Here is a 72,089-nt window from a genome sequence, read left to right as displayed (position 1 = left end):
AAGACTTTATTGGATTCCCAAACAATTAACGGCACATAGCACATAACCAGCAAAACCATAAAATGCATCCGGAAACAGTTTCTTACCCTTCCGCTGGCTCACCAGGGATTAGAATGTCCATGCCTCAGAGCTTCCAGGGCTACTTACTCCAAACCAGCAACACCCCGCTTTCAGCGGGCACCCACCAAGAATGGAATAACGGCAGATTTCGGAAGCTGTCTTGGGACCGCAAAGCCTGTAGTCAGGTGACTGGATTGTCCCAAGCTGGATTCCTTGCTTAGGTAGTCTTTGATATCTCAGCCGAATCCGTGGATTCGATGCTGAAGTCCATATAGTATTATAATCCAGGTTCGGTTAGAGCTTGCGAATCGGATCTGCAGGTCCTAGATTGGTAGCATGTAGCAAGAGCCTACCCAGGCAATGGACAGTCCTCCTTCTTATACCCCTGTGCTCTCCATTCAGACCATTGGAGTCTTCACGATTGGTGGATAAGACTGGGCTCTAATTGGCTAGATTTCAAGCCGTACAGAAAATATCCAGAGATGAGGGAGAGACAGGTAAGTTACATCACATCTAGCAATTTACTTAGTAATACAATGGGAAGTTTGCATAATTGATTTATTTGAGTGTCTGACCTTCATTAGCCAAGGCAATTACATAGTTTCATAGCTTTTAAGGTTGAAGGGAGACTCTAAGTCCATCTAGTTCAACCCGTAGCCTAACATGTTGATCCAGAGGAAGGCAAAAAAACCCCAATGTGTCAAATAAGCTCCAATGGGGAAAAAAATTCCTTCCTGACTCCACATACGGCAATCAGACTAGTTCCCTGGATCAACACCCTGTCATAAAATCTAACATACATAACTGGTAATATTATATTTTTCAAGAAAGGCATCCAGGCTCTGCTTAAATGTTAGTAGTGAATCACTCATTACAATATCATGCGGCAGAGAGCTCCATAGTCTCACTGCTCGTACAGTAAAGAATCCTCGTCTGTGATTATGATTAAACCTTCTTTCCTCAAGACGTAGCGGATGCTCCTGTGTTCCAGTCGCAGGCCTAGGTGTAAAGAGATCTTTGGAAAGGTCTCTGTACTGTCCCCTCATATGTTTATACATTGTGATTAGATCCCCCCTAAGCCTTTGTTTTTCCTAACTAAATAACCCCAAGTTTAATAACCTGTCTTGGTGTTGCAGCCCACCCATTCCTCTAATAATCTTGGTCGCTCTTCTATCTACCTGTAAGATTATGCTATTTATAACCTTCTATACTTTTGCTATCAAGAAAAGCATCCATTCCTCTCTTAAATTCATTCAGTGAGTTGGCCATCACCACCTCCTCAGGAAGAGAGTTCCAGAGCCTCACTGCTTTTACAGTGAAGAACCCTCTTCTATGCTGATGTAGGAATTTTCTTTTCTCCAATGGAAGAGAATGCCCCCTTGATCTTGTCATAGTCCTTGGTACAAGCAGATCATGGGAGAGATCTCTATATGGCCCTCTGATATTTTTGTACATGTTTATTAGGTCTCCCCTAAGTCTTCTCTTTTCTAGAGTAAATAGACCTAATTTTGATAACCTTTCCATGTATTGTAATGCACCCACTCCATTTATTATTTTAGTAGCCCGCCTCTGAACCCTTTCAAGTTCAATAATGTCTTTCTTGAGCATTGGCGCCCAAAATTGTACACAATACTCCAAGTGTGGTCTGACGAGTGATTTGTACAGAGGGAGAATGATGTTTACATCTCATGCCCCCAGACCTCTTCTAATGCATCCCATCACCCTATTTGCTTTGGTGGCTGCTGCCTGACACTGGGCACTCCAATTTAGCTTCTTATTGACTAAGATGCCTAAGTCAACAAGAGTTTTGTAGAAACAATGAGGGGCTTATCCCCCACATATAAACAAACTATCTTCATGTCTGTCTGAATTTTAAGCAATTTAACCTCTGGTAGGCACTGACAGACTCCATGGCGTCACACGCATATAATATATAGAGGCATTACAGAGTTATCTATTTCAAGTGTTTAATTCTGTTAATGTTGATGATTATGGCTACACAGCCAATGAAAACCCAAAAGTCATTAGCAGTACTTCACGAGTTCCCATCCCAGCCATCCCGGCAAAAAATGTAATGTATTTTAAATTATAATTATTATTTATTTATAATTATAATTTAATTTAATTATGCACTGAGGGGTGGAGCCGGACATAAGCTGTGAGCCGCGGGACACACCTTTAAAATAGTAGCAGTTCACGGAATGAGGCTGCATTGCTCTCTCCTCTCTCTCTCTTCTCTCTCTTCTCTATCTTCTCTCTCTCTTGTTCTCTCTCTCTCTCTTTTTCTCTTTCTCTCTCTCTCTCCCTCCCTCTCTCCTATCTCTCTTTTTCTCTCTCTCCTATCTCTCTCTTTTTTTCTCTCTCTGTTTCTCTCTCTCCTCTCTCTATTTTTTTCTCTCTCTATTTTTTGCTCTCTTTCTCTCTCCCTCTGTCTCTCTCTCTTTCTCTTTCTCTCTCTTTCTCTCTCTTTCTCTCTCTCTCTCTCTTTCTCTCTCTCTCCCTCTCTCCTCTCAGTCCCTCTCTCTTTTTCTTTCTCTCTTTCTCTCTCTTTTCCCTCGCTCTCTCTTTTTCTCTCTCTCTCTTATTCTCTCTCTTTTTCTCTCTTTTTGCTCTCTCTCTTTTTCGCCCTCTCTCTCTCTTTTTCTCTCTCTCTTCTTCTCTCTTTCTCTCTCTCTTTCTCTCTCTCTATTTCTCTCTCTTTCTTTCTCTCTCTCATTCACTCCCTCTCACCCTCCCTCTCCCTCTTTCTCTCTCTCCCCCCCTCTCTCCCTCCCACCCTCTCTCTCTCCCCCTCTCTCTCTCCTATCTCTCTCTTTCTCTCTCACTCTCTCCTTCTCTCTCTCCTTTCTTTTTCTCTTTCTCTCTTCCCTCTCTCCCTTTCTCTCTTTTCTCTCTCCCTTTTTTATATCTTCTCTCTCTTCTTTCTCTCTCTCTCTCTTAGAGCTGGCGATGATCAGCTGATGCTGTCACCTGACGGAATCAGCTGACAGTTTAAGTCGAACGGTGAGGCCGGCTTTTTACCGCCCGGCCAGCTAAACTATCAGCTGATGCTGTCGTACAGGAGTCTGCACAGAAGTGTGTAGTTTTTTGGGGGGTTTTTTTGCACTGATGCATCAGCTGATTTTATAAAAGCCGTTTATAAAATCAGCTGCTATGTCATCTGATTCAGGCCCTTGAACCTGACACATCATCTGATCGCTTTGCTTTCCAGCAAACCGATCAGATGATATTGGATCCGGATTGGACGGCGCGGGACCCTTGACCCAGGATTACTGCGGAGGGGGGTCTTTATTTCAATAAAGATGGAGTCACTAATTGTGTTGTGTTTTATTTCTAATAAAAATATTTTTCTGTGTGTTGTGTTTTTTTTATCTGTACTAGAAATTCATGGTGGCCATGTCTAATATTGGCGTGACACCATGAATTTCGGGCTTAGGGCCAGTTGATAATATACAGCTAGCCCTAACCCTATTGTTACCCAGCGAGCCACCCGTCACCAGGGCAGCTGGAAGAGTTGGATACAGGGCCAGAAGATGGCTCTTCTATGAATTCGCCATTTTTTGGGGCGGCTGCGGACTGCAATTCGCAGCAGGGGTGCCCAGAAAGCTTGGACACCCTGAGCTGCAGATTCCAATCCCCAGCTGCCTAGTTGTACCTAGGTGGACACAAAAATTGGGCAAAGCCCATGTCCTTTTTTTTTTTTTAATTATTTCATGAAATTCATGAAATAATTAAAAAAAAAGGGCTTCCCTATATTTTTGGTTCACAGCCGGGTACAGATAGGCAGCTGGGGGTTGCTGCTGTACCTGGCTAGCAAACAAAAACATGGCGAAGCCCACGTAATTTTTTGGGGTGCAAAAAACTCCTACTTACAGTGCTGGATGGAGTATGCTGAGCCTTGTAGTTCTGCAACTGCAGCTGCTCTCCTGCATACACTAGTGGAGAATGAAGAACATATTGAAGAAGGAAATGGCATCAGACCTTTTTTTTCAACAATCTTTAATGGCATTGTTCACTGATAAAAAACGCAATAAAAAAGCAGTTAGCAAAAACGCAGCCAAAAACACGGTAAAAACGCATCGCGTTTTTACTGCGGGTTCATTTTTGTGCGTTTTTTGCGGCCAAAAACGCACAAAAAACACAGTGTGAAAAAAACACCTAGTGCGCACATACCCTTAGTGTGCAGAGAACTGCGGAGGAGGACGGAAGACAGAGGAGAGGCCACCGGTGCTTGGAGCAGGTAATCGCTCAGTGAGCCGAAGATGCAGGGAGAGGGGCCACATAAGATGGCAGCTATATGTGGCTATATGGGGAGAGGGGCCACATTAAGATGGCAGCTATATATGACTATATGGGGAGAGGCCACATAAGATGGGAGCTATATGTGGCTATATGTGGAGAGTGGCCACATAAGATGGGAGCTATATGTGGCTATATGGGGAGAGGGGCCACATTAATATGGCAGCTATATGTGGCTATATGGGGAGAGGGGCCACATTAAGATGGCAGCTATATGTGGCTATATGGGGAGAGGGGCCACATTAAGATGGCAGCTATATGGGGAGAGGGGCCACATTAAGATGGCAGCTATATGTGGCTATATGGGGAGAGGGGCCACATTAAAATGGCAGCTATATGTGGCTATATGGGGAGAGGGGCCACATTAAGATGGCAGCTATATGGGGAGAGGGGCCACATAAGATGGGAGCTATATGGGAAAAGGAGCACATGGGATGTGATCTGCTGGGGAAAGAGGTCATAATGGGATGGGATCTGCGGGGGGAAAGGGGCCATAATGGGATGCGATATGCAGGGGAAAAGAGGCCATAATGGGATGGGATCTGCAGGGGAAAGAGGCCATAATGGGATGGGATCTGTATGGGAAAGGTCTTCCATTCCAATTTTAGCAGGGCTCCTTTAGTAATAATTTTTAAAAGCTGTAGAAAAATCATTTAATACAATATGACTGACAGTGACGTGAACAACTGATGCTAGACAGGAGAGTGAAGGTATAGGAGGGGAAGATTTTACTTTAAATTACTTGTATTTTTTGATTGAGGAAATTGCGTGAAAATAGGTGTGGCTAACAGAATGGGTGTGGTTACATAATGGGTGTGGTTTTCAAATGGGCGGGGTTTACAGAGAACCTGTTGTTAAAAATTTGAATCCCACCCCTGGTCCACTGATCATGGAATAGATCTATACAGATAATTAAGAGCTGGTTCTTCCATCTTATGTGATACTGATTCTAAACAGAACTATAAGAAAAGTCACCCTGTACAAGGTGAAGAGAATCTCCTTTTGATCTGAAACTTGTTATCTCCTCATGTAGCTCTTCATGTTCCAGTTTCTTCGAGGTCTGGCCTATATCCATCACCAGCACATCCTACATCGAGACCTAAAGCCGCAGAATCTTCTCATCAGCTACCTAGGGGAGCTCAAACTAGCTGACTTTGGTAAGTGCGGTCTGATAAGACCATTTTGTGCACAGCAGCTGAAACAACGGACTGTGGCTGCTTGTCCTATTTTTTCAGGAACGTGCTTTTGATGTACAGTCTACAAAATACCAGGGGATAGTACAGAATACTTATATCAAAAAACAGAAGAAAACTGCTGCACCATCTCACTCATATATGCAGGCCCATCCTCTCTGCTGGAAAAGAGGACAATGATCCACCAGTACTGGTTTTGGGGTGCTCGTCCTGGCAAGTTATAATTCAATAATGTAGTCCAAAGAAGGAAGAGGGCGGCACTCACCAACATCTAGTGAACAACTTTTATTAGCAGAGGTGCATTAAAAGCAGCAGTGGTAGTGCTCTCAGCATAGCCCCCTCACGGACGACAGCCGTTTCGCGTATGGATACGCTTCGTCGGGTCCATGTAGACTAGACAGGTGTTTTTAATCCGACAGTGATGTAGACCCAGCACACCCCCCATAAGGTGACGGTCTTCACCTGTCTACATGGACCCGACGAAGTGTATCCATACGCGAAACGTCTGTCGTCCGTGAGGGGGCTATGCTGAGAGCTCTACCTCTGCCGCTTTTAATGCACCTCTGCTAATAAAAGTTGTTCACTGGACGTTGGTGAGTGCTGCCCTCTTCCTTCTTTGGACTACACTATATACTTATATCAAAGCCGCAACTGCCATTTGTTTCTTTCCGGTCATTGGAGTAATTAGCCATATAAGTACTGGAGACATGTAATATTAAAAACCTTCATTATAGGATAATTCATGCAATACTATAAATTTATTAGGGGATGGTAGGACATAAAAAAGGTGAAAAATATAGTTTCATAAGTGAAATTGCAAAAATCCCTTCATATGTTGCTTATGGTCAGGGCATGGTCTGCACCTCCTATAGTTATGTCAGGCTGCCAGACAAATTTCTACTTTTCCTGGAGGAGTTATCCTATGTGACTAAAGTGAAATCTACATGGTTATTCACTAACAGAGATGAGCGAACCGGTCGTGGTTCGGCTCGAGTTCGGTTCGCCGACTGGAGGTCTCGTTCGAGTTCGGTTCGGCGAAAAGGTTCGGTGAACCGCTCGAACCGCATAGGAAACAATGGGAGGCAATCACAAACACATAAAAACACCTAGAAAACACCCTCAAAGGTGTCCAAAAGGTGAAAAACAAATCACAACACAACACAAACACATGGGAAAGTGACAAGAACAAATTCTCATGCGAAAACAAAACAGCGTTACGAGGAAAAAGAGGAGGAGACACAGATATAGGCATGACATGCCCTTCTAAAATCATCTAAAACACCGCAAGGTGACTCCAAGCAGAGTCTCCCTTTTTTCCAAAAATTGGGCCACACAGACACCCACCCTTTCAGTGGCAGCACTTGTGCCCCAGTTGTACACTTCACAGGTAGATTTGCATCAAGCACATTCAAAAATACACCATCCTTAACTGTCCCCAGGATGACACCGGGGTAGGTAGCAAAGTCTTTACTGATCCCAAATCTGTTCATCTTGGATCATTTTTAGAAACACAGCAAGCAAGGGTTACTCCAAGCGGAGTCTCCCTTTTTTCCATAAATTGGGCCACACAGACACCCCTTCAGTGGCAGCACTTGTGCCCCAGTTGTACACTTCACAGGTAGATTTGCATCAAGCACATTCAACAATACCCCATCCTTAACTGTCCCCAGGATGACACCAGGGTAAGTTGCAAAGTCTTTACTGATCCCAGATCTGTTCATCTTGGCTCCTTTTTAAAAACACAGCAAGCAAGGGTTACTCCAAGCGGAGTCTCCTTTTTTTTCCAAAAATTGGGCCACACAGACACCCACCCCTTCAGTGGCAGCATTTGTGTCCCAGTTGTACACTTCACAGGTAGATTTGCATCAAGCACATTCAAAAACACGCCATCCTTAACCGTCCCCAGGATTGCACCGGGGTAGGTAGCAAAGCCTTTGCTGAACCATGACTTGTTCATCTTGGCTCCTTTATAAAATCACTGCAAGCAAGGGTTACTCCAAGCGGAGTCTCCCTTTTTTCCAAATTTTGGGCCACACACTCACCCCTTCAGTGGCAGCACTTGTGCCCCAGTTGTACACTTTACAGGTAGATTTGCATCAAGCACATTAAAAAATACGCCATCCTTAACTGTCCCCAGGATGACACCAGGGTATGTAGCAAAGTCTTTACTGATCCCAGATCTGTTCATCTTGGATCATTTTTAGAAACACAGCAAGCAAGGGTTACTCCAAGCAGAGTCACCCTTTTTTCCCAAAATTGGGCCGCACAGACACCCACCCCTTCAGTGGCAGCACTTGTGCCCCAGTTGTACACTTCACAGGTAGATTTGCATCAAGCACATTCAAAAATACGCCATCCTTAACCGTCCCCAGGATTGCACCGGGGTAGGTAGCAAAGCCTTTGCTGAACCATGACTTGTTCATCTTAGGTCCTTTTTAAAAACACTGCAAGCAAGGGTTACTCCAAGCAGAGTCTCCCTTTTTTCCAAAAATTGGGCCACACAGACACCCACCCCTTCAGTGGCAGCACTTGTGCCCCAGTTGTACACTTCACAGGTAGATTTGCATCAAGCACATTCAAAATACACAAGCATTTACTCTCCCCAGGATGACACAGGGGTAGTAAATTCCTTGTGGATCCATGACTTGTTCATTTTAATGAACGTTAGTCTGTCCACATTGTAACTGGACAGACGCGTGCGCTTATCTGTCAGCACTAGAGATGAGCGAACCGGTCTCGGTTCGGCTCGAGGTCGGTTCGCCGAACGGAGCTCCCGTTCGAGTTCGGTTCGTCGAACGTTGGACGAACCGAACTCGAACCAATAGGCTATAATGGGAGGCAATCACAAACACATAAAAATGCATTATAAATGTACACATACAGTTAATAAACATTGCCATAACACTTACCGGTCCCCGCGATCCCTCCTGCACTCTGTCTCCTGCCGCTATTCCATCCGATGATCGCTGAATCCTCCCGGTGACCGGCACTGCCAGCAGAGATGCAGGACCTATCGTGACGTCAAAATAGCCATGTGACCAGTCACGTGGCTATTATCTCATTGGCTACAGACTGGTCACATGACTATGTCGCGTCATGTAGGACCTGCGAGTGCATCTCTCCGGTACACGGTGCACATTTGTGTATCGCCGTGTACCGGCGACATGCTGTAGCACACGGTCGACTCCCCGTTCCGTTAGGGACCGGCTGACACAGCCGGTCATTAACGGAGATCACCGTTGCCATAGCAACACAGTTAGTGGTGACGTCACCGCTAACCGCGGCTCCGGGAATCACATGATCAGAGCCCTGTTGCTATGGTAACGCGTCTGTCACCGCCAGCAGCCAGCAGCACTGATCTCTCACTCCGTGAAGGCTGCACGCTGCTTTCCGTGCACCCTTCACAGAGTGATTTCTGCACGGGAAGCAGCGTCTTCCCTCATGCAGCAGTGATGTAGCAGAGCTGCATTTGTTGAACGAGAAAGACAGAAGACCATGGATCGTGGAGGGCTGACAGGGGGAAATAAAGATGGAGTCTCTAATGTGTCTGTGTATTTATTTCTATTAAAGTATTTTTTCTCTGTGTGGTGTCTTTTTTTAACCCTTTATTGGAGATTTTTAATGGCTGGGTCAAACGTGCCTGACATTAAGAATCTCTGGCTTAATACTAGCTAGTAAAACAAAGCCAGTATTAACTCATGATTACCCAACAAGCCACCCGGCTCCAGGGCTGTTGGAAGAGTTGGATACAGCGCCAGATGATGGCGCTTCTATGAAAGCGCTATTTTCTGGGGCGGCTGCGGACTGCAATTCGCAGCAGAGGCGCCCAGAAACCTCGGGCTAACCTGTGCTGCGGATTCCAATCCCCAGCTGCCTAGTTGTACCCGGCTGGACACAAAAATGGAGCGAAGTTCACATCGTTTTTTTTTTTAATTATTTCATGAAATAAGTGAAATAATTAAAAAAAACGGGCTTCCCTATATTTTTAGTTCCCAGCCGGGTACAAATAGGCAACTGGGGGTTGGGGGCAGAGCGTGGCTGCCTGCTGTACCTGGCTAGCATACAAAAATATGGCGAAGCCCACGTCATTTTTTTGGTGGGCAAAAAACGTCTGCATACAGTCCTATATGGAGTATGCTGAGCCTTGTAATTCTGCAGCTGCTGTCTGCTCTTCTCCAAACAGACAGACAGCAGCTGCAGAACTACAAGGCTCAGCATACTCCATCCAGGACTGTATGCAGAAGTTTTTTGACCCCTGAAAAAATTATGTGGGCTTCGCCATATTTTTGTATGCTAGCCAGGTACAGCAGGCAGGTACGGATGCCCCCAACCCCCAGTTGCCTATTTGTACCCGGCTGGGAACCAAAAATAAAGGGAAGCCCTTTTTTTATTATTTCATGAATTTCATGAAATAATTAGAAAACAAATGACGTAGGCTTCGCCCCATTTTTGTGTCCAGCCAAGTACAACTAGGCAGCTGGGATTGGAATCCGCAGCACAGGTTGGCCTGAGCTTTCTGGGCCCCACTGCTGCGAATTGCAGTCTGCAGCCGCCTCAGAAAATGGCACTTTCATAGAAGCGCCATCTTCTGGCGCTGTATCCAACTCTTCCAGCACCTGCCTGCTATACCTGACTAGCATACAAAAATATGGCGAAGCTCACGTCCTTTTTTTGTAGTTTTTTGGCAAAAAAAATAAAAAATGCTTCCCTGGATTTTCCATTGCCAGTGAAGGTAACACCAAGCAGTGGGGGTTAGCAGCCAGTAGCTGCTTGGATTACCCTTAGCTAGCCATACAAAAAATGCAGCGGGAGCCCATATATATTTTTTTTAATTATTTATTTAAATAACTAAAAACAAAATGGGCTTCCCTGTATTTTGATTGCTGGACATCACAGTGCTGTAAAAATGAATCTTTAAAAAAAATGACGTAGCGCTCCACGGTATTTTTGATTCTCAGCGCAGATAAAGCAGACAGCTATGGGTTGCCACCCCCATCTGCCTGCCGTTACCTTGGTTGGCAATCAAAATACAGGGAAGCCCATTAATTTTTTCTATTTAAAAATTAGTTAAAAAAAAAATGACGTTGGGTCCCCCCATTTTTGATAGCCAGCTAGGGTAAAGCAGATGGCTGTAGCCTGAAAACCACAGCTGGCAGCTTTACCGTGGTTGGGGATCCAATGTGGAGGTCCCCTCAGGCTCTTTTTTATAATTATTTTATAAATATTAATAATTACACAAAAAAAGTAGGCTCCCCCCCAAATTGGATCACCAGCCAAGGTAAAGCGGACAGCTGTGGTCTGGTATTCTCAGGGTGGGAAGGTCCGTAGTTATTGGGCCTTCACAGCCTAAAAATAGCAGGCCGCAGGCACCCCAGACGTGGCGCATCCACTAGATGCGCCAATCCTGGCGCTTCACCCCAGCTCATCCCGTGCCCTGGTGCAGTGGCAAACGGGGTAATAAATCGGGTTGATACTAGCTGTAAGGTCACCTGACATCAAGCCCAGCAGTTTGTGATGTCATGGCGTCTATTAGATACCCAACATCATAAACTGTCAGTACTAACAAAAAAAAAATCGACAAAAGAAATTATTTATTTGAAAAAACAGTCCCCAAAACATTCCCTCTTTCACCAATTTATTGTAAGAAAAAAAATAAAGGGGTCCCACGACGACTCTGGACCGTCTAGAATATGGGGGGAGACACTCAGGGAACATATCCCCCATTTTCTAGGAGTGCTGTCACGCTCCCCGGCTCCCCTGCCACGCTCCCCGGCTCCCCTGCCACCCTCCCCGGCTCCCCTGCCTCGCTCCCCGGCTCCTTTGCCAGGTGTCCCCCACTCCACGGCCTCTGTGCTCCCTCACCTGCGTCCTCCAGGCAACCTGGTCCCCGGTCCCGGCGCCCATCTGCGATGCTGAGCGCTCCTGCCACCTGTGCACCGCTACCTGCTCTGGCTTCTGGCACCCGGGCCTCGCGCATGCGCATTAGGGCGCGTGCGCGGTCATTGACCCTCTCTTAAAGGGCCAGCGTCCTCCAACAGGATATTGAAGATTCAGGTGCAGGGTATATAGGGGGTTCCTTTCCAAGTGGGTGGGGCCTATTCTTCGTGTTTGCTAAGCTAGGAGTCAGGTCTCCCTGTGCCATTATCTCGTACTTACCTATCTCTCTTGTAGAGCAGCCCCTGTCTCGCCCAACTGGTCCTGACGGTTCCAGAACCCCGAACGGACTGTCCGCCATCTTCTCAGTTCCTACCGTCTCCGATCCCTGGATCCATGTGGTGACCGACCTCCCCGTTCCGCTGGTTTCGGACCCTGCCTGACATCATCTCGGCCTCCGAACCTGCGCTCCGTCACCCGGACTACCTTCAGAGACTCCGTGGTCCCAGGGACTTCTACACCCACTCCTATAAACGGACTGTCCTGCTACCCGTAGTGCTTCGGCTTCCGGGCACCTTGCCCTCGGTGGGGTGCTCAGTCCAGTGGATCCACCTCCTGGGCCTACCCGTCATCCTGGTCCTAACAAGTGCAGACCCTTCATGTGAGGAGTGTGGGTGCAATGAATCTGCACTTACTCTCCCCGGGTCCACAGCAGCAGAGTCCATGTCGTATTGGTTGCTACCAAAGCTGCAATGCCCTGCTCGTGAGGTAAGGGCATGCCTAATCAGGAGAACTATTCTACATTTCCAAATATTGGTATTTGCTGATATTATTGCTATTCCACCTACTATATATTGGGGATAGGATCTTGGAGATGGAATACCCCTTTAAGTCCAGTTATCCAGCTGAATGAATACTTAACAACAGAGCTCGCTATTTAGATGTGTTTTCTAGTGGCGTATGACGGACTCTCATGTTTGGTAGTCATTCAACAGGGCAACTATAAAAGCAAATCCCTCCATTTGGAAATGTAGTATAGCTCTCCTGATCAATTATGTTCTTTACCTCATGAGCAGGGCATTGCAGTAATAATAATAATTTATTCATTTATATAGCGTTATTAATTCCATAGCGCTGTATGTCTTTGGAGTGTGGGAGGAAACCGGAGTACCAGGAGGAAACCCACGCAAACACGCGGAGAACATACAAACTCCTTGCAGATGGTGTCCTTGGTGAGAATTTAACCCAGGACCTCAGCGCTGCAAGACTGCAGTGCTAACCACTGAGCCACCGTGCCGCCCATTTAGCTTACAGATGCATAACCACCACTCACTGTGTCTGAACACAGGAAGCTGAGCTGACAGCCGCTCTGTGCATGCGGCAGCGTCTATTGTGAAGGAGAGGGCCGCGGGGGATCAACGCTGCACAGGTACCGTGGGACACTGGGGAACACCGGTGGGGTTATAGGGGGTGACCTGGCAGGGCCTGGGGAGGAGTTTTCTGTCGCATGTGTCATGGCACATGCGACAGAAATCAGAGGAGTAGGGTGAATGCGGCCGGCGCGCTGCTGTGCGCGCGGCCATCTTGGATTTCTGGGAGGGCATCAGGGGGGGCACTTTGGCGACACCGGGGGACCGGAGGGGACCGGGTGTTACGGTTGCTGCGAGCACTGGAGACTATGTCCAGATTTCTTGCTACTGCACATGTGCGAGCGCTGGAGACTAAGTCCAGATTTCTTGCTACTGCACATGTGCGAGCGCCGGAGACTAAGTCCTATCTTGGAGCCATTGCACATGTGCGGGTGACATCATCGCTGACACGACTTCACATGTCTCTGACACCTTCTATGCCGATTGGTCGCTGGTCATGTGCTTGTGATGCCTTGCTCGGTGATAGGCCAGCATGACGTCACTCCTGTCGTTCTGGCAGCGGATTGGCTCTGGTGTCCTCCATCTTGGATGAGGCACAGAGTCTATATAAGACCCTGACACACGCCGCATGGTGCTCAGTCCTCTTGGTTCATGCATAAGAGTAGACGCTCTGTGCGCGTTCCTCTAGGCATTCCTCTGTCTATGCTAGGTGAGCGCTACCGGCAGGGTAGCGTTCTTATACCTTACAGCTTCGGCTGCTGTCCGTATCCTTACCTCTTAGGGGAGCGGACATAGGCAGGTGCCTGAGGCACATGGTCTGGCTGGGCCTTGTGGTTCGACTCGTAGGTGGACGTTGCCGCTAGGGTAACGTTCCTTATACTGCGTCAGGCAGTTGTTCGTATCCTCGCACACTAGGGGAGCGAACAGTGGTAGGAGCTTTGTGCGGCTTACGCTGCTGTTCGTCTCTTTTGCACCACTAGAAGAGCGGACCTAGGCAGGTGCCATATCTAGTGGTTCGTGTCCTCGCACACTAGTGGAGCGAACGCAGGTAAGAGCTTTGTGCGGCTTACGCTGCTGTTCGTCTCTTTTGCACCACTAGAAGAGCGGACCTAGGTAGGTGCCTTTGTCTCTGTGATTATTAACAGAGATCATTCCACTCACCCTCCAAGTAAGGGAGGAATTGCTTTACTTACTTATTATATCCTTCTGTGAGTTAACAGAGGTATTGCACTCTGTCATAGTCTGCAGCAGAGTCTTTGCACGGTGGACCCTGACTGTCTGATACTCCTTTAGGTTATTATCAGACAGCCCCCCGTAACATTAGGACTGAGCCAAGGGTCTGGCAGTTATGGCAGAATATCAGCAGTTACACCGTTACATACAAGTACTTGAGTCACGGCTCAAGAGTATAGAGGATAAACCTCAGACCATGGTGACATCTGCACATGATCCTCGGCTTGCTCTGCCAAACAGATATTCTGGCGATGCCAGATCATGTCGTGGTTTCATTAGTCAGTGTCAGATACACCTAGAGGTCAACTCTTCTCGCTTCTCTACGGAGAGGTCCAGAGTAGGCTTTATCATCTCTTTACTTCAGGACAAAGCCTTAGAATGGGCAACTCCCCTATGGGAGCTCTCTGATGTGGTTACTCTGAGACATCAAGACTTTCTTGATGCTCTTAAGGCGATATTCATGGGTCCGCAGGTTACCCATGATGCGGCCCTGAGACTGTTAGATCTATCTCAGGGTTCGTGATCCACTAGTTCTTATGCCATTGCTTTTAGAACTCTGGTGGCAGAACTAGATTGGCCAGAGAAGGTGTTGATTCCTATCTTCTGGAGAGGGTTGGCAGGCTATGTCAAGGATGCTCTTGCTACTCGTGAGGTCCCTGCTTCTCTGGAGGACTTGATCACAGTAGCAACGAGGATCGATGTACGCCATAAGGAATGTAGACTCGAAGTCTCTTCCTCACGCCCTAAGCATCGGGCTATTCCAGTTGTTGAGGGTTCACTACCATCTTCCTCAGCATCTGAAACATCTCCCACTCCTATGGAGTTAGGTCATACGTCTTCCAGACTACGCAAGTCTGGTCCTCCTATATGTTACGTATGTCGTCAGGCTGGGCACTATGCCAACAAGTGTCCTAGTCGTCAGGGAAACTCCCTGGCCTAGTAACCATTAGAGGGGGGTTACTAGAGACGTCTTCTGCACCCTCTAAGTGTTGTATCCCAGGTCAGCTCTCGTTATCTGAGAATACATGGCCTATTATAGCTTTTGTGGATTCCGGAGCTGACGGGACTTTTGTGTCCTCAGGATTTGTAAAGGGACACAATATTCCCTCTATCATGTTAGAGGCGCCTATTCCTGTCCGTGTTGTTAATGGAACTATGTTGTCTGACTCCATTACATTGAGGACAGTTCCCTTGCGCCTTTCCCTGTCTCAGGGTCACATAGAGGAGATTTCTTTTCTTGTTTTGCCTGAGGGTATAGACGACGTCCTTCTGGGTCTCCCATGGCTTCGGACTCATGCTCCTCACATTGACTGAGAGTCTGACAGCATTATTAGTTGGGGTTCGAAATGTCAGTCCCGATGTCTTCCCTTACCACCTAAGGTCATTGCGGTTGCATCTACTGATCTCTCTCCCATACCTACACCCTATCTGGATTTCGCTGTCGTGTTCTCCAAACAGGGTGCTGAGGTTCTTCCACCCCATAGGCCGTATGACTGTGCCATAGACCTTATCCCAGGTTCGGTTCCACCTAAAGGCAGGGTTTACCCCCTGTCGATACCTGAGTCGGAGGCTATGTCGACCTATATAAGAGAGAGTTTAGAGAAGGGGTTCATTCGTAAGTCTGTCTCTCCCGCGGGAGCTGGGTTTTTCTTTGTTCGGAAGAAAGAGGGTGATTTGCGTCCCTGCATAGATTACAGGGGTCTCAACGCAATCACAATAAAGAACAAATACCCATTACCTTTAATTTCGGAGCCCTTTGACAGACTGAGAGGAGCTCAAGTTTTTACGAAGTTGGATCTGCGGGGTGCGTATAACTTGGTACGAATTTGAAAGGGTGACGAATGGAAGACCGCTTTTAACACCCGAGACGGTCACTATGAATACCTCGTCATGCCTTTTGGGTTATGTAATGCACCCGCAGTATTTCAGGACTTCGTAAACGATGTGTTCAGGGATTTACTGTTATCCTCAGTAGTGGTGTATCTGGACGACATCCTGATTTTTTCTCCTGATCTGGAGACTCATCGTCAGGATGTCGTTCGTGTCCTTTCCCGTTTAAGGGAGCACTCATTGTTTGCTAAACTTGAGAAATGTGAATTCGAGCAGTCCTCATTGCCTTTTTTGGGTTACATTATGTCACAAGAGGGCCTGGCTATGGATCCTGCGAAGCTCTCTGCTGTCCTGCAATGGTCCGAACCTCATTCCTTGAAGGCGGTGCAACGCTTCTTAGGATTCATAAATTATTACAGGCAGTTCATACCCCATTTTTCTACTTTGGTGGCCCCTTTGGTGGCCTTGACTAAGAAAGGTGCTAATCCCAAAGCCTGGTCTACTGAGACATCTCAGGCTTTTGAGGCAGTAAAAAGACACTTTTCAACTGCTCCCGTTCTTCAAAGACCCGATGAGAGTAAGCCCTTCCTCTTAGAGGTTGATGCCTCTTCAGTGGGTGCTGGTGCGGTCTTGTATCAAAAGAATGGTGCAGGTAGAAAAAGGCCGTGTTTCTTCTTTGCGAAAACCTTTTCACCGGCAGAGAGAAACTATACCATTGGGGATAGGGAACTGCTCGCCCTGAGATTAGCCTTGGAGGAGTGGCGTCACTTGCTAGAAGGAGCGAAACATCCTTTCCAGGTCTATACAGACCATAAGAATCTGACGTACTTACAAACCGCTCAGCGTCTGAATCCTCGCCAAGCCCACTGGTCCTTGTTTTTCTCCCGCTTTCACTTCTCCATCAACTATCTGTCTGGGAGTAAGAATAACAAGGCAGATGCCCTGTCTCTCTCTATGCTTTCTACCCAGGAAGAGATTGACGAACCTCGTCTTATCCTTCCCTCCAGGGTTTTTCATACGCTCTCCCCTGTGACGTTAGACCAAATCCCACCGGGCAAGACCTTTGTTCCGCCTGATCGACAGAATGATATACTGTCATGGGCCCACACCTCAAAGGTGGGTGGGCATTTTGGTATTAGGCGGACACGAGAGTTACTGGAGAGGTGGTATTGGTGGCCACACTTAGCCAGCCACGTCAAGAGATATGTCGGTTCCTGCTACTCGTGTGCTCGCAACCGTCCATTACGGCAGAGACCGGCTGGGCTCTTGCATCCTTTACCTGTGCCAGATAGACCATGGGAGGTGGTAGGCATGGACTTTGTGGGTGATCTTCCATGTTCACAGGGACATAGATTTGTGTGGGTCATTACGGACCATTTCTCCCGGATGGTTCATCTCGTACCGTTATCGAGAATCCCATCTTCCAGGGTACTAGCCAAACTATTCCTCAAGCATGTCTTTAGGCTTCACGGGATGCCAGATCGTATCATTTGTGATAGAGGCCCGCAATTTACTTCCCATTTCTGGCGAGATCTTTGTAGCCTTCTGCAAATTGAGTTGAATCTCTCTTCGGCATACCATCCGGAGACCAATGGTTTGGTTGAGCGTACCAATCAATCTATGATTATATACCTTCGACACTTTGTTGCTGAGAACCACGATAACTGGTCCTCCCTCCTACCCTGGGCAGAATTTGCGCTTAACAATTCGCTGGCTGAGGCCACTGGGCAGACACCGTTCGTACTCAATAATGGGCAACACCGTAGGTTACCGGTACCGTTTCCCGCTGCTGCACCTCCTCCTCTTGTGGCCGACTGGGCAACTAATGCCAGAGAGGTTTGGGATCGGACTCAAGAGTCGATCCAAGCAGCTAAGGACCGTATGAAGACGGTGTCCGATCGGTTTCGTCGCCCGGCTCCTGTCTTTTCTCCGGGGGACTTTGTGTGGCTCTCTGCAAAACACGTGAAACTTAGAGTGAGCTCTGTCAAATTTGCTCCTCGCTTCCTGGGTCCTTATGAGGTTCTTCGACAGGTAAATCCTGTAGTCTACCAATTGAAGTTACCCGTCCATCTTAGGATTCATGACAAATTCCATGTCTCACTGCTAAAGCCGGCTATTTTACCTCACGCTCATGAAGTGCACTCTCCTGCCTCTGATTCCTCTCGCTCTAGCTATGAGGTACGAGCCATAGTTGGTTCTAAGATGGTTAGAGGGCGCAGGTTCTTCTTGATAGATTGGGAGGGTTACGGCCCGGAACATCGCTCTTGGGAGCCTGAGGAGGCTGTCCATGCTCCCGACTTAGTTGCCGATTACCTGCGTCGCCGGGAGGGGGGCCCTTGAGGGGGAGGTACTGTTACGGTTGCTGGAGCACTGGAGACTATGTCCAGATTTCTTGCTACTGCACATGTGCGAGCGCTGGAGACTAAGTCCAGATTTCTTGCTACTGCACATGTGCGAGCGCCGGAGACTAAGTCCTATCTTGGAGCCATTGCACATGTGCGGGTGACATCATCGCTGACACGAGGTCACATGTCTCTGACACCTTCTATGCCGATTGGTCGCTGGTCATGTGCTTGTGATGCCTTGCTCGGTGATAGGCCAGCATGACGTCACTCCTGTCGTTCTGGCAGCGGATTGGCTCTGGTGTCCTCCATCTTGGATGAGGCACAGAGTCTATATAAGACCCTGACACACGCCACATGGCGCTCAGTCCTCTTGGTTCATGCATAAGAGTAGACGCTCTGTACGCGTTCCTCTAGGCATTCCTCTGTCTATGCTAGGTGAGCGCTACTGGCAGGGTAGCGTTCTTATACCTTACAGCTTCGGCTGCTGTCCGTATCCTTACCTCTTAGGGGAGCGGACATAAGCAGGTGCCTGAGGCACATGGTCTGGCTGGGCCTTGTGGTTCGACTTGTAGGTGGACGTTGCCGCTAGGGTAACGTTCCTTATACTGCGTCTGGCAGTTGTTCATATCCTCGCACACTAGGGGAGCGAACAGAGGTAGGAGCTTTGTGCGGCTTACGCTGCTGTTCGTCTCTTTTGCACCACTAGAAGAGTGGACCTAGGCAGGTGCCATATCTAGTGGTTCGTGTCCTCGCACACTAGTGGAGCGAACGCAGGTAGGAGCTTTGTGCGGCTTATGCTGCTGTTCGTCTCTTTTGCACCACTAGAAGAGCGGACCTAGGTAGGTGCCATTTCGCACACATTGCCTTTGTCTCTGTGATTATTAACAGAGATCATTCCACTCACCCTCCAAGTAAGGGAGGAATTGCTTTACTTACTTATTATATCCTTCTGTGAGTTAACAGAGGTATTGCACTCTGCCATAGTCTGCAGCAGAGTCTTTGCACGGTGGACCCTGACTGTCTGATACTCCTTTAGGTTATTATCAGACAGCCCCCCGTAACACCGGGGAGGAGATTTATCATGTTTCTTCATGCCAGATGGGAGATAAATAATTTTTTACCGGCGCTGTCATTTACTGTAACGTGATCATCGGTGTACGGTGTATACCTGTGATCACGTGAGCGGGGACCGGAAAAACCGTCCTGAATCATGATCTCCAGGGTCTCAGCTAGCCCTGAAACCCCGGAGATTTTCTGACGCTGGGGGGCGTTATTCACTTATTTCTGCCTGCTGTTTATAAACGGCAGATCAGAATAAGGCTACATTAACACGACCAATCCATTTTTGTGGTCTGCAAAAAACAGTCCGTTTTTTTTCACGGGTGCATCCGTGTGGCATCCGTTTCCGTTCCGTAGACGGTCCGTATGTCATCTGTTGTGCATTTTTGATGCATTGGATGATATGCCTGCACTGTTTTTTATCTCAGGATTTTTTGTTTTTCGGGTTTTCTGTCACTTGGTTTCTATATGATAGAATCCTGCACTTTAGTTGCCGGTCAGGGCTTGCGCACTAATCTTTTTCTCACGGTCTGAACTTATGTGACCCAATTACTTGGCAGGACATGCACAGTAACTATCTTCCCACGGTCTGAACTTATGTGACCTGATCTGATCAACGCTTTGGTATAGCGCTCGCTCCGGAGCTTTGAGTATAATACGGATTCAGTAGTATTTGTCTGTCTCTCTTCCTCCTCCGTGGATCTAATACTTTTTCAGTGTAAAAAATCTTTTTGTCACAGGAAGTTTTTAATAGTTGGTTCTTAACCCCTTCATCCCCCGGGCACTTTCCGTTTTTCCGTTTTTGTTTTTTGCTCCCCTTCTTCCGAGAGGCGTAACTTTTTTATTTTTCCATCAATCTTGCCATATGAGGGCTTGTTTTTTGCGGGACGAGTTGTACTTTTAAATGAAACCATAAGTTTTACCATATAGTGTACTGGAAAACGGCAAAAAAATTCCAAGTGCGGAAAAATTGGAAAAAAAGTGGGATTGTACAATAGTTTTTGGGATATTTTATTCACCGTGTTCACTATATGGTAAAACTGATGTATGGGTATGATGCCTCAGGTCGGTGCGAGTTTATAGACACCAAACATGTATAGGTTTACTTGTATCTAAGGGGTTAAAAAAAATTCACAAGCTTGTCCGAAAAACGTGGCGCACGTTTTGCGCCATTTTCCAAAACCCATAGCGTTCTCATTTTTCAGGATCTGAGGCTCAGTGATGGCTTATTTTTTGCCTCTTGACCTGACGTTCTTAACGGTACCATTTTTGCGCAGATGCTACGTTTTGATCGCCTGGTATTGCATTTTGCGCAAAATTTGCGGCGACCAAAAAACGTAATTTTGGCGTTTGGAATTTTTTTGCCGCTATGCCGTTTACTGATCAGATTCATTGATTTTATATTTTGATAGATTGGGCATTTCTGAACGCGGCGATACCAAATATGTGTGTATTTTTTATTCTTTTAACCCTTTAATTTTCAATGGGGTGAAAGGGGGGTGATTTGAACTTTTAGGTTTTTTTATTTTTTTTTAATTTTTTAAAACTTTTTTTTTTACTTTTTTTTTTTTATTTTACTAGTCCCCCTAGGGGGCTATTGCGATCAGCAATCCGATCGCTTTGCACAATCTGCAGATCTCAGCTACAGAGCTGAGAACTGCAGATTTGCTGCTTCACTTTCAATGCCGGCATTGAGAGGAAGTGACTCATGTTAGCCACAGGCGTCATCACATGACCCTGTGCTACCATGACAACCGCCGAAAGTCACGTGATCATGTCACGTGACTTCCGGCGGGGGCGGGGTAAGTCACTGTCATGGCGGCGCCCATATACATATCGCTGCCAAGACTTTGGCAGCGAAATGTAAGGGGTTAATGGCCGCGGGTGGAAGCGATTCCACCCGCGGCTAGCAGGCACACATATCAGCTGTTGATAACAGCTGATATGTGCGCGTCTCGCCGCCGCCCGCCGGCGGCAGGGGGCGGGGCTTACCGGGAAACGATCCATGACGTATCTAGTACGTCATGGGTCGTTAAGGGGTTAATAGTGTAATTTTAATATTATATATTTATATATATTTTTTATAGTAAATTTTTAAAGAAATTAATGTTTTCTGGTCTTCACTTTTTATGATCCATCAGGACCTTTTATATAAATATATATATTTTTTTATATATATAAATATATTTTATGATACACATATATATTTACATAATTCTATGATACAGATTTTTTTCACGTGTCTTTACACATTTAATTCTAGGTGTATACACATGTATATATAAATGAACATATTATCACTATATATATATATATATATATATTTTTTTTTTATAGATTAAAAAAATAGTCATATATATATATTTTTTCTTGTTAACACCCCTTCAGACACGCGAACATGCATTTTTCAGTATATGTTTTTTCTTGTGGCACTGGTGAACTCCTTGTCCGGTTCACCTCAAGTGTATTAATCACTTTTTGGAGACCTTAATAAAGAGGTCTGTCCGATTCACACTTCTTCTTTTTGTTTCTGCTCCTTCTTGGTTTTTCTTTTCTTGTTCTTTTTGTGGAACTATTGGTGGTGATCACCACTAGAATGGTGACTTGGTTTTTAGTTATAGGGCTATCACCCATATAAGGGTTCTAGTCCTTTTATAAACACATACACTTTTGTCTTTTTTTCTTTCTTTATTATGTTTTTATTTTTCTTTATTAACATTTATAGATTTATTATTTTTTGCATAATAATATGTTATCCTTGAATATATGTGAATTTGATGTACTACTATGAATTTGCCATGTCATGCAGTTGGAGGATCTTCCCACTGATTTTTTTTCTTTCAGTGGGCGTTTCTTTCCATCAGTTGTGTGTATATATATCTGTCATCTTCATGTATGTTGTACTTGTTGATGCATTGGTCCTGAGGAAGAGGTTGTCACCTTGAAACGCGTAGACCTATGAAATAAAAGAATACTCATCTTCATCAACATTATACGTCTTCATTTGGCTGATGCGCAGCATTAACCCCTTTTCTGCCTTATCTTGTATGCTCATCCACGTGGGGCTGCAGCAGACGCCATTATCTCATGCGCACTAGTGGTTGTGACTGTCACAACTGATCCAGATCTATACGTACACTTTGGATTGGGCTAGACCTTTTCCCTTGGATATTGGAGCTGCGGAGGTAATCACCAATATGGAATATTTTAACCAGAGACTTTCATCCAGAGAACGATTGATCATACAGACTGTTGGAGCACAGGAAAATCTGGTATGTGATTTGGATATGTCTATACCCTTTACGGAGGAAGAAACTGAAAACATGAGAAAGCTTTTTTCCCGGCTCGAGGAAACACTTAAAAATGAACTGCATTATGGCCTTGATGCCAGGTTTTTATAAATCTATTTGGAGGAAAAACTATGTCCAAGGGGTTTGCGGATTAATTGTACCTCCCCTTTTCCGAATGACTCGGACTTTACAAAAGAATGGGACAACATCCTGAATAATTGCATGCAAGGTATGATTAATTGCCTGTATAAGAAAAGGCTAGCAATCACAAAGACTGCGACTGCTTCTATTACTGAACTATATACTAATCTATCTTGCTATGATTTTCATCCTGATTATAGACGGATGAACACAGAGATGAACACAAAACTAGCCCAGCTAGAACATGATTCCATTATGAGAAAGTGTAAAAAATTACAAAGGGATCGCTTCGATAAATCTCACCCTGATAATAAGAATGAGAATACCAATAATGATCATTTTTATCCTGGCAATATTAATAATAAATACAAAAATCCCAAGAGAAGAAACAGCTCCAATAGGAACTTTTTCAATAGTAAATATCACAAACCCAAAGATGTTACTAGAGACCTTGGTTTAGAATCTGACGGTAATAAGCCCTTGGAGAAAGTAAGCACTACTGCTGGTTTGATTGAGGATCATACTCCTAGGAGTGAGCCACACCTCTCCCTTAAGGCCAATATGGGGAATAATATTGATACTTCTCAATCCCCGATATGTATAACTGACAAAAGTCCCCTACAAGGAACCAGTAATAATTGTGACAAAAAGAGTATTATATCCAAAACCATAAATATAGAGGAAACGAAAAGGCAATTAGCCCAAATCAAGAGCCAGATTGAAAAAATCAGGCAAAAAAGATCCACTATTGCTCTAAACATCCCTGAGACTCTATCAGTTTTTGAGGAAGAGAACGATAGAGATTTCATCGATCTACTGGATCTAACGGTACATGAAGTACCTGATTCCCTTCCTGTATCTCAAGTTACTACTAATAACATGGGAGACTCACAATTATCATCAACTAATACTACTACCTCTTTTGGGCAGAATAAGAAGGATCATAATAAAATTACGATAGACAATAGTAACATAAAGGCCCCCTCAGTGCCTTTTTTACCCTCAGCTACGACCTACAACAGAGAGACAATAACACAGCAACCCACCCCGAGGTCTATAAAAAGAAAAAGCGCACAAGAGGAAATAGAGCAGGAGTCAAATACAACCAAAAAAGGAAAAAGAACCAAATAATAAATATGGGGAATATTTTCAACCTTTCTGACTATGAGCTCACTAAGGATGAATTTTCGGTCCTGAGTAAAGGTCTTTCTTTCTGTCCCTCATCACAGTCCAATAATTTTGATCTATATCTTGATTTCCAAGCTTTCATTAGGAAACTTACTTTGAGAAGGCATTTCTTAATGAAAAAAGCCCCCAGTAATAATGGTAATATTGGACAAGAGAGTACCCGGTCCGGCGATAACAAGAATGTGCCTGACCTTGCTGATGGTTTCCTTCATACCAATTTAAGAGCAAAATCCTCATTTTACCCTACGACGAGTAAAGGCCACCACATTAAGACCTTCTGTGATTTGGTTTTAAATGATTTTAAAAATCTTGATCTGGATGCTACTGGTCATCACAGGAAACCTAATTTGAGCAAAGCAGACAAAGCTGCCTTCACCAAAGAAAAATATTGATATTGTAAAAAGGTCGGCTGATAAAGGAGGCGGTATTGTGATCCAAAATAGGCAGGATTATATTGCAGAAGCAATGAAAATTCTTTCAAATCCCCTGCAATATTGCAAGTGTGATATGGTGCAATATGAAAAGGCACGCTCAGAGTATAATGATCTCATACTGGAAGCGAGTAATAACAATATTATTAGTGATAAAGAGAAAAAATTTTTGCAGATTAAAAACCCAAAAAAGGCATTTATGTATCACCTCCCCAAAATTCATAAAGACCTAGTCAATCCTCCTGGGAGACCTATCATTTCTGGGATTGATGCACTGACTTCCAATTTGGCGGCTTATCTTGACGAGATTATGCATATACATGTATTGAAACTTACCAGTTATTTGAGAGACTCGGCACATCTGATTACATTGATCAAAGATATACAATGGAGGGATTCTTACTATTTCCTTACTATGGATGTTTCTGCACTATACTCGAATATCAATCATGATCTGGGTTTAGAATGTTTCTCACTGTTTATTGATAATGACCCTAGACTTCCACGTATACAAAAAATTTTTGTCCTGCAGAGTATGGGTTTTATTCTTAAGAACAATTTTTTTACTTTTCTGGATGTTTTGTATCAGCAGACCCTTGGGACCGCAATGGGTAGTAAAGTAGCACCTACATATGCTAATTTATTTATGGGGATATTTGAGTCTATTTTTATCTATAATTCTATTTTTAAAAACTGCATTGTATTTTATAAAAGATATATATAGACGACCTGTTCTTGATCTGGGATAATAGGGATGATAATATCGCCGAATTTATTACACATATTAATAATAACAGTTGGGGCTTGGCTTTCTCACCATGTATGGACAACAATACTATTGATTTTTTGGATCTTACTATCTCACATAAAGAGAACCGTATAATTACAAAAACCTTTTTTAAAAAAGTCGACACTAATGGCTATATACACTATAATAGTAGCCACTATAATAAATGGCTTCTCAATATACCCAAAAACCAGTATAGGAGAATCAGAAAAAATTGTACCATGGATGAGGATTTTGAAATCCAGGCAAAAATTTTATTGGACCGTTTTACGGAGAAGGATTACCCCAAAAAACTTCTCAAGAATGCCTTTAAGGAGACCCGAGTTTTGAAACAGGAACTCCTGATTTTACCCAATACAAGGGAACCTGTTTTAAATGATTTTACATCAAATTTTATCACTACTTTTAGTCAGGACAATGTGTCCATTAGGAGAATTTTAACCAAATATTGGAATATTCTCACAAATGATCCGGTCTTGAGAAACAATATCCCTGATCACCCTGACATCACCTTTAGAAGGGCGCCCACTATCCGAAATGTGGTGGCACCGAGTAGACTCAAAACTCCCACTACTAATAAAGCGGTTGACCTTCCCATGGGTGTTTTCAAATGTTTTTCAAATAAATGTTTATGCTGTGACACTATTAGACACCGGAGAAGGAGATTTGGCCCCAACGGGGAGCCAGAACTTTTTTCTATAAAGGGACACATGACCTGTCAATCTGAGTTTGTGGTATATTTGATTGACTGTGTATGTGGGAAACAATATGTGGGGAGGACGATACAGGCACTACATAACCGTCTAAATTCACACAGACATAATGTCAAAAAAGGCAAATGAAGTGACGGATTTATTTTATTGAATTATATATTTATTTTTATTGTTTTTATTTGATTGATTTTTTCATTTCTGTATTTATACCCATACTCATAGGTTTTTATTTAATGTATTTTATAAGCATTTTTATTTCTTTTAATGAAAATTTTAGTGTGGTGTGATCCTTGATATATATGAGTGATCCTTTTATGTAGATACTTTGTATTTTTGGTTCCATTTCGTTTTAGGATTGCCTTTTTGTTGATCAGTCATCTGCTCTTTCACATACATGATTGTCCTCCCTTGTAGTTTCTTCGAGTGGCTTTTTTGCATCTTGAAACATGATTGAAAGACTATTTAATTATGACCTTTTTCTTCTCTTGGGCTACGTATGCATTTTTGATGCATTGGATGATATGCCTGCACTGTTTTTTATCTCAGGATTTTTTGTTTTTCGGGTTTTCTGTCACTTGGTTTCTATATGATAGAATCCTGCACTTTAGTTGCCGGTCAGGGCTTGCGCACTAATCTTTTTCTCACGGTCTGAACTTATGTGACCCAATTACTTGGCAGGACATGCACAGTAACTATCTTCCCACGGTCTGAACTTATGTGACCTGATCTGATCAACGCTTTGGTATAGCGCTCGCTCCGGAGCTTTGAGTATAATACGGATTCAGTAGTATTTGTCTGTCTCTCTTCCTCCTCCGTGGATCTAATACTTTTTCAGTGTAAAAAATCTTTTTGTCACAGGAAGTTTTTAATAGTTAGTTCTTAATAGTGTAATTTTAATATTATATATTTATATATATTTTTTATAGTAAATTTTTAAAGAAATTAATGTTTTCTGGTCTTCACTTTTTATGATCCATCAGGACCTTTTATATAAAGATTTTTTTTTTTTTTTATATATAAATATATTTTATGATACACATATATATTTACATAATTCTATGATACATATTTTTTTCACGTGTCTTTACACATTTAATTCTAGGTGTATACACATGTATATATAAATGAACATATTATCACTATATATATATATATATATATATATATTTTTATAGATAAAAAATAGTCATATATATATATTTTTTCTTGTTAACACCCCTTCAGACACGCGAACATGCATTTTTCAGTATATGTTTTTTCTTGTGGCACTGGTGAACTCCTTGTCCGGTTCACCTCAAGTGTTTTAATCACTTTTTGGAGACCTTAATAAAGAGGTCTGTCCAATTCACACTTCTTCTTTTTGTTTCTGCTCCTTCTTGGTTCTTCTTTTCTTGTTCTTTTTGTGGAGCTATTGGTGGTGATCACCACTAGAATGGTGACTAGGTTTTTAGTTATAGGGCTATCACCCATATAAGGGTTCTAGTCCTTTTATAAACACATACACATACACTTTTGTCTTTTTTTCTTTCTTTATTATGTTTTTATTTTTCTTTATTGACATTTATAGATTTATTATTTTTTGCATAATAATATGTTATCCTTGAATATATGTGAATTTGATGTACTACTATGAATTTGCCATGTCATGCAGTTGGAGGATCTTCCCACTGATTTTTTTTTCTTTCAGTGGGCGTTTCTTTCCATCAGTTGTGTGTATATATATCTGTCATCTTCATGTATGTTGTACTTGTTGATGCATTGGTCCTGAGGAAGGGGTTGTCACCTTGAAACGCGTAGACCTATGAAATAAAAGAATACTCATCTTCATCAACATTATACGTCTTCATTTGGCTGGTGCGCAGCATTAACTCCTTTTCTGCCTTATCTTGTATGCTGTTTATAAACGGCAGATCAGAATAAGGCTACATTAACACGACCGATCCATTTTTGCGGTCTGCAAAAAACAGTCCATTTTTTTTCACGGGTGCATCCATGTGGCATCCGTTTTCGTTCCGTAGACGGTCCGTATGTCATCTGTTTGTCATCCGTGTGCCTTCCGTTTTTTTTGTGTACTGCAAAAAAACTGAAGGAGGGTAAATGCATAAATTTACCCAGGATCCATAGCTTCATCCTACATGAGGCGGTCACATGTTCACTCCAGTGCCATTTTCTACTGCTTTTCACAGCGTAGAGCGCTCTGGTGATTTTCTTGTGCTTGTGCACTTCATATCAGTCTTTTCTGTCATTATAATGGCAGAAAGACACATAATGTCCCACTCTCCTGCATTTTGTAATTTTGCACCCTTTGGTGCCTTTCATGTGGAACTAAGGGGTGCTTAGCTTTGTATTTAGCCAAAAAAATGGAAAAAAAAAATGACGTAGGGTTCCCCCTAGTTTTGTAGCCAGCTAGGGTAAAGCAGACGGCTGCAGCCTGCAGACTACAGCTGGCAACCTCACCTTGGCTGGTAATCCAAAACTGAGGGCACCCCACGCTGTTATTTTAAATTAAATAAATAATTTTAAAAAAAAAAACACGTAGGGGTCCCCCCAAAATTGGATCACCCGCCAAGGTAAAGCAGACAGCTGGGGTCTGATATTCTCAGACTAGGGAGGTCCATGGTTATTGGACTCTCCCCAGCCTAAAAATAGCAGGCCGCAGCCCCCCCAGAAGTGGCGCATCCATTAGATGCGCCAATCCTGGTGCTTCGCCCCAGCTCATCCCGCGCCCTGGTGCGGTGGCAAACGGGGTAATATATGGGGTTAATACCAGATGTGTAATGTCACCTGGCATCAAACCCTGGGGTTGGTGAGGTCAGGCATCTATCAGATACCCGACATCACCAACCCAGTCAGTAATAAAAAAAAATAGACGACAAACACATTTTTATTTGAAAAAACACTCCCCAAAACATTCCCTCTTTAACCAATTTATTAGAAAGAAAAACAAATCCAGGTCTGGTGTAATCCAAGGGGTTGCCATGACGATCCACACTGTCCTAGTCAATGAAGAGCAGAATGTTCCCCATTGGCTGGGAGAGCAGTGCAGTGACCTGAGCTAACATCAATGGGTCAGCCCAGGTCACTGCAGGGGATGACAAGTGCTGCTGTCAGCGAGGTACATTACCTGCGCTGATCTCCTGCACTGCTGACAGCACCTGTCACTGAGTTCAATGACCGCCGCCTTCACAGCCAAGTATCGCGAGAGGCACGTGACGTCACCGCTAGTAAGTCTCGGGTCGGAAGCGAGAGAAGGTGATGTGACAAGCGGCGGCCATGGAGGACAGTGACAGCGCTGAGGTCGGGATGGCGGGACTTCATCACCGCAGGTAAGCCGAGCGGGACCATGTGTGCAGAGTGTGTGTGCAGAGTGTGTGTGCAGAGTGTGTGTGTGTGTGTGTGTGTGTACGTGTGTACATGCCGCGGGCAGGAGGGGGCGGAGTGAGCTGAGCGGGGAAGTGTGGGCTTCCTGCATGTAACTAGGATAAACATCGGGTTACTAACCAAATCGCTTTGGTTGGATACCCGATGTTTATCTTGGTTACCAGCTTCTTGCAGGCTGCCAGCGATGGCTCCTGAACACTGTAGCTGTAAAAAGCCCTGCTTTTTGCTGCTAGAACCGTTCTCGAACATATCTAGAGCTATCGAATTTTAGCAAAAAAGCTCGAGTTCTAGTTCGATCTAGAACACCCCCCAAAATCACTGGAACCGCGAACTGGAGAACCGCGAACCGCGAACCGCGCTCAACTCTAGTCAGCACACACCCAGCAGCACTGAAGACACGTTCAGAGACCTCCAAGGCGTAAGTGGAGAGCTCTGGCTATTTTTCAAGATTTGAAGCCCAATATGAGTAAAGCTCCAGTTGCAAAGTCATGGCATCGATGTTCATTTGGAGATACTCCTGTATCATCCTCTCCAGCCGTTGACTATGTGTCAGACTTGTTGTCTCTGGTGGCCTTGCAAAGGATAGTCTAAAAAAATTATGAAAAGATTCAATAAAATTGCTGTTACCAGCACCAGATACGGTGCTGCTGGTACAGTCAGACTGTTGAAGATGACGAGACCGTCCCATGTTTGTAGAGTTACAACTGGGAGATTCACTCCGTGCACCACAGGTGTTTTGTGGAAAAGCCGAGTTAAGATCGAGTAACAGCTTTTGCTGATACTCCTGCATACGTGCGTCCCTTTCTATGGCTGGAATTATGTCACAAAATTTGGACTTGTACCGGGGATCTAATAGTGTGGCAAGCCATCATCACTTCTAATTTTGACACTACGAGGGTCATGTTGGAGGTAGTGCAGCAAGAAGGCGCTCATGTGTCTGGCGCCGCCATGCGGACCAAGTCCACGCTGTGTTTGTGGCATAGAGGTGCTAACCGTTCTTTCTTCCTCTGACATCTCTCCCCAACCTCTTTCAACTGAAATTTGACCAAGGTCTCCCTCATCCGCTGAGTATTCCATGTCCATGAACAGTTCGTCCTCTATTTCTTCATGTTCTCCTGCACCTTCCTCAACATTTCGCCTGCTACCATGCGCCCTTGTTGATCCCTGTCCCCCATGGTCCCATGCCTGCCGCCTGGGTGATGATGAACGTCTGGACCTTGGTGATGTTGTTGTCTCTTGCGCATATGAATCCTCCTGTAGTTCCTCCCCTTCCTGTTCTCCCACCCCCTGAGTCCAAATAGTGTTTAGCGTGTGCTCCAGCATGTAAATGACTGGAATTGTCATGCTGATAATGGCTTTGTCAGCGCTAAACATATTCGTCGCCATGTCGAAACTGTGCAGAAGGATGCATAAGTCCTTGATCTGAGACCACTCCATCGGTGTGATCTGCCCCAGCTCTGCATCTCGTTGGTCCAGGTTATTTGTCATGACGTATTGCACCAGGGCTCGGCGGTGCTGCCACAGTTGCTGTAACATGTGGAGGGTCGAATTCCAGCATGTCGGCACATCGCATTTCAGGCAATGAACCGGCAGGCCGAAAGACTTCTGGAGCGATGCAAGTCGCTCAGCTGCGGCGGTTGAATGGCGGAAGTGAGCAGACAGTTTTCGTGCCCTGTTCAGAAGGCCATCTAAGCCGGGATAGTGTGTTAAAAATTGCTGGAAAACAAGGTTCAACACGTAAGCCATACAAGGCACGTGTGTCACCTTGCCCAGGCGAAGGGCCGCACCCAGGTTTTCAGCATTGTCGCACACGGCCTTACCAGGCTGCAGGTTGAGTGGAGACAACCATTTACCAAACTCAGTCTCGAGCTACCCACAACTCATCCACTGTGTGACTCTTAGTTCCAAGACATTTCAAGCTAAAGACCGCCTGATGCCGTTGCGCTCTGCTGCCAGCATAGTAATGAGGGGTGCGTGATTCCTTCTGCGCAGTTACAACGCTGGTGGCCTGACCAGGAAGGCTTGGGGTGGAGGTGGAGGACCCAGACGAGGTTGAGAAGGCAGAAGCAGTGGCGGAACTTGGACAGACAGAGGATTGACACACAAGTCGTGGGGACCGCAAGACTTGTGCAGCAGACCCTTCACCATCTATCACCATAGTTACCCAGTGCCCAGTCAGCGACATGTAATGTCCCTGTCCATGCTTACTGGTCCAAGTATCTGTGGTGAAATGCAGCCGTTCACATACAGAGTTTCTCAAGGAAGCGGTGATGTTGTGTGCGATATGCTGGTGTAGCGCAGGCACACCTTTCTTAAAGAAGTAGTGGCGACTGGGCATCTGGTACTGGGGCACAGCAACAGACATAAGGTTTCTAAAATCCTGTGTGTCCACCAGGCGGAAAGGCAGCATTTCGGTAGCCAAGAGCTAACAGAGGGATAAAGTCAACCTCTCAGCTTTGTCATGGGTCGCAGGAAATGGCCTTTTATTTGTCCACATCTGAGGGACAGAGATATGGCTGCTGTGTGGAGACGGTGGTGAGTAGGGTGTCCCTGGAAAAAAGCAGGTTTGTGAGGAAAGTGCAGGCGTAGGCATGATGTTGCCTTCATCCAACGCTGGTGCTATCGATGTCTGAGAGAGCTGTACACACGCACTTGTTTCCTCTTCCAAACCAACTGATGACCTACCAAGCAAACTGCCTGTTGCGGGTACAGTGGTGGAAGTTGTGCGTGGAAAACCAGGTGTGACAGCTGTCCCCACAGTCCTAGAAGATGAAGAGCGTGCGGATGCACTGGAAGGGGCAGGCGGTGGATGGTCCGCTCCGCTAGGCCGCATTGCAGCATGGTGAGCTTCCCACTGGGACATATGATATTTATTCATGTGACGATTCATGGAAGAAGTTGTCAAACTGCGGAGGATTTGCCCTCTAATAACAGAATCATGACAAATTTTACATATCACATGATTTGGGCGATCTTTTACTATGTCAAAAAAGGACCAGGCTAGGCAAGTCTTAGAGGGCATGCGACCTGCTGAGCCACCCCGACAAGTGCTCAGAAGCAGAGTGGTGGCTGAGGATGCAGTTGTAGATACGCTACCAGTACTCCGACTCTGTCCAGGAAGGCGCAAGGTGATCTCTGTTCCACCATACTGTGCAGGGCGGATGGAGACTTGAGAGCTGGGAGAAAGCAAGTGTGATTGGGATGACAACTCAGAGGACTGGTGTTTTTTGGATGTGGTAGTTGAGGTGGAGGAGAGGGCACTTGTTGGACCACTTGAGATCCATTCAAGCATTTTCTTTTTTTGGGCAACATCTACCTTTGTTCCAGTCGTTCGTGTTCGTAAAAAAGGGAGCACATCTGATTGTCCATGGAAAGTAGTAGACATCTTACTTTTGCTGGAAGATGGCCTATCTTCAGCAGATGTTAATGGAGCTTTGCCACCTTCCCCATGGACACAACCTTTTTTTTCCTTTTCCAACACGCCTATTCCCCTTTCCACCAGCATCTGTCATTTTGCCACTCATTTTGTTAGCGACAAGAATGTCCACTTAAAATGTGATAGTAAAAATTGAGAAGTGGTGTAGATTGCAGCGGTGTTCTACCTTTATTGACAGCAAATTAAACAACAATAACTATCCTGGACAATGAAACTATGGCCCTTAAAATGGCAGCACAGCACATAATAGCTTGGTAAAAATGAGTTTAAGTATGCAATGCAGAGGTGCTGCAAATATCTTTGCACTAGTGGGCCACTAATGGAAGTCCAACAGCCACTTTTAGGATGCCACAAAGTTTTCTCAGTGTTTGGTGTTCTAATGTCTTTGTAACAATGAGCTTGAGTGTGCAATGCAGAGGTACTGCAAATATCTTTGCACTAGTGGGACACTAATGAAGTCCAACAGCCACTTTTAGGATGCCACTAAGTTTCCTCAGTTTTTGGTATTCTAATGGCTTTGTAACAATGAGCTTGAGTGTGCAATGCAGAGGTGCTGCAAATAGATTTGCACTAGTGGGACACTAATGGAAGTCCAACAGCCACTTTTAGGATGCCACTAAGTTTCCTCAGTGTTTGGTATTCTAATGGCTTTGTAACAATGAGCTTGAGTGTGCAATGCAGAGGTGCTGCAAATAGATTTGCACTAGTGGGACACTAATGGAAGTCCAACAGCCACTTTTAGGATGCCACTAAGTTTCCTCAGTGTTTGGTATTCTAATGGCTTTGTAACAATGAGCTTGAGTGTGCAATGCAAAGGTGCTGCAAATAGATTTGCACTAGTGGGACACTAATGGAAGTCCAACAGCCACTTTTAGGATGCCACTAAGTTTCCTCAGTGTTTGGTATTCTAATTGGCTTTGTAAAAATGAGCTTGAGTGTGCAATGCAGAGGTGCTGCAAATAGATTTGCACTAGTGGGACACTAATGGAAGTCCAACAGCCACTTTTAGGATGCCACTAAGTTTCCTCAGTGTTTGGTATTCTAATGGCTTTGTAACAATGAGCTTGAGTGTGCAATGCAGAGGTACTGCAAATATCTTTGCACTAGTGGGACACTAATGAAGTCCAACAGCCACTTTTAGGATGCCACTAAGTTTCCTCAGTGTTTGGTATTCTAATGGCTTTGTAACAATGAGCTTGAGTGTGCAATGCAGAGGTGCTGCAAATAGATTTGCACTAGTGGGACACTAATGGAAGTCCAACAGCCACTTTTAGGATGCCACTAAGTTTCCTCAGTGTTTGGTATTCTAATGGCTTTGTAACAATGAGCTTGAGTGTGCAATGCAGAGGTGCTGCAAATAGATTTGCACTAGTGGGACACAAATGGAAGTCCAACAGCCACTTTTAGGATGCCACTAAGTTTCCTCAGTGTTTGGTATTCTAATGGCTTTGTAACAATGAGCTTGAGTGTGCAATGCAAAGGTGCTGCAAATAGATTTGCACTAGTGGGACACTAATGGAAGTCCAACAGCCACTTTTAGGGTGCCACTAAGTTTCCTCAGTGTTTGGTATTCTAATTGGCTTTGTAAAAATGAGCTTGAGTGTGCAATGCAGAGGTGCTGCAAATAGATTTGCACTAGTGGGACACTAATGGAAGTCCAACAGCCACTTTTAGGATGCCACTAAGTTTCCTCAGTGTTTGGTGTTCTAATGGCTTTGTAACAATGAGCTTGAGTGTGCAATGCAGAGGTGCTGCAAATAGATTTGCACTAGTGGGACACTAATGGAAGTCCAACAGCCACTTTTAGGATGCCACTAAGTTTCCTCAGTGTTTGGTATTCTAATGGCTTTGTAACAATGAGCTTGAGTGTGCAATGCAGAGGTGCTGTAAATAGATTTGCACTAGTGTGACACTAATGGAAGTCCAACAGCCACTTTTTGGATGCCACTAAGTTTCCTCAGTGTTTGGTATTCTAATGGCTTTGTAACAATGAGCTTGAGTGTGCAATGCAAAGGTGCTGCAAATAGATTTGCACTAGTGGGACACTAATGGAAGTCCAACAGCCACTTTTAGGGTGCCACTAAGTTTCCTCAGTGTTTGGTATTCTAATTGGCTTTGTAAAAATGAGCTTGAGTGTGCAATGCAGAGGTGCTGCAAATAGATTTGCACTAGTGGGACACTAATGGAAGTCCAACAGCCCCTTTTAGGATGCCACTAAGTTTCCTCAGTGTTTGGTGTTCTAATGGCTTTGTAACAATGAGCTTGAGTGTGCAATGCAGAGGTGCTGCAAATAGATTTGCACTAGTGGGACACTAATGGAAGTCCAACAGCCACTTTTAGGATGCCACTAAGTTTCCTCAGTGTTTGGTATTCTAATGGCTTTGTAACAATGAGCTTGAGTGTGCAATGCAGAGGTGCTGCAAATAGATTTGCACTAGTGGGACACTAATGGAAGTCCAACTGCCACTTTGAGGATGCCACTAACTTTCCTCAGTGTTTGCTAGTATAATGGCTTAGTAACAATGAGCTTGAGTGTGCAAAGGGCAGAAGGGTACAGTGGCCGGGTTGTGGGTCAGTGTAGAGGAAAGGAAGCCTCACTTTCTATCCCTCCTAATGGTGAAATGCAGCAAGGAACTCCTTGACGTTAGCTACACAGACGCTCTTATCTGTAGCTGTTAAAAACTTTCCACTAACCTGACTGTCACCTATGGCTCTGAGCCTGCTGTAATTAGCCCTTAGAAGGGCTGAAAGAAACTTATATCCCTAATCTGTATAGCGCTGTGTGTAGGGCATACACAGCAGTATCGGCGACAGGACCTGCACCTGCGGTGACTGACACCCAGATGCAGAAGGCAGATAATGGCGTCCAGACAGGCAGATACCCATATTTATAATGCATTGACATGTGACATAGACATCCTATCACACATGCCGTTGCTTCTCTGGCTAAAAGTCCACTTAGCTGTCTGCGTGTGTCTGGGACTGGCTGACATGCTGGCCCGCCCCACTACACAGGCGCTTAGGGAGGGAAGGAAGAACAGAAAAAAAAAAAATGGCGATCGCCATTATCCCAGCAGCAGTGATCTGAACGCGCTGTTCCCGCACACTATACGCTGAAATTTCCTAATAGTGTGAGTCACAGAGTGACTTACACTATTACAGCGGAAAGCCAGCTAGTAATTAGCTTGGCTTTTTGCTGCTAGAACCGTTCTCGAACGTAACTAGAACTTTCGAGCTTTAGCAAAAAGCTCGAGTTCTAGTTCGATCTAGAACAGCCCCCAAAATCACTCGAACCATGAACTGGAGAACCACGAACCACAAACCGTGGTCAACTCTATTCACTAATACATTCCTGTCTTCTACCATTATAATACTGCATAGATCTGTCATTTAAAAATATTAGAAAGATGACTACATAGTGAACGCATAAAACTACGGCTTTATAGGTAATCTGTTCCACCTCCCCTAAACTGTGTATATGGTCATGTTGTTCTCTGAAAGATTATGTCATCCATCACCTTTAATTATGCAGTCTGTTGATTCCTGATTGGAAAAAAATCACTGTTTAATTGTAAATGGAAATGAGGCTTACGTGCTCTGGGAGCGTGAAAGCACTTTCCAAGCCTTTGCCTCCCTGACTCTATGTTCCTCCCACCGTCCTCTACCTGGCTGACAGCTCACTAGTTTTGTATACTAGCCAATTAGCTGCCAATCAACCAGAGGAAACAGTCTCTGGGCAGAAAACTAGCCAGTTAGGCAGAGGCTTGGTAAGTGCTTTATAGCTCCCAAAGCACTTAAATGGGTTGTTCACCCCTTCTCATTACTAGTCACATTGATATTATGTTGAGAAACAATGTTTCTGTTAAATAACTCGTGTTGCCAATGTGACGCCCCTGGACTATCAGGTCGTCACTAGAGATGAGTGAACCGGTCCCGGTTCGGCTCGAGGTCGGTTCGCCGAACGGAGGTCCCGTTCGAAATTGGTTCGTCGAACGTTCGACGAACCGAACTCGAACCAATAAGCTATAATGGGAGGCAATCACAAACACATAAAAATGCATGATAAATGTACACAAACAGTTAATAAACATTGCCATAACACTTACCGGTCCCCGCGATCCCTCCTGCACTCTGTCTCCTGCCGCTATTCCAACCGATGATCGCTGATACCTCCTGGTGACCGGCACTGCCAGCAGAGAAGCAGGACCTATCGTGACGTCAAAATAGCCATGTGACCAGTCACGTGGCTATTATCTCATTGGCTACAGACTGGTCACATGACTATGACACGTCATGTAGGACCTGCGAGTGCATCTCTCCGGTACACGGTGCACATTTGTGTATCGCCGTGTACCGGCGATATGCTCTAGCACACGGTCGACTCCCCGTTCCGTTAGGGACCGGCTGACACAGCCGGTCGTTAACGGAGATCACTGTTGCCATAGCAACGCAGTTAGCGGTGACGTCACCGCTAACCGTGGCTCCGGGAGCACCGTTGCTATGGTAACGCGTCTGTCAGCGTTACCGCTGTTACCGCTAGCAGCACTGATCACTCACGGAGTGAAGGCTGCACGCTGCTTCCCGATTGTAGTGAGGATTGTAGTGAGGATGAGGTGCCCCAACCCATGATGGGCTGGTGCACCTCATCCTCACTACAATCGTCACTACTACTACACTTGTGAGGATTGAGTGAGGATGAGGTGCCCCAGCCCATCAAGTAATGGGCTGGGGCACCTCATCCTCACTACAATCCTGAAGTGCAGTTTCTTCAAATTCATTTAAAGGCACTTGGAACGCTGAAATTGCTGCTTATAATTTAAGCCTCTATTAAAAACCTCTTATCAGCGCTGGTTTATTGGGGATTTATTGGGCTGACAGGGGGTAATAAAGATGGAGTCTCTAATGTGTCTGTGTATTTATTTCTATTAAAGTATTTTTTCTCTGTGTGGTGTCTTTTTTTTAACCCTTTATTGGAGACTCTTAATGGCCGGGTCAAACGTGCCTGACATTAAGAATCTCTGGCTTAATACTGGCTAGTAAAACAAAGCCAGTATTAACTCATGATTACCCAACAAGCCACCCGGCTCCAGGGCTGTTGGAAGAGTTGGATACAGCGCCAGATGATGGCGCTTCTATGAGAGCGCCATTTTCTGGGACGGCTGCGGACTGAAATTCTCAGCAGAGGCGCCCAGAAACCTCGGGCTAACCTTTGCTGCGGATTCCAATCCCCAGCTGCCTAGTTGTACCCGGCTGGACACAAAAATGGGGCGAAGCCCACGTCATTTGTTTTTTAATTATTTCATGAAATAAGTGAAATAATTAAAAAAAAAAGGGCTTCCCTATATTTTTGGTTCCCAGCCGGGTACAAATAGGCAACTGGGGGTTGGAGGCAGCCCGTGGCTTCATGCTGTACCTGGCTAGCATACAAAAATATGGCGAAGCCCACGTCATTTTTTTGGTGGGCAAAAAACTTCTGCATACAGTCCTGGATGGAGTATGCTGAGCCTTGTAGTTCTGCAGCTGCTGTCTGCTCTTCTCCATACAGACACACAGCAGCTGCAGAACTACAAGGCTCAGCATACTCAGCATACTCCATCCAGGACTGTATGCAGAAGTTTTTTGCTGAAAAAATTATGTGGGCTTCGCCATATTTTTGTATGCTAGCCAGGTACAGCAGGCAGGTACGGCTGCCCCCAACCCCCAGTTGCCTATTTGTACCCGGCTGGGAACCAAAAATAAAGGGAAGCCCTTTTTTTATTATTTCATGAATTTCATGAAATAATTAGAAAACAAATGACGTAGGCTTCGCTCCATTTTTGTGTCCAGCCAGGTACATCTAGGCAGCTGGGGATTGGAATAAGCAGCAGAGGTTGGCCTGAGCTTTCTGGGCCCCACTGCTGCGAATTGCAGTCTGCAGCCGCCTCAGAAAATGGCACTTTCATAGAAGCGCCATCTTCTGGCGCTGTATCCAACTCTTCCAGCACCTGCCTGCTATACCTGGCTAGCATACAAAAATATGGCGAAGCTCACGTCCTTTTTTTGTAGTTTTTTGGCCAAAAAATTAAAAAATGCTTCCCTGGATTTTCCATTGCCAGTGAAGGTAACACCAAGCAGTGGGGGTTAGCAGCCAGTAGCTGCTTGGATTACCCTTAGCTAGCAATACAAAAAATGCAGCGGGAGCCCATATATATTTTTTTTAATTATTTATTTAAATAACTAAAAACAAAATGGGTTTCCCTGTATTTTGATTGCTGGACATCACAGTGCTGTAAAAATAAATCTTTAAAAAAAATGACATAGCGCTCCGCGGTATTTTTGATTCTCAGCGCAGATAAAGCAGACAGCTATGGGTTGCCACCCCCATCTGCCTGTCGATACCTTGGTTGGCAATCAAAATACAGGGAAGCCCATTAATTTTTTCTATTTAAAAAATAGTTAAAAAAAAAATGATGTTGGGTCCCCCCATTTTTGATAGCCAGCTAGGGTAAAGCAGACGTCTGTAGCCTGAAAACCACAGCTGGCAGCTTTACCGTGGTTGGGGATCCAATGTGGAGGTCCCCCCAGGCTCTTTTTTTATAATTATTTTATAAATATTAATAATTACACAAAAAAAGTAGGGTCCCCCCCAAATTGGATCACCAGCCAAGGTAAAGCAGACAGCTGTGGTCTGGTATTCTCAGGGTGGGAAGGTCCATAGTTATTGGGCCTTCACAGCCTAAAAATAGCAGGCCGCAGGCACCCCAGACGTGGCGCATCCACTAGATGCGCCAATCCTGGCGCTTCACCCCAGCTCATCTCGTGCCCTGGTGCAGTGGCAAACGGGGTAATAAATCGGGTTGATACTAGCTGTAAAGTCACCTGAGATCAAGCCCAGCAGTTTGTGATGTCATGGCGTCTATTAGATACCCAACATCATAAACTGTCAGTACTAACAAAAACAAAAAATCGACAAAAGAAATTTATTTGAAAAATCAGTCCCCAAAACAGTTCCTCTTTCACCAATTTATTGTAAGAAAAAAAATAAAGGGGTCCCACGACGACTCTGGACCGTCTAGAATATGGGGGGGAGACACTCAGGGAACGTATCCCCCATTTTCTAGGAGTGCGGACTCTTCATGTGAGGAGTGTGGGTGCAATGAATCTGCACTCACTCTCCCCGGGTCCACAGCAGCAGAGTCCATGTCGTAATGGTTGCTACCAAAGCTGCAATGCCCTGCTCATGAGGTAAGGGCATGCCTAATCAGGAGAACTACTGTAGAGGAAGCTCTGCTCACTGGTATATAGGTGCTCAGAGGTAATAATAGATAAAATTAGTGAGTAACCTCGGCACTCTAAATCTCCCAGACTAAGTCAGTAAGTCACAACGGATAGTAATGCAAAATCACTCTTTATTGGTCCGTATTAAGAAAAAAAAATTTTTCATAAGCATATATGTTTTTGTCCAAAACAAGTTACAAATGACGTTTCGGCCTGAGCCTTCGTCAGATTGGACTTATCTGCATGTAATCATGAAAAATGACAATAATCAGTATCACATAAGAGTGAGAGAACAATAACATAAACTCGAACAATGTAGAGGTACAATTGGGATGCAGCAAAAAAATTGCAACACAGCAAGAAATGAAACACATGATACAAATGTCATAATACAGTACAAGGACAATATAGTAATGACAAATATGGGGTCAGAGTAGGCTTAGACAGCTCTGGTACGAAAGAGATGTCAATCATAAAGTAACATGTGCAGTAGGTGTAGAGCTACACTATGCATGGCAGAGCTAATGGGTAGACCGACCATAGAAAAAGAACGGAGAAAAAGTGGAGAAAAAGTGGAGAAAAAGTGGAGAAAAAGTGGAGAAAAAGTGGAGAAAAGTGGAGAAAAGTGGTGAAAAGTGGAGAAAAAATGTAGAAAAAGTGGAGAAAAAATGGAGAAAAAGTGGAGAAAAAGTGGAGAAAAAATGTAGAAAAAGTGGAGAAAAAGTGGAGAAAAAATGTAGAAAAAGTGGAGAAAAAGTGGATTAAAAGTGGAGAAAAAGTGGAGAAAAAATGGAGAAAAAGTGGAGAAAAAGTGGAGAAAAAGTGGAGAAAAAGTGGAGAAAAAGTGGAGAAAAAGTGGAGAAAAAATGGAGAAAAAGTGGAGAAAAAAATGGAGAAAAAGTGGAGAAAAAGTGGAGAAAAGGTGGAGAAGAAGTGGAGAAGAAGTGGAGAAAAAATGTAGAAAAAGTGGAGAAAAAGTGGAGAAAAAGTGGAGAAAAAATGTAGAAAAAGTGGAGGAAAAGTGGAGAAAAAGTGGAGAAAAAGTGGAGAAAAAATGTAGAAAAAGTGGAGAAAAAGTGGAGAAAAAGTGGAGAAAAAGTGGAGAAAAAAATGGAGAAAAAATGGAGAAAAAGTGGAGAAAAAGTGGAGAAAAAGTGGAGAAAAAGTGGAGAAAAAGTGGAGAAAAAAATGTAGAAAAAATGGAGAAAAAGTGGAGAAAAAATGTAGAAAAAGTGGAGAAAAAGTGGAGAAAAAGTGGAAAAGAAGTGGAGAGGTGGAGAAGAAGTGAACAAGTGGAGAAGTGTTTGTTCATGCCAGATGGGAGATAAATAATTTTTTTCCGGCGCTGTCATTTACTGTAACGTGATCATCGGTGTACGGTGTATACCAGTGATCACGTGAGCGGGGACCGGAAAAACCGTCCTGAATCATGATCTCCAGGGTCTCAGCTAGCCCTGAAACCCCGGAGATTTTCTGACGCTGGGGGGCGTTATTCACTTATTTCTGCCTGCTGTTTATAAACGGCAGATCAGAATAAGGCTACATTAACACGACCAATCCATTTTTGTGGTCTGCAAAAAACAGTCCATTTTTTTCACGGGTGCATCAGTGTGGCATCCGTTTCCGTTCCGTAGACGGTCCGTATGTGATCTGTTTGTCATCCGTGTGCCTTCCGTTTTTTTTGTGTACTGCAAAAAAACTGAAGGAGGGTAAATGCATAAATTTACCCAGGATCCATAGCTTCATCCTACATGAGGCGGTCACATGTTCACTCCAGTGCCATTTTCTACTGCTTTTCACAGCGTAGAGCGCTCTGGTGATTTCCTTGTGCTTGTACACTTCATATCAGTCTTTTCTGTCATTACTAGAGATGAGCGAACCGGTCCCGGTTCGGCTCGAGGCCGGTTCGCCGAACGGAGGTCCCGTTCAAGTTCGGCTCGTCGAACGTTCGACGAACCGAACTCGAACTGCATAGGAAACAATGGCAGGCAATCACAAACACAGAAAAACACCTAGAAAACACCCTCAAAGGTGTCCAAAAGGTGACAAACAACTCAAACACATGGGAAAGTGACAAGGACATATACTTATGCGAAAACAAAACAGCTGGACAAGGAAAAAGAGGAGGACACACAGATATAGGCATGGCACGCCCTTCTAAAGTCATGTAAAACACCGCAAGGTGACTCCAAGCAGAGTCTCCCTTTTTTCCAAAAATTGGGCCACACAGACACCCACCCCTTCAGTGGCAGCAGTTGTGCCCCAGTTGTACACTTCACAGCTACATTTGCATCAAGCACATTCAAAAATACGCCATTCTTATCCGTCCCCAGGATGACACCGGGGTAGGGAGCAAAGTCTTTCCTGATCCCAGCTCTGTTCATCTTGGCTTCTTTTAAAAACACAGCAAGCAAGGGTTACTCCAAGTGGAGTCTCCCTTTTTTCCAAAAATTGGGCCACACAGACACCCACCCCATCAGTGGCAGCACTTGGGCCCTAGTTGCAAACAGGATGTTTTGATTTGCATCAAGCACATTCAAAAATACGCCATAATTAACCGTCCCCAGCGTGACACCGGGGTAGGTAGATAAAGTCTTTGCTGAACCATGACTTGTTCATCTTGGCTTCTTTTAAAAACAATGTAAGCAAGGGTTACTCCAAGCGGAGTCTCCCTTTTTTCCAAAAATTGGGCCCCACACACACCCACCCCTTCAGTGGCAACAGTTGTGCCCCAGTTGCAAACAGGTTGTTTTGATTTGCATCAAGCACATTCAAAAATACGCCATAATTAACCATCCCCAGCGTGACACCGGGGTAGGTAGATAAAGTCTTTGCTGAACCATGACTTGTTCATCTTGGCTTCTTTTAAAAACAATGTAAGCAAGGGTTACTCCAAGCGGAGTCTCCCTTTTTTTCCAAAAATTGTGCCCCACACACACCCACCCATTCAGTGGCAGCACTTGTGCCCTAGTTGTATACTTCACAGCTAGATTTGCATCAAGCACATTCCAAATCCACAAGCATTTACTCTCCCCAGGATGACACAGGGGTTGTAAATGCCTTCTGGATCCATGACTTGTTCATTTTGATGAACGTCAGTCTGTCCACATTGTCACTGGACAGACGCGTGCGCTTATCTGTCAGCACACACCCAGCAGCACTGAAGACACGTTCAGAGACAACGCTGGCAGCTGGACACGACAAAATCTCCAAGGCGTAACTGGAGAGCTCTGGCCATTTTTCTAGGTTTGAAGCCCAAAAGGAGCAAGGCTCCAGTTGCACAGTCATGGCATCGATGTTCATTTGGAGATACTCCTGTATCATCCTCTCCAGCCGTTGACTATGTGTCAGACTTGTTGTCTCTGGTGGCCTTACAAAGGAGGGTCTAAAAAAATTATGAAAAGATTCCATAAAATTGCTGTTACCAGCACCAGATACGGTCCTACTGGTATGGGTAGACTGTTGAAGATGACGAGACCGTCCCATGTTTGTCAAGTTACAACTGGGAGATTCCCTCCCTGCACCTGCACGGTTGTTTGGTGGAAAAGCCGAGCTAAGATCGAGTAACAGCTTCTGCTGATACTCCTGCATACGTGCGTCCCTTTCTATGGCTGGAATTATGTCACAAAATTTGGACTTGTACCGGGGATCTAATAGTGTGGCAATCCAGTAGTCATCATCACTTCTAATTTTGACAATACGACTGTCATGTTGGAGGTAGTGCAACAAAAAGGCACTCATGTGTCTTGCGCAGCCATGCGGACCAAGTCCACGCTGTGTTTGTGACATAGAGGTGCTACCCGTTCTTTCTTCCTCTGACATCTCCCCCCAACCTCTTTCAACTGAAATTTGACCAAGGTCTCCCTCATCCGCTGAGTCTTCCATGTCCATGGACAGTTCGTCCTCCATTTCTTCATGTTCTCCTGCACCTTGCTCAACATTTCGCCTGCTACTATGCGCCCTTGTCGATCCCTGTCCCCCATGGTCCCATGCCTGCTGCGTTGGTGATGATGAACGTCTGGACCTTGGTGATGTTGTTGTCCCTTGCGCATATGAATCCTCCTGTAGTTCCTCCCCTTCATGTTGTCCCACCCCCTGACTCTGAATAGTGTTTAGCGTGTGCTCCAGCATGTAAATGACTGGAATCGTCATGCTGATAATGGCATTGTCAGAGCTAAACATATTCGTCGCCATGTCGAAACTGTGCAGAAGGGTGCATAGGTCCTTGATCTGAGACCACTCCATCAGGGTGATCTGCCCCACCTCTGCATCTCGTTGGCCCAGGCTATACGTCATGACGTATTGCACCAGGGCTCTGCGGTGCTGCCACAGTCGCTGTAACATGTGGAGAGTTGAATTCCAGCGTGTCGCCACATCGCATTTCAGGCGATGAACCGGCAGGCCGAAAGACTTCTGGAGCGATGCAAGTCACTCTGCTGCGGCGCTTGAACGGCGGAAGTGAGCAGACAGTTTTCGTGCCCTGTTCAGAAGGCCAAATAGGCCGGGATAGTGTGTTAAAAATTGCTGGACGACAAGGTTCAACACGTGAGCCATACAAGGTACGTGTGTCACCTTGCCCAGGCGAAGGGCCGCACCCAGGTTTGCAGCATTGTCGCACACGGCCTTACCAGGCTGCAGGTTGAGTGGAGACAACCATTTATTAAACTCGGACCGCAGAGCTGACCACAACTCCTCAGCTGTGTGACTCTTATTCCAAAGAAATGTCAAGCTAAAGACCGCCTGATGCCGTTGCGCTCTGCTGCCAGCATAGTGATGAGGGGTGCGTGATTCCTTCTGCGCAGTGAGAACGCTGGTGGCCTGACCAGGCAGGCTTGGGGCGGAGGTGGAGGACCCAGATGAGGTGGAGGATGCAGAAGCAGTGCCGGAACTTGGACAGAAAGAGGATTGACACACAAGTCGTGGGGACGGCAAGACTTGTGCAGCAGACCCTTCACCATCTATCACCATAGTTACCCAGTTCCCAGTCAGCGACATGTAACGTCCCTGTCCATGCTTACTGGTCCAAGTATCGGTGGTGAAATGCACCCGTTCACACACAGAGTTTCTCAAGGAAGCGGTGATGTTGTGTGCGACATGCTGGTGTAGCGCGGGCACACCTTTCTTAGAGAAGTAGTGGCGAGTAGGCATCTGGTACTGGGGCACAGCGACAGACATAAGGTCTCTAAAATCCTGTGTGTCCACTAGGCGGAAAGGCAGCATTTCAGTAGCCAACAGCTTACAGAGGGATAGAGTCAACCTCTTAGCTTTGTCATGGGTCGCAGGAAGTGGCCTTTTATTTGACCACATCTGAGGGACAGAGATCTGGCTGCTGTGTGTAGACGGTGTTGAGTAGGGTGTCCCTGGAAAAATGCAGGTTTGTGAGGAAAGTGCAGGCAGAGACATGATGTTGCCTTCATCCAACGTTGGTGCTATCGATGTCTGAGAGAGCTGTACACACTCACTTGTTTCCCCTTCCAAACCAACTGACGACCTACCAAGCAAACTGCCTGTTGCGGTTACAGTGGTGGAAGTTGTGCGTGGAAAAACAGGTGTGACAGCTGTCCCCACAGTCCTAGAAGATGAAGAGCGCGCGGATGCACTGGAAGGGGCAGGCGGTGGATGGTTCGCTCCGCTAGGCCGCATTGCAGCACGGTGAGCTTCCCACCGGGACCTATGATATTTATTCATGTGACGATTCATGGAAGAAGTTGTCAAACTGCTGAGGTTTTGACCTCTACTAAGAGAATTATGACAAAGTTTACAGATCACATAATTTGGGCGATCTTTTTCTATGTCAAAAAAGGACCAGGCTAGGCAAGGCTTAGAGGCCATGCGACCTGTTGATCCACCCCGAATAATGCTCATAGGCAGAGTGGTGGCTGAGGATGCAGTTGTAGACGTGCTACCAGTGCTCCGACTCTGTCCAGGAAGGCGCAAGGTAACTTCGTCGTCGGTTGCATCCTCCTCCACCGCCTCTGTTGACCTCCTCGAGTGTCTGACTGTGGGTTGACAGTAGGTGGGATCTAGAACTTCATCATCAATTGTTGTGTTTGCACTCCCCTCCCCCTCAGACCGAGCCTCTTCTTGCCCTGACCGAATATTTAAGTTGTCATCCCAATCGGGTATCTGCGTCTCATCTTCATCAGTATGTTCCTCATTGTCTATAACCACAGGTGTTACAGTTTGTGACAAAGGGTCAACATTATGCTCAGAAACTTGGTCCTCACGGCCTGAATCAGAGTCACAAAGGTTCTGGGCATCACTGCAGACCATTTCCTGTTCTGTACTCACTGTAGCTTGGGAGCAGACCTCTGATTCCCAGGCTATAGTGTGACTGAACAGCTCTGCAGACTCAGCCATCTCAGTTCCACCATACTGTGCAGGGCTGATGGAGACTTCAGAGCTTGGAGAAAGCAAGTTTGATTGGGATGACAACTCAGAGGACTGGTGTTTTTTGGATGCGGTACTTGAAGTGGCTGAGAGGGCACTTGTTGGACCACTTGAGATCCATTCAAGCATTTTCCTTTTTTGCCCATCATCTACCTTTGTTCCTGTTGTTCGTGTCCGTAAAAAAGGGAGCACATCGGATTGTCCACGGTAAGTAGTAGACATCTTACTTTTGCTGGTAGATGGTCTATCTTCAGCAGATGATAATGGAGCTTTGCCACCTTCCCCACGGACAAAACTTTTTTTGCCTTTTCCACCACGCCTCTTCCCCTTTCCACCAGCATCTGTCATTTTGCCACTCATGTTGATTGCGACAAGATTGTGGACTGAAAATGTGGTAGTAAAAATTGAGAGGTGGTGTAGATTGCAGTGGTGGTCTAGCTTTATTAACAGCAGAATAATAAAGAATAAATATCCCTGACAATGCAACTACGGCCCTTAACCTCATAACGACGGCCGTACGACTTAAAGCGGCGGCAAAACAGGGTACTTATTCTGTTCCGCCGCTTTAAAGCGGCGGCCCGAAAAAACCCTGTAGCGCCCCCCAGCGACCAAAAATCTCGGGGGTTTCAGCTACCGGGGGTAGCTGAGACCCCCCAGATTATGAATCGGGGTGTTTTTTTTGGACCCCGATCATGTGATCGGCGGTATACACTGTATACCGACGAACACATGAAAAAAAAAGAAATGGCCGGTAAAACTGATTTCTTTTTCATCTGACATGATCAAACATGTCAGATGAGAAAGAAATCTAACCCCCTAGTGCCCCCAAAGCCCCCGGTACCGGAGAGTCCTCCCACCCCCACCCCTACCCCCACCGGACATCCAAAATGGCGCCGAAGCGCACAGAAAACTGCCGCCGGCGCCGGCTCTGCAGTCATTTCCCTCCGATCTGAAATGATCAAACATTTCAGATCGGAGGGAAATGTCCTCCCCCTGACCCCTCCTCCGGTCCACCGGAGCCCTCTGGTCACCGGAGCCCCCTCCGGTTCTCCAGAGCCACCACCCCCCTCCCCCCTCCGGAGCGTGGAAGATGGCGGCGCACAGCACGCGGCCGCATTCATTCTGCGCTTTCTGCCGCATGTGACACGTCACATGCGACAGAAAGGTGTCCCCAGGTCCCACTAGGTCAAACCCCCGTCACCCCCCCCCAAGCCCTCGGTCTTACGTTACCTGTCTGCCGCTCCGTCCCGCGATCACGCCGCCTCCTTCTTCAATGCTGGCGGCGCATGCGCAGACAGCGGCTGTCAGCTGGATCCCTGCAAGCAGGGACCCTGACGTCGCTGATGCACAGGCTCCACTGTGGACCAGGGGAGGGTGAGTGCGGTAATCTGCAGTCACACTCCTCACATGGAGAGACTGCTGTTCCAGAAAATGGGGGGTACGTTCTGTGAGTGTGCCCCTCATATTCTGGAATGAGGTTACTGCAGGTCACTCTGCCCTAGGTTGGACCGGGGCAGTGTGAGTGCAGTATTCTCAGATTACTGCACCCACACTGCTCATGGAGAGCTTGCTCTTCCAGAAAATGGGGGATACGTTCCCTGAACGTGCCCCCCATATTCTAGAAGATCCAGAGTCGGCGTGGGACCTCCAAAATGGATTACAGCGACCGGAATTTCTTTATTTTCAATAAATTGGGGAAAGAGGAATGTTTCGGGGAGTGTTTTTTCAAATAAATTTTTTTTTTGTCTTTTTTTTCTATTACTGACTGGGTTAGTGATGTCGGGTATCTGTTCAGATGCCGTGACATCACTAACCCCAGGGCTTGATGCCAGGTGACATTACAGCTGGTATCAACCCCATATATTACCCCGTCTGCCACCGCACCAGGGCGCGGGATGAGCTGGGGCGAAGCGCCAGGATTGGCGCATCTAATGGATGCGCCACTTCTGGGGCGGCTGCGGCCTGCTATTTTTAGGCTGGGAAGAGTCCAATAACCATGGCTCTTCCCACCCTGAGAATACAAGACCCCAGCTGTCCGCTTCACCTTGGCTGGTGATCTAATTTGGGGGGGACCCCAGGTTTTTTTTTTTTTTTAAAAAAAACGCCTGGGGAGCCCTCCAAATTGATCACCAGACAAGGTGAAGCTGTCAGCTGTGGTTTGCAGGCTACAGCTGTCTGCTTTACCCTAGCTGGCTATCAAAAATAGGGGGGACCCCACGTCGTTTATTTTAATTATTAATTTTTTGGGGGGCTAAATACAAGGCTAGGCACCCTTTAGTGCCACATGAAAGGCACTAAAGGGCGCCAGCTTAGAATATGCAGGGGGGTGGGACGTTATATATGTTTGACATCTATCCATTCATCCATTGTAGCATTTTAGGCTATGTGCCCACAATCAGGGTTTGCAGCATTTTGGGCGCAGAGTGTTTTCCCTGTGTCCATAATGCTGCGTTGTGCAGTAGAAGCACAGTGGAAGGATTTTTAGAAATCCCATGCCCAATGTGCTTCTTTTCTCCGCAGCATAAACCGACCTGTGGTGCAGCTTCCCGAGCCTCAGCATGTCAATTTATGCTGCGGAGATGAGTGTTCTCTGCAGGTAGCATAGAGCTCCACAGCGGCCTGAACCCAAATCGTGGGCATGGGCAGCTGCGTTCTCCCGTGGACAACACTCACATCTCTGCAGGAAGGCTGACACTGTATACTAGACGCCGTGTCGCTGGATCATGGCCACATAGCCTAAAAGTGAGACATTTGTTGCTACAGCAACATTTTTGTGAAGTACCTGTGGATTCAAAATGCTTACTATACTCCTGAATAAAATCCAGTTTCCAAAATGGAGTCACTTGTGGGGGGTTTCTGCTGTATAGGTACCCAAGGGGCCCTGCAAATGTGACATGGTGCGCGCAATTTATTTCAACTTTTCCAGAATTCAAATGGTGCTCCCTCCATTCCAAGCCCTCCCATTTATCCAAACAGAGGTTTTTGGCCACATGTGGGGTATCCCTGTGCTCATAAGACATTGGATAACAACCTGTGGGGTCCACGGTTTGTTGTTGTCTCTTGAAAAAGTGAGAAATTTGATGCTAAAGCAACATTTTTGTGAAAAAAATGAAAATTTTCAATATGGCAACCTAAGCTTATCAAATTCTGTGAAGTACTCGTGGATTCAAACTGCTCACTATACACCTAGATAAAAGCCTTGAGGTGTCTTGTTTCCAGAATGGAGTCACTTGTGGGGGACCGCCACTGTTTAGGCACCTCAGGGGCTCTCCAAATGCAACCTGGCGTCCGCTATTGATTCCAGCCAATTTTGCAGTCAAATGGCGCTCCTTCCCTTCCGAGCCCTGCCATGCACCCAAACAGTTGATTTCCACCACATATAAGGTATCGCCAAACTCAGGAGAAATTGCACAATAAATGTTATGCTGAATTTTTTCCTTTTACTCTTGTAAAAAAAAAAGCTACCTGGTTGAAATAACAATTTTGTGGTAAAATTTTATTTTTTTTTTTTCATGGCTCAACGTTATAAAATTCTGTGAAGCATCTGAGGGTTCAGGGTACTCACCAAACATCTAGATAAATTCCTTGAGGGGCCTAGTTTCCAAAATGGGGTCACTTGTGCGGGGTTTCTGCTGTTTAGGTACCTTAGGGGACCTCCAAATGCGACATGGTGCCCGCAATCTTTTTCAGGCAAATTTCCTTTCTAAAATTCAAATATTGCTCCTTTCGTTCCAAGCCCTCCCATTTGTCCAAACAAAGGTTTCAGACCACAAGTGAGGTATCACCGCGCTCATAAAAAAGTGGTTAACAAACCTTGAGGTCAAATTTTTGTAATTACCTCTTGAAAAAGTGAGAAAATTGATGCTAAAGGAACATTTTTGAGAAAATTATTAAAATTTTCAATATGACAACGTAACAATAACAAAATCTGTGAAGTACCTGTGGATCTAAAATGCTCACTATACCCCTAGATAGAAGCCTTGAGGGGTCTGGTTTCCAAAATGGTGTCACTTGTGAGGGATTTCTTCTGTTTAGGTACCTTAGCGGACCTGTAAATGCAACATGGTGCCCGCAATCTATTTCAGCCAAATTTGCTTTCCAAAATTCAAAGATTGCTCCTTCTGTTCCGAGCCCTCCCATTTGTCCAAACAGAGGTTTCTGACCACATGTGGGGTATCGGCGCGCTCATAAGAAAGTGGGGAACAAGTTTTGGGGTCCATTTTGTTGTGTTATTTCTTCTAAAAGTGAATAAATTTGGGTTAGAGCAACATTTTTAGGTAAAATTTAATTTTTGCTTTTTTTCATTCCACATTGCTTTTGTTCATGTGAAGCACCTGAAGGGTTAATAAACTTCTTGAATGTGGTTTTGAGTACTTTGGGGGGTGCAGTTTTTAGAATGGTGTCACTTTTGGGTATTTTCTGTCATCTAGGCCTATTGAAGTCACTTCAAATGTGATGTGGTCCCTAAAAACTGGTTTTGTAAATTTTGATGTAAAAATGAGAAATCGCTGATAAACTTTGAACCCCTCTAACTTCCTAACAAAAAAAAATTTTGTTTCCAAAATTATGCTGATGTAAAGTAGACATGTGGGAAATGTTATTTATTAACTATTTTGTGTCACAGAAATCTCTGGTTTAACGGTATAAAAATTCAAAAGTTGAAAATTGCTACATTTTCAAAATCTTTGCCAATATTCAATTTTTTTCATAAATAAACACAAAAAATATTGTCCTAAATTTGGTACTAACATGAAGTCCAATATGTGACGAAAAAACAATCTCAGAATCACCGGGATCCGTTGAAGCGTTCCAGAGTTATAACCTCATGAAGTGACACTGGTCAGAATTGCAAAATTTGGTCTGGTCATTAAGGTGAAAATTAGCTCCGTCACTAAAGGGTTAAACTGGCAGCAAAAATTGCTAGTATAATGGCTTAGTTATAATGAGTTGGAGTGTGCAATGCAGGCAGACGCGCTCTGCAAATGTCTTTGCACTAGTGGGACTATAGCAAAGTCCAATAGCCACGTATAGGATGCCACTAGATACACTGAGTGTTTGCTAGTATAATGGCTTAGTTATAATGAGTTGGAGTGTGCAATGCAGGCAGATGCGCTCTGCAAATGTCTTTGCACTAGTGGGACTATAGCAAAGTCCAATAGCCACAGATAGGATGCCACTAGGTACACTGAGTGTTTGCTAGTATAATGGCTTAGTTATGAGTTGGAGTGTGCAATGCAGGCAGATGCGCTCTGCAAATGTCTTTGCACTAGTGTGACTATAGCAAAGTCCAATAGCCACGTATAGGATGCCACTAGGTACACTGAGTGTTTGCTAGTATAATGGCTTAGTTATAATGAGTTGGAGTGTGCAATGCAGGCAGACGCGCTCTGCAAATGTCTTTGCACTAGTGGGACTATAGCAAAGTCCAATAGCCACAGATAGGATGCCACTAGGTACACTGAGTGTTTGCTAGTATAATGGCTTAGTTATGAGTTGGAGTGTGCAATGCAGGCAGACGCGCTCTGCAAATGTCTTTGCACTAGTGGGACTATAGCAAAGTCCAATAGCCACAGATAGGATGCCACTAGGTACACTGAGTGTTTGCTAGTATAATGGCTTAGTTATAATGAGTTGGAGTGTGCAATGCAGGCAGACGCGCTCTGCAAATGTCTTTGCACTAGTGGGACTATAGCAAAGTCCAATAGCCACGTATAGGATGCCACTAGGTACACTGAATGTTTGCTAGTATAATGGCTTAGTTATAATGAGTTGGAGTGTGCAATGGAGGCAGATGCGCTCTGCAAATGTCTTTGCACTAGTGGGACTATAGCAAAGTCCAATAGCCACAGATAGGATGCCACTAGGTACACTGAGTGTTTGCTAGTATAATGGCTTAGTTATGAGTTGGAGTGTGCAATGCAGGCAGATGCGCTCTGCAAATGTCTTTGCACTAGTGTGACTATAGCAAAGTCCAATAGCCACGTATAGGATGCCACTAGGTACACTGAGTTTTTGCTAGTATAATGGCTTAGTTATAATGAGTTGGAGTGTGCAATGCAGGCAGACGCGCTGTGCAAATGTCTTTGCACTAGTGGGACTATAGCAAAGTCCAATAGCCACAGATAGGATGCCACTAGGTACACTGAGTGTTTGCTAGTATAATGGCTTAGTTATAATGAGTTGGAGTGTGCAATGCAGGCAGACGCGCTCTGCAAATGTCTTTGCACTAGTGGGACTATAGCAAAGTCCAATAGCCACAGATAGGATGCCACTAGGTACACTGAGTGTTTGCTAGTATAATGGCTTAGTTATAATGAGTTGGAGTGTGCAATGCAGGCAGATGCGCTCTGTAAATGTCTTTGCACTAGTGGGACTATAGCAAAGTCCAATAGCCACGTATAGGATGCCACTAGGTACACTGAGTGTTTGCTAGTATAATGGCTTAGTTATAATGAGTTGGAGTGTGCAATGCAGGCAGACGCGCTCTGCAAATGTCTTTGCACTAGTGGGACTATAGCAAAGTCCAATAGCCACAGATAGGATGCCACTAGGTACACTGAGTGTTTGCTAGTATAATGGCTTAGTTATAATGAGTTGGAGTGTGCAATGCAGGCAGACGCGCTCTGCAAATGTCTTTGCACTAGTGGGACTATAGCAAAGTCCAATAGCCACAGATAGGATGCCACTAGGTACACTGAGTGTTTGCTAGTATAATGGCTTAGTTATAATGAGTTGGAGTATGCAGAGGACACGAGGGTACAGTGCCAGGATTTTGGGGCTCTGGGTAGAGGAATGGAAGCCTGCCTTTCTATCCCTCCTAATAGGGAAATGCAGGGAGGAAATCCCTGACCTTGGCTACACAGACGCTGGCGCTGTTTTCAGGACCTGTCACCTTAACTCTGACCCTGCCGGTTTGAGCCCTTAAAAGGACTGCTAGAATGTGCTCTCCCTAAGCTGTCCAGCGCTGTGTATGGAGCGCATACAGCTGTATCAGCGATAGGACTCAAGACGGAGCTGCGACAGTGATGTCTGACACCAAAGACGCAGAAGAGATAATGGTGTCCTGGAGGAAAATGTCCGTTTTTATAATGCAGGGACATGTGACATGGACATCCTATCACACATGCCGTTGCTTCTCTGGCTAAAAGTCCACTTAGCTGTGTGTGTGTCTGGGATTGGCTGACATGCTGGCCCGCCCCACAAGACGCGCGCGCTTAGGGAAGGAAGACAAGAAAAAAAAAAAAAAAAAGGCGATCGCCATTATACAAATAGCAGTGATCTGAAGGCGCTGTTCCCGCACAGTATACACTGAAATGTCATAATAGTGTGATTCACAGAGTGACTTACACTATTACAGCAGAAACCAAGCTAGGATTTAGCTGGTTTTTTGCTGCTAGAACCGTTCTCGAACGTTTCTAGAACTATCGAGCTTTTGCAAAAAAGCTCGAGTTCTAGTTCGATCTAGAACATGCCCCAAAATCACTCGAGCCTAGAACTGGAGAACCACGAACCACGAACCGCGCTCAACTCTAGTCATTATAATGGCAGAAAGACACATAATGTCCCACTCTCCTGCATTTTGTAATTTTGCACCCTTTGGTGCCTTTCATGTGGCACTAAGGGGTGCTTAGCTTTGTATTTAGCCAAAAAAATGAAAAAAAAAAATGACGTAGGGTTCCCCCTATTTTTGTAGCCAGCTAGGGTAAAGCAGACGGCTGCAGCCTGCAGACCACAGCTGGCAACCTCACCTTGGCTGGTAATCCAAAACTGAGGGCACCCCACGCTGTTATTTTAAATTAAATAAATAATTTAAAAAAAAAAACACATAGGGGTCCCCCCAAAATTGGATCACCAGCCAAGGTAAAGCAGACAGCTGGGGTCTGATATTCTAAGACTAAGGAGGTCCATGGTTATTGGACTCTCCCCAGCCTAAAAATAGCAGGCCGCAGCCGCCCCAGAAGTGGCGCATCCATTAGATGCGCCAATCCTGGTGCTTCACCCCAGCTCATCCCGCGCCCTGGTGCGGTGGCAAACGGGGTAATATATGGGGTTAATACCAGATGTGTAATGTCACCTGGTATCAAGCCCTGGGGTTGTTGAGGTCAGGCGTCTATCAGATACCCGACATCACCAACCCAGTCAGTAATAAAAATAAATAGACGACAAACACATTTTTATTTGAAAAAACACTCCCCAAAACATTCCCTCTTTAACCAATTTATTAGAAAGAAAAACAAATCCAGGTCTGGTGTAATCCAAGGGGTTGCCATGACGATCCACACTGTCCCAGTCAATGAGGAGCAGGATGTTCCCCATTGGCTGGGAGAGCAGTGCAGTGACCTGAGCTAACATCAATGGGTCAGCCCAGGTCACTGCAGGGCATGACAAGTGCTGCTGTCAGCGAGGTACATTACCTGCGCTGATCTCCAGCACACTGACAGCCCCTGTCACTGAGTACAATGACTGGCGCCTTCACACCAAGTATCGCGAGAGGCCCGTGACGTCACCGCTAGTCAGTCTCGGGTCGGAAGCGAGAGAAGGTGATGTGACAAGCGGCGGCCATGGAGGACAGTGACGGCGCTGAGGTCGGGATGGCGGGACTTCATCACCGCAGGTAAGCCGAGCGGGACCATGTGTGTGTGTGTGTGTGTGTGTGTACGTGTGTACATGCCGCGGGCAGGAAGGGGCGGAGCGAGCTGAGCGGGGAAGTGTGGGCTTCCTGCACGTAACTAGGATAAACATCGGGTTACTAACCAAAGCGCTTTGGTTGGATACCCGATGTTTATCTTGGTTACCAGCTTCTGGCAGGCTGCCAGCGATGGCTCCTGCACACTGTAGCTGTAAAAAGCCCTGCTTTTTGCTGCTAGAACCATTCTCGAACGTATCTAGAACTTTCGAGCTTTTGCAAAAAGCTCGAGTTCTAGTTCGATCTCGAACAGCCCCCAAAATCACTCGAGCCTAGAACTGGAGAACCTCGAACCGCGAACTGCGCTCACCTCTAGTCGTCACACTGGTATATCCTATACTATGACCTTTTTCCATTGGTGTGTAGTTTGTATACTTTGGTGACATGGTTGCGTGAGTATGTTTGAAAAATCACAAAACAGAAAGATATTCTGAGGTCCAGTAACTGTGTAGCACTTGTGTGACGACCTTTACACCAGGTCTTTTTCCTGCATTGTCCTCACTGGTGGCTTTGCCATCGTTTTCTGCTGGGGATCCGCTAGCATCTTTACTCATTTTACTCTTATAAGGGCAGAGTCACACTTGCGTATGGCATGTGATGCGAGAGCATTTGATGCTATCTGCTAATGACCCTCAGCTCAGGATCTGCTGCGAGTGTAAGCCGAGTGTCATGTAACTGTGATCTGTTCCTGAGATCGGATCACAGCTGCGGAGGAGAGGTCGGGCGCTGCGGAGGACAGTGAGGGGTTAATCTCACCATCTCCTCCATTGTCAGCCTGTGCATATATTGCACTGTACTTTGATAACATCCGAGTGCAGTCTGATGTTTTTTCGCTTGTATGGGTGCAAGTGACACGGCTCTCGCAGACAATTGTAGCATGCTGCCATTTTTTCCTCAGCCAGTTTCGGGCTGAGGGAAAACTCACAGGTCAGAGCTGCAGCATTGTCTTACATGGGGCCGAGTGCAATGCCAGATTTTCTCCCTGCACTTGGGCGAGTCATACGCAAGTGTGACTCTGTCCTAATGGAGAGTAGCTTCAGCAAAAATTGAGTGTATCACTTCTAACTTCTTTTACTGCTCATTTTCAGTTGGATTCCAGGCAGAATCCACCTGAAAATGATGTTATGTACACATACCCTAAGGGTAAGTTCACATTTCCGCTATTGCCCAGGCGTCACAATCCGCCGCTTTGAGAAACAACTGGAACCGCCAAAAATGCTTTGGCGGCTTCCGTTGCTTCCTATAGACTTGTATGAGCGGCGGATTGTGACGGATGGCCTTGCGCTGTATCCGCCGCACGGCAGATCGACTGACCGCCGGTGGGGATGAACGCTGCATGCATCATTTTTCGGTGCATCACAAGCAACGCACCATGTCTCTCTCTCTCTACTTCTCTCTCTCTCTCTCTGTTTCTGTCTCTCGCTCTCTCTCTCTCCCCTCTTCCTAAAAGGTTAAAATAAACCTTTCAGAAAAAAATGAAAAAAACGGTACCCATTCAACGCTACATGTGTTTGTACACAATTAACCTTCCCAACGTCACAATCCGTCAAGAGACAGATTATGACTAGAGATGAGCGAACCGGTCGCGGTTCGGCTCGAGGTTGGTTCGCCGAACGGACCTCCCGTTCGAGTTCGGTTCGTCGAACGTTCGACGAACCGAACTCGAACTGCATAGGAAACAATGGCAAGCAATCACAAACACAGAAAAACACCTAGAAAACACCCTCAAAGGTGTCCTAAAGGTGACAAACAACTCAAACACATTGGAAAGTGACAAGGACATATACTCATGCGAAAACAAAACAGCTGGACAAGGAAAAAGAGGAGGACACACAGATATAGGCATGGCACGCCCTTCTAAAATCATGTAAAACACCGCAAGGTGACTCCAAGCGGAGTCTCCATTTTTTCCAAAAATTGGGCCACACACACACCCACCCCTTCAGTGGCAGCAGTTGTGCCCCAGTTGTACACTTCACAGCTACATTTGCATCAAGCACATTCAAAAATACGCCATTCTTATCCGTCCCCAGGATGACACCGGGGTAGGTAGCAAAGTCTTTCCTGATCCCAGCTCTGTTCATCTTGGCTTCTTTTAAAAACACATCAAGCAAGGGTTACTCCAAGCGGAGTCTCCCTTTTTTTCCAAAAATTGGGCCACACAGACACCCACCCCATCAGTGGCAGCACTTGGGCCCTAGTTGCAAACAGGATGTTTTGATTTGCATCAAGCACATTCAAAAATACGCCATTCTTATCCGTCCCCAGGATGACACCGGGGTAGGTAGCAAAGTCTTTGCTGATCCCAGCTCTGTTCATCTTGGCTTCTTTTAAAAACACATCAAGCAAGGGTTACTCCAAGCGGAGTCTCCCTTTTTTTCCAAAAATTGGGCCACACAGACACCCACCCCATCAGTGGCAGCACTTGGGCCCTAGTTGCAAACAGGATGTTTTGATTTGCATCAAGCACATTCAAAAATACGCCATTCTTATCCGTCCCCAGGATGACACCGGGGTAGGTAGCAAAGTATTTCCTGATCCCAGCTCTGTTCATCTTGGCTTCTTTTAAAAACACATCAAGCAAGGGTTACTCCAAGCGGAGTCTCCCTTTTTTCCAAAAATTGGGCCACACAGACACCCACCCCATCAGTGGCAGCACTTGGGCCCTAGTTGCAAACAGGATGTTTTGATTTGCATCAAGCACATTCAAAAATACGCCATTCTTATCCGTCCCCAGGATGACACCGGGGTAGGTAGCAAAGTATTTCCTGATCCCAGCTCTGTTCATCTTGGCTTCTTTTAAAAACACATCAAGCAAGGGTTACTCCAAGCGGAGTCTCCCTTTTTTCCAAAAATTGGGCCACACAGACACCCACCCCATCAGTGGCAGCACTTGGGCCCTAGTTGCAAACAGGATGTTTTGATTTGCATCAAGCACATTCAAAAATACGCCATTCTTATCCGTCCCCAGGATGACACCGGGGTAGGTAGCAAAGTCTTTCCTGATCCCAGCTCTGTTCATCTTGGCTTCTTTTAAAAACACATCAAGCAAGGGTTACTCCAAGCGGAGTCTCCCTTTTTTTCCAAAAATTGGGCCACACAGACACCCACCCCATCAGTGGCAGCACTTGGGCCCTAGTTGCAAACAGGATGTTTTGATTTGCATCAAGCCCATTCAAAAATACGCCATTCTTATCCGTCCCCAGGATGACACCGGGGTAGGTAGCAAAGTATTTCCTGATCCCAGCTCTGTTCATCTTGGCTTCTTTTAAAAACACATCAAGCAAGGGTTACTCCAAGCGGAGTCTCCCTTTTTTCCAAAAATTGGGCCACACAGACACCCACCCCATCAGTGGCAGCACTTGGGCCCTAGTTGCAAACAGGATGTTTTGATTTGCATCAAGCACATTCAAAAATACGCCATTCTTATCCGTCCCCAGGATGACACCGGGGTAGGTAGCAAAGTCTTTGCTGATCCCAGCTCTGTTCATCTTGGCTTCTTTTAAAAACACATCAAGCAAGGGTTACTCCAAGCGGAGTCTCCCTTTTTTTCCAAAAATTGGGCCACACAGACACCCACCCCATCAGTGGCAGCACTTGGGCCCTAGTTGCAAACAGGATGTTTTGATTTGCATCAAGCACATTCAAAAATACGCCATTCTTATCCGTCCCCAGGATGACACCGGGGTAGGTAGCAAAGTATTTCCTGATCCCAGCTCTGTTCATCTTGGCTTCTTTTAAAAACACATCAAGCAAGGGTTACTCCAAGCGGAGTCTCCCTTTTTTCCAAAAATTGGGCCACACAGACACCCACCCCATCAGTGGCAGCACTTGGGCCCTAGTTGCAAACAGGATGTTTTGATTTGCATCAAGCACATTCAAAAATACGCCATTCTTATCCGTCCCCAGGATGACACCGGGGTAGGTAGCAAAGTCTTTCCTGATCCCAGCTCTGTTCATCTTGGCTTCTTTTAAAAACACATCAAGCAAGGGTTACTCCAAGCGGAGTCTCCCTTTTTTCCAAAAATTGGGCCACACAGACACCCACCCCATCAGTGGCAGCACTTGGGCCCTAGTTGCAAACAGGATGTTTTGATTTGCATCAAGCACATTCAAAAATACGCCATTCTTATCCGTCCCCAGGATGACACCGGGGTAGGTAGCAAAGTCTTTGCTGATCCCAGCTCTGTTCATCTTGGCTTCTTTTAAAAACACATCAAGCAAGGGTTACTCCAAGCGGAGTCTCCCTTTTTTTCCAAAAATTGGGCCACACAGACACCCACCCCATCAGTGGCAGCACTTGGGCCCTAGTTGCAAACAGGATGTTTTGATTTGCATCAAGCACATTCAAAAATACGCCATTCTTATCCGTCCCCAGGATGACACCGGGGTAGGTAGCAAAGTCTTTCCTGATCCCAGCTCTGTTCATCTTGGCTTCTTTTAAAAACACATCAAGCAAGGGTTACTCCAAGCGGAGTCTCCCTTTTTTTTCCAAAAATTGGGCCACACAGACACCCACCCCATCAGTGGCAGCACTTGGGCCCTAGTTGTACACTTCACAGCTACATTTGCATCAATCACATTCAAAAATACCCCATAATTAACCGTCCCCAGGATGACACCGGGGTAGGTAGCAAAGTCTTTGCTGACCCATGACTTGTTCATCTTGGCTTCTTTTAAAAACAATGTAAGCAAGGGTTACTCCAAGCGGAGTCTCCCTTTTTTCCAAAAATTGGGCCACACAGACACCCACCCCATCAGTGGCAGCACTTGGGCCCTAGTTGCAAACAGGATGTTTTGATTTGCATCAAGCACATTCCAAATCCACAAGCATTTACTCTCCCCAGGATGACACAGGGGTAGTAAATTCCTTCTGGATCCATGACTTGTTCATTTTGATGAACGTCAGTCTGTCCACATTGTCACTGGACAGACGCGTGCGCTTATCTGTCAGCACACACCCAGCAGCACTGAATACACGTTCAGAGACAACGCTGGCAGCTGGACACGACAAAATCTCCAAGGCGTAACTGGAGAGCTCTGGCCATTTTTCTATGTTTGAAGCCCAAAAGGAGCAAGGCTCCAGTTGCACAGTCATGGCATCGATGTTCATTTGGAGATACTCCTGTATCATCCTCTCCAGCCGTTGAGTATGTGTCAGACTTGTTGTCTCTGGTGGCCTTGCAAAAGAGGGTCTAAAAAAATTATGAAAAGATTCCATAAAATTGCTGTTACCGGCACCAGATACGGTCCTACTGGTACGGGTAGACTGGTGAAGATGACGAGACCGTCCCATGTTTGTCAAGTTACAACTGGGAGATTCCCTCCCTGCACCTGCACGGTTGTTTGGTGGAAAAGCCGAGCTAAGATCGAGTAACAGCTTCTGCTGATACTCCTGCATACGTGCGTCCCTTTCTATGGCTGGAATTATGTCACAAAATTTGGACTTGTACCGGGGATCTAATAGTGTGGCAATCCAGTAGTCATCATCACTTCTAATTTTGACAATACGACTGTCATGTTGGAGGTAGTGCAACAAAAAGGCACTCATGTGTCTTGCGCAGCCATGCGGACCAAGTCCACGCTGTGTTTGTGGCATAGAGGTGCTACCCGTTCTTTCTTCCTCTGACATCTCCCCCCAACCTCTTTCAACTGAAATTTGACCAAGGTCTCCCTCATCCGCTGAGTATTCCATGTCCATGGACAGTTCGTCCTCCATTTCTTCATGTTCTCCTGCACCTTGCTCAACATTTCGCCTGCTACTATGCGCCCTTGTCGATCCCTGTTCCCCATGGTCCCATGCCTGCTGCGTTGGTGATGATGAACGTCTGGACCTTGGTGATGTTGTTGTCCCTTGCACATATGAATCCTCCTGTAGTTCCTCCCCTTCATGTTGTCCCACCCCCTGACTCCGAATAGTGTTTAGCGTGTGCTCCAGCATGTAAATGACTGGAATCGTCATGCTGATAATGGCATTGTCAGAGCTAAACATATTCGTCGCCATGTCGAAACTGTGCAGAAGGGTGCATAGGTCCTTGATCTGAGACCACTCCATCAGGGTGATCTGCCCCACCTCTGCATCTCGTTGGCCCAGGCTATACGTCATGACGTATTGCACCAGGGCTCTGCGGTGCTGCCACAGTCGCTGTAACATGTGGAGAGTTGAATTCCAGCGTGTCGCCACATCGCATTTCAGGCGATGAACCGGCAGGCCGAAAGACTTCTGTAGCGATGCAAGTCGCTCAGCTGCGGTGCTTGAACGCCGGAAGTGAGCAGACAGTTTTCGTGCCCTGTTCAGAAGGCCATCTAGGCCGGGATAGTGTGTTAAAAATTGCTGCACGACAAGGTTCAACACGTGGGCCATACAAGGTACGTGTGTCACCTTACCCAGGCGAAGGGCCGCACCCAGGTTTGCAGCATTGTCGCACACGGCCTTACCAGGCTGCAGGTTGAGTGGAGACAACCATTTATTAAACTCGGACCGCAGAGCTGACCACAACTCCTCAGCTGTGTGACTCTTATTACCAAGACATGTCAAGCTAAAGACCGCCTGATGCCGTTGCGCTCGGCTGCCAGCATAGTAATGAGGCGTGCGTGATTCCTTCTGCGCAGTGAGAACGCTGGTGGCCTGACCAGGCAGGCTTGGGGCGGAGGTGGAGGACCCAGATGAGGTGGAGGATGCAGAAGCTGTGGCGGAACTTGGACAGACAGAGTATTGACACACAAGTCGTGGGGACGGCAAGACTTGTGCAGCAGACCCTTCACCATCTATCACCATAGTTACCCAGTGCCCAGTCAGCGACATGTAACGTCCCTGTCCATGCTTACTGGTCCAAGTATCGGTGGTGAAATGCACCCGTTCACACACAGAGTTTCTCAAGGAAGCGGTGATGTTGTGTGCGACATGCTGGTGTAGCGCGGGCACACCTTTCTTAGAGAAGTAGTGGCGACTAGGCATCTGGTACTGGGGCACAGCGACAGACATAAGGTCTCTAAAATCCTGTGTGTCCACTAGGCGGAAAGGCAGCATTTCGGTAGCCAACAGCTTACAGAGGGATAGAGTCAACCTCTTAGCTTTGTCATGGGTCGGAGGAAGTGGCCTTTTATTTGACCACATCTGAGGGACAGAGATCTGGCTGCTGTGTGTAGACGGTGTTGAGTAGGGTGTCCCTGGAAAAATGCAGGTTTGTGAGGAAAGTGCAGGCGGAGACATGATGTTGCCTTCATCCAACGTTAGTGCTATCGATGTCTGAGAGAGCTGTACACACTCACTTGTTTCCCCTTCCAAACCAACTGACGACCTTACAAGCAAACTGCCTGTTGCGGTTACAGTGGTGGAAGTTTTGCGTGGAAAAACAGGTGTGACAGCTGTCCCCACAGTCCTAGAAGATGAAGAGCGCGCGGATGCACTGGAAGGGGCGGGCGGTGGATGGTTCGCTCCGCTAGCCGGCATTGCAGCACGGTGAGCTTCCCACCGGGACTTATGATATTTATTCATGTGACGATTCATGGAAGAAGTTGTCAAACTGCTGAGGTTTTGACCTCTACTAACAGAATCATGACAAATGTTACATATCACATGAGTTGGGCGATCTTTTTCGATGTGAAAAAAGGCCCAGGCTAGGCAAGGCTTAGAGGCCATGCGACCTGTTGATCCACCCCGAATAATGCTCATAGGCAGAGTGGTGGCTGAGGATGCAGTTGTAGACGTGCTACCAGTGCTCCGACTCTGTCCAGGAAAGCGCAAGGTAACTTCGTCGTCGGTTGCATCCTCCTCCACCGCCTCTGTTGACCTCCTCGAGTGCCTGACTGGGGGTTGACAGTAGGTGGGATCTAGAACGTCATCATCAATTGTTGTGTTCGCACTCCCCTCCCCCTCAGACCGAGCCTCTTCTTGCCCTGACCGAATATTTAAGTTGTCATCCCAATCGGGTATCTGCGTCTCATCTTCATCAGTATGTTCCTCATTGTCTATAACCACAGGTGTTACAGTTTGTGACAAAGGGTCAACATTATGCTCAGAAACTTGGTCCTCACGGCCTGAATCAGAGTCACAAAGGTTCTGGGCATCACTGCAGACCATTTCCTGTTCTGTACTCACTGTAGCTTGGGAGCAGACGTCTGATTCCCAGGCTATAGTGTGACTGAACAGCTCTGCAGACTCAGCCATCTCAGTTCCACCATACTGTGCAGGGCTGATGGAGACTTCAGAGCTGGGAGAAATCAAGTGTGATTGGGATGACAACTCAGAGGAATGGTGTTTTTTGGATGCGGTACTTGAAGTGGCTGAGAGGGCACTTGTTGGACCACTTGAGATCCATTCAAGCATTTTCCTTTTTTGCCCATCATCTACCTTTGTTCCTCTTGTTCGTGTCCGTAAAAAAGGGAGCACATCGGATTGTCCACAATAAGTAGTAGACATCTTACTTTTGCTAGTAGATGGTCTATCTTCAGCAGATGATAATGGAGCTTTGGCACCTTCCCCACTGACAAAACCTTTTTTGCCTTTTCCACCACGCCTCTTCCCCTTTCCACCAGCATCTGTCATTTTGCCACTCATGTTGATTGCGACAAGATTGTGGACTGAAAATGTGGTAGTAAAAATTGAGAGGTGGTGAAGATTGCAGTGGTGGTCTAGCTTTATTAACAGCAGAATAATAAAGAATAAATATCCCTGACAATGTAACTTAGTTATAATTCGTTGGAGTGTGCAACGCAGGCAGACGTGCTGCAAATGTCTTGGCACTAGTGGGACTATAGCAAAGTCCAATAGCCACGTATAGGATGCCACTAGGTTCACTGAGTGTGTGCTAGTATAATGGCTTAGTTATAATTAGTTGGAGTGTGCAACGCAGGCAGATGCGCTCTGCAAATGTCTTGGCACTAGTAGGACTATAGCAAAGTCCAATAGCCACGTATAGGATGCCACTAGGTACACTGAGTGTGTGCTAGTATAATGGCTTAGTTATAATTAGTTGGAGTGTGCAACGCAGGCAGACGTGCTGCAAATGTCTTGGCACTAGTGGGACTATAGCAAAGTCCAATAGCCACGTATAGGATGCCACTAGGTACACTGAGTGTGTGCTAGTATAATGGCTTAGTTATAATTAGTTGGAGTGTGCAACGCAGGCAGACGTGCTGCAAATGTCTTGGCACTAGTGGGACTATAGCAAAGTCCAATAGCCACGTATAGGATGCCACTAGGTACACTGAGTGTGTGCTAGTATAATGGCTTAGTTATAATTAGTTGGAGTGTGCAACGCAGGCAGACGTGCTGCAAATGTCTTGGCACTAGTGGGACTATAGCAAAGTCCAATAGCCACGTATAGGATGCCACTAGGTACACTGAGTGTGTGCTAGTATAATGGCTTAGTTATAATTAGTTGGAGTGTGCAACGCAGGCAGACGTGCTGCAAATGTCTTGGCACTAGTGGGACTATAGCAAAGTCCAATAGCCACGTATAGGATGCCACTAGGTACACTGAGTGTGTGCTAGTATAATGGCTTAGTTATAATTAGTTGGAGTGTGCAACGCAGGCAGACGTGCTGCAAATGTCTTGGCACTAGTGGGACTATAGCAAAGTCCAATAGCCACGTATAGGATGCCACTAGGTACACTGAGTGTGTGCTAGTATAATGGCTTAGTTATAATTAGTTGGAGTGTGCAACGCAGGCAGACGTGCTGCAAATGTCTTGGCACTAGTGGGACTATAGCAAAGTCCAATAGCCACGTATAGGATGCCACTAGGTACACTGAGTGTGTGCTAGTATAATGGCTTAGTTATAATTAGTTGGAGTGTGCAAACGCAGGCAGACGTGCTGCAAATGTCTTGGCACTAGTGGGACTATAGCAAAGTCCAATAGCCACGTATAGGATGCCACTAGGTACACTGAGTGTGTGCTAGTATAATGGCTTAGTTATAATTAGTTGGAGTGTGCAACGCAGGCAGACGTGCTGCAAATGTCTTGGCACTAGTGGGACTATAGCAAAGTCCAATAGCCACGTATAGGATGCCACTAGGTACACTGAGTGTGTGCTAGTATAATGGCTTAGCTATAATTAGTTGGAGTGTGCAACGCAGGCAGACGTGCTGCAAATGTCTTGGCACTAGTGGGACTATAGCAAAGTCCAATAGCCACGTATAGGATGCCACTAGGTACACTGAGTGTGTGCTAGTATAATGGCTTAGTTATAATTAGTTGGAGTGTGCAACGCAGGCAGACGTGCTGCAAATTGTCTTGGCACTAGTGGGACTATAGCAAAGTCCAATAGCCACGTATAGGATGCCACTAGGTACACTGAGTGTGTGCTAGTATAATGGCTTAGTTATAATTAGTTGGAGTGTGCAACGCAGGCAGACGTGCTGCAAATGTCTTGGCACTAGTGGGACTATAGCAAAGTCCAATAGCCACGTATAGGATGCCACTAGGTACACTGAGTGTGTGCTAGTATAATGGCTTAGTTATAATTAGTTGGAGTGTGCAACGCAGGCAGACGTGCTGCAAAATGTCTTGGCACTAGTGGGACTATAGCAAAGTCCAATAGCCACGTATAGGATGCCACTAGGTACACTGAGTGTGTGCTAGTATAATGGCTTAGTTATAATTAGTTGGAGTGTGCAACGCAGGCAGACGTGCTGCAAATGTCTTGGCACTAGTGGGACTATAGCAAAGTCCAATAGCCACGTATAGGATGCCACTAGGTACACTGAGTGTGTGCTAGTATAATGGCTTAGTTATAATTAGTTGGAGTGTGCAACGCAGGCAGACGTGCTGCAAATGTCTTGGCACTAGTGGGACTATAGCAAAGTCCAATAGCCACGTATAGGATGCCACTAGGTACACTGAGTGTGTGCTAGTATAATGGCTTAGTTATAATTAGTTGGAGTGTGCAACGCAGGCAGACGTGCTGCAAATGTCTTGGCACTAGTGGGACTATAGCAAAGTCCAATAGCCACGTATAGGATGCCACTAGGTACACTGAGTGTGTGCTAGTATAATGGCTTAGTTATAATTAGTTGGAGTGTGCAACGCAGGCAGACGTGCTGCCAATGTCTTGGCACTAGTGGGACTATAGCAAAGTCCAATAGCCACGTATAGGATGCCACTAGGTACACTGAGTGTGTGCTAGTATAATGGCTTAGTTATAATTAGTTGGAGTGTGCAAACGCAGGCAGACGTGCTGCAAATGTCTTGGCACTAGTGGGACTATAGCAAAGTCCAATAGCCACGTATAGGATGCACCTAGGTACACTGAGTGTGTGCTAGTATAATGGCTTAGTTATAATTAGTTGGAGTGTGCAACGCAGGCAGACGTGCTGCAAATGACTTGGCACTAGTGGGACTATAGCAAAGTCCAATATCCACGTATAGGATGCCACTAGGTTCACTGAGTGTGTGCTAGTATAATGGCTTAGTTATAATTAGTTGGAGTGTGCAACGCAGGCAGATGCGCTCTGCAAATGTCTTGCACTAGTAGGACTATAGCAAAGTCCAATAGCCACGTATAGGATGCCACTAAAAAACACTTAGTGTGTGCAAGTATAATGGCTTAGTTATAATTAGTTGGAGTGTGCAACGCAGGCAGATGCGCTCTGCAAATGTCTTGGCACTAGTGGGACTATAGCAAGTCCAATAGCCACGTATAGGATGCCACTAGGTACACTGAGTGTGTGCTAGTATAATGGCTTAGTTTATAATTAGTTGGAGTGTGCAACGCAGGCAGACGTGCTGCAAATGTCTTGGCACTAGTGGGACTATAGCAAAGTCCAATAGCCACGTATAGGATGCCACTAGGTACACTGAGTGTGTGCTAGTATAATGGCTTAGTTATAATTAGTTGGAGTGTGCAACGCAGGCAGACGTGCTGCAAATGTCTTGGCACTAGTGGAACTATAGCAAAGTCCAATAGCCACGTATAGGATGCCACTAGGTACACTGAGTGTGTGCTAGTATAATAGCTTAGTTATAATTAGTTGGAGTGTGCAACGCAGGCAGACGTGCTGCAAATGTCTTGGCACTAGTTGGGACTATAGCAAAGTCCAATAGCCACGTATAGGATGCCACTAGGTACACTGAGTGTGTGCTTGTATAATGGCTTAGTTATAATTAGTTGGAGTGTGCAACGCAGGCAGACGTGCTGCAAATGTCTTGGCACTAGTGGGACTATAGCAAAGTCCAATAGCCACGTATAGGATGCCACTAGGTACACTGAGTGTGTGGTAGTATAATGGCTTAGTTATAATTAGTTGGAGTGTGCAACGCAGGCAGACGTGCTGCAAATGTCTTGGCACTAGTGGGACTATAGCAAAGTCCAATAGCCACGTATAGGATGCCACTAGGTACACTGAGTGTGTGCTAGTATAATGGCTTAGTTATAATTAGTTGGAGTGTGCAACGCAGGCAGACGTGCTGCAAATGTCTTGGCACTAGTGGGACTATAGCAAAGTCCAATAGCCACGTATAGGATGCCACTAGGTACACTGAGTGTGTGCTAGTATAATGGCTTAGTATATAATTAGTTGGAGTGTGCAACGCAGGCAGACGTGCTGCAAATGTCTTGGCACTAGTGGGACTATAGCAAAGTCCAATAGCCACGTATAGGATGCCACTAGGTACACTGAGTGTGTGCTAGTATAATGGCTTAGTTATAATTAGTTGGAGTGTGCAACGCAGGCAGACGTGCTGCAAATGTCTTGGCACTAGTGGGACTATAGCAAAGTCCAATAGCCACGTATAGGATGCCACTAGGTACACTGAGTGTGTGCTAGTATAATGGCCCACTAGGTACACTGAGTGTGTGCTAGTATAATGGCTTAGTTGATAATTAGTTGGAGTGTGCAACGCAGGCAGACGTGCTGCAAATGTCTTGGCACTAGTGGGACTATAGCAAAGTCAATAGCCACGTATAGGATGCCACTAGGTACACTGAGTGTGTGCTAGTATAATGGCTTAGTTATAATTAGTTGGAGTGTGCAACGCAGGCAGACGTGCTGCAAATGTCTTGGCACTAGTGGGACTATAGCAAAGTCCAATAGCCACGTATAGGATGCCACTAGGTACACTGAGTGTGTGCTAGTATAATGGCTTAGTTATAATTAGTTGGAGTGTGCAACGCAGGCAGACGTGCTGCAAATGTCTTGGCACTAGTGGGACTATAGCAAAGTCCAATAGCCACGTATAGGATGCCACTAGGTACACTGAGTGTGTGCTAGTATAATGGCTTAGTTATAATTAGTTGGAGTGTGCAACGCAGGCAGACGTGCTGCAAATGTCTTGGCACTAGTGGGACTATAGCAAAGTCCAATAGCCACGTATAGGATGCCACTAGGTACACTGAGTGTGTGCTAGTATAATGGCTTAGTTATAATTAGTTGGAGTGTGCAACGCAGGCAGACGTGCTGCAAATGTCTTGGCACTAGTGGGACTATAGCAAAGTCCAATAGCCACGTATAGGATGCCACTAGGTACACTGAGTGTGTGCTAGTATAATGGCTTAGTTATAATTAGTTGGAGTGTGCAACGCAGGCAGACGTGCTGCAAATGTCTTGGCACTAGTGGGACTATAGCAAAGTCCAATAGCCACGTATAGGATGCCACTAGGTACACTGAGTGTGTGCTAGTATAATGGCTTAGTTATAATTAGTTGGAGTGTGCAACGCAGGCAGACGTGCTGCAAATGTCTTGGCACTAGTGGGACTATAGCAAAGTCCAATAGCCACGTATAGGATGCCACTAGGTACACTGAGTGTGTGCTAGTATAATGGCTTAGTTATAATTAGTTGGAGTGTGCAACGCAGGCAGACGTGCTGCAAATGTCTTGGCACTAGTGGGACTATAGCAAAGTCCAATAGCCACGTATAGGATGCCACTAGGTACACTGAGTGTGTGCTAGTATAATGGCTTAGTTATAATTAGTTGGAGTGTGCAACGCAGGCAGACGTGCTGCAAATGTCTTGGCACTAGTGGGACTATAGCAAAGTCCAATAGCCACGTATAGGATGCCACTAGGTACACTGAGTGTGTGCTAGTATAATGGCTTAGTTATAATTAGTTGGAGTGTGCAACGCAGGCAGACGTGCTGCAAATGTCTTGGCACTAGTGGGACTATAGCAAAGTCCAATAGCCACGTATAGGATGCCACTAGGTACACTGAGTGTGTGCTAGTATAATGGCTTAGTTATAATTAGTTGGAGTGTGCAACGCAGGCAGACGTGCTGCAAATGTCTTGGCACTAGTGGGACTATAGCAAAGTCCAATAGCCACGTATAGGATGCCACTAGGTACACTGAGTGTGTGCTAGTATAATGGCTTAGTTATAATTAGTTGGAGTGTGCAACGCAGGCAGACGTGCTGCAAATGTCTTGGCACTAGTGGGACTATAGCAAAGTCCAATAGCCACGTATAGGATGCCACTAGGTACACTGAGTGTGTGCTAGTATAATGGCTTAGTTATAATTAGTTGGAGTGTGCAACGCAGGCAGACGTGCTGCAAATGTCTTGGCACTAGTGGGACTATAGCAAAGTCCAATAGCCACGTATAGGATGCCACTAGGTACACTGAGTGTGTGCTAGTATAATGGCTTAGTTATAATTAGTTGGAGTGTGCAACGCAGGCAGACGTGCTGCAAATGTCTTGGCACTAGTGGGACTATAGCAAAGTCCAATAGCCACGTATAGGATGCCACTAGGTACACTGAGTGTGTGCTAGTATAATGGCTTAGTTATAATTAGTTGGAGTGTGCAACGCAGGCAGACGTGCTGCAAATGTCTTGGCACTAGTGGGACTATAGCAAAGTCCAATAGCCACGTATAGGATGCCACTAGGTACACTGAGTGTGTGCTAGTATAATGGCTTAGTTATAATTAGTTGGAGTGTGCAACGCAGGCAGACGTGCTGCAAATGTCTTGGCACTAGTGGGACTATAGCAAAGTCCAATAGCCACGTATAGGATGCCACTAGGTACACTGAGTGTGTGCTAGTATAATGGCTTAGTTATAATTAGTTGGAGTGTGCAACGCAAGCAGACGTGCTGCAAATGTCTTGGCACTAGTGGGACTATAGCAAAGTCCAATAGCCACGTATAGGATGCCACTAGGTACACTGAGTGTGTGCTAGTATAATGGCTTAGTTATAATTAGTTGGAGTGTGCAACGCAGGCAGACGTGCTGCAAATGTCTTGGCACTAGTGGGACTATAGCAAAGTCCAATAGCCACGTATAGGATGCCACTAGGTACACTGAGTGTGTGCTAGTATAATGGCTTAGTTATAATTAGTTGGAGTGTGCAACGCAGGCAGACGTGCTGCAAATGTCTTGGCACTAGTGGGACTATAGCAAAGTCCAATAGCCACGTATAGGATGCCACTAGGTACACTGAGTGTGTGCTAGTATAATGGCTTAGTTATAATTAGTTGGAGTGTGCAACGCAGGCAGACGTGCTGCAAATGTCTTGGCACTAGTGGGACTATATCAAAGTCCAATAGCCACGTATAGGATGCCACTAGGTACACTGAGTGTGTGCTAGTATAATGGCTTAGTTATAATTAGTTGGAGTGTGCAACGCAGGCAGACGTGCTGCAAATGTCTTGGCACTAGTGGGACTATAGCAAAGTCCAATAGCCACGTATAGGATGCCACTAGGTACACTGAGTGTGTGGTAGTATAATGGCTTAGTTATAATTAGTTGGAGTGTGCAACGCAGGCAGACGTGCTGCAAATGTCTTGGCACTAGTGGGACTATAGCAAAGTCCAATAGCCACGTATAGGATGCCACTAGGTACACTGAGTGTGTGCTAGTATAATGGCTTAGTTATAATTAGTTGGAGTGTGCAACGCAGGCAGACGTGCTGCAAATGTCTTGCCACTAGTGGGACTATAGCAAAGTCCAATAGCCACGTATAGGATGCCACTAGGTACACTGAGTGTGTGCTAGTATAATGGCTTAGTTATAATTAGTTGGAGTGTGCAACGCAGGCAGACGTGCTGCAAATGTCTTGGCACTAGTGGGACTATAGCAAAGTCCAATAGCCACGTATAGGATGCCACTAGGTACACTGAGTGTGTGCTAGTATAATGGCTTAGTTATAATTAGTTGGAGTGTGCAACGCAGGCAGACGTGCTGCAAATGTCTTGGCACTAGTGGGACTATAGCAAAGTCCAATAGCCACGTATAGGATGCCACTAGGTACACTGAGTGTGTGCTAGTATAATGGCTTAGTTATAATTAGTTGGAGTGTGCAACGCAGGCAGACGTGCTGCAAATGTCTTGGCACTAGTGGGACTATAGCAAAGTCCAATAGCCACGTATAGGATGCCACTAGGTACACTGAGTGTGTGCTAGTATAATGGCTTAGTTATAATTAGTTGGAGTGTGCAACGCAGGCAGACGTGCTGCAAATGTCTTGGCACTAGTGGGACTATAGCAAAGTCCAATAGCCACGTATAGGATGCCACTAGGTACACTGAGTGTGTGCTAGTATAATGGCTTAGTTATAATTAGTTGGAGTGTGCAACGCAGGCAGACGTGCTGCAAATGTCTTGGCACTAGTGGGACTATAGCAAAGTCCAATAGCCACGTATAGGATGCCACTAGGTACACTGAGTGTGTGCTAGTATAATGGCTTAGTTATAATTAGTTGGAGTGTGCAACGCAGGCAGACGTGCTGCAAATGTCTTGGCACTAGTGGGACTATAGCAAAGTCCAATAGCCACGTATAGGATGCCACTAGGTACACTGAGTGTGTGCTAGTATAATGGCTTAGTTATAATTAGTTGGAGTGTGCAACGCAGGCAGACGTGCTGCAAATGTCTTGGCACTAGTGGGACTATAGCAAAGTCCAATAGCCACGTATAGGATGCCACTAGGTACACTGAGTGTGTGCTAGTATAATGGCTTAGTTATAATTAGTTGGAGTGTGCAACGCAGGCAGACGTGCTGCAAATGTCTTGGCACTAGTGGGACTATAGCAAAGTCCAATAGCCACGTAAATGATGCCACTAGGTACACTGAGTGTGTGCTAGTATAATGGCTTAGTTATAATTAGTTGGAGTGTGCAACGCAGGCAGACGTGCTGCAAATGTCTTGGCACTAGTGGGACTATAGCAAAGTCCAATAGCCACGTATA

This window comes from Anomaloglossus baeobatrachus, chromosome 2 (genome assembly GCF_048569485.1).
Source record: "Anomaloglossus baeobatrachus isolate aAnoBae1 chromosome 2, aAnoBae1.hap1, whole genome shotgun sequence".
Classification (NCBI taxonomy): Eukaryota; Metazoa; Chordata; class Amphibia; order Anura; family Aromobatidae; genus Anomaloglossus; species Anomaloglossus baeobatrachus.
This window is presented reverse-complemented; position numbering follows the sequence as displayed.